Source organism: Mangifera indica, chromosome 17, assembly GCF_011075055.1.
Source record: "Mangifera indica cultivar Alphonso chromosome 17, CATAS_Mindica_2.1, whole genome shotgun sequence".
In the NCBI taxonomy this organism is placed as follows: Eukaryota; Viridiplantae; Streptophyta; class Magnoliopsida; order Sapindales; family Anacardiaceae; genus Mangifera; species Mangifera indica.
Window position 1 is genome coordinate 7,958,308 of NC_058153.1, and position 72,089 is coordinate 8,030,396.

Below are 72,089 nucleotides of genomic sequence, written 5' to 3' on the forward strand. Positions count from 1 at the left end.
AGTATGTAATTTTTAGACTATTTATAAAGAAGTTAAAATGTTATATTTTGTGTTTTATTAATAGTATGTTGGGGTAATTTAGTAAATAAATTAAAACGGTAAAAACACTTTGAAGAATAAAAATAATAGACAATTTTGAATCAATTTGGGTTAGATCGGGTCAACTCAAATATTAAAGGGTTGGGTTAAGGTTGAAAATTTTTAATACGATTCTAATTCGGATCGAGCTAGAGTTGAAGATGTAATACCTTGGGTGAGTGTAAAAGGCATTTTAGTCATTTCTCTAGTATTTGATGCTACGTTAATTGCTCAAATTTTGGTTAAATTGTATGCATGTGCCAATATTCAAAGATTTCATGCATTCGAGTGTGAATTTAGAAGGGATTGTGTATGTCGCATACATACATATATATATGTGTACATGTATGTATACAAATGTATGTGTGTGTATGTCTATCCTAATTATGGTTATAGGAGGTACTTGAGATGAGTGCGCATTTTCGGTGTGCATCTAAGATAGATAACTATAAGAGCTACTTGAGACGAGTGTTCAACCATTACGTCTAGGTTGTGTTTGATAGTGAGACTCTATCAAGGAATGATTGATAGGGAATACCATCGAAATCAAGAGTATTTACTGAGTATTTATACTTACTATGTTCTTTGTTCTGTAATTACAAGTAGGAAAGATGTCGAGGCAAACGAGTGGATTAGCATGCTGAGCTGTATATCTGGCTATAGTTATTTTATTGTCTTAGTTAAATTTTTACAAAATTATACACATTGGGATTAATAATTTTATTTGTAGCTATTAAATTCATTTTTAGGACACTTTTTGACATGTTTATTTAATATCAAGAAATATATGGTGTTACTTATTCATATATATAAAATGGGTGTTTTGATTTAAATAATTATTCATGCATGACACATCACTTCGAGATAATTACTGCTATAGATATGCTTTTGAATATGAGTGTTACATTTTTGGTATTAGAGTATGGTTTTCGGAACTCCAAAAGGTTTAAAAACAATTTTTATTAAAATATGAGTAAATTAGTAGTTGAAGCAGTACCAATTTTTCTCATGCCCTAACCGATATAAGTAAATTACCTATTATAATTGTTAGTATGTTCTATTCTATGTTTTGTGTGGTTTTGCAGTATGAGGAGATCTAACCAATTGAATGCTCCCATCTCAGAGGAAAGCCATTTAGAGACACTAGCACCAGCACCAAGAATGGTTAAGGTGTCTAAGATTTGGAATATTGTTCAAGAGGTGCTAAGAGAGCACTATAAGCTATTTGCCAGTGTTGGGCATTCGGTTAAAGTACAAGCAGTTTCAGTCTCGCCACTACCCATTTAATGGTTTATGTAGCCCCCAGTCCAATAAATGACTAACGTTAGGGGACAAACATACCCGATTTATAGATTAAAGGGCAAATATGAATCATCGGATTTTAGGGGTACCACGAATCCAATTATAACCCTTAAATGTTTGGAGGCCATGACCATGTTTACTATGATTAACCAAGAAAAGGTGAAGTATACTACTTGTTTACTCAAAAAGGATGTCAAGGTTTGGTAGAGGCTCATGTGTATCACTCAGTTTGTGCAAGGTATTTCATGGGTCAATTTTAGAGGAATGTTTGAAGAGAAGTACAATAGATTCCATAAGATCCCAAACCTAAGAGTTCTTTAGTTTGAGGTAAAACAATATGACAATTTGATAATATTCTACCCAATTTAATGCCTTTGTTTTGTATGCCCTAAGAGTAACCAACACAGTCTAAGGCAGAATGGAGATGTTTGTCTAGAGACTCTGAGTTACCTTGCTAAAGAGGTGATGGTAGATGATTATGCCCCTACTACTTATTCTGAGACTCTAAATAGGGTCATAAAGGTAGTGATTATGTTAGACTGCATGGACAGAGAAAAGTAGTCACAAGCAGTATTCCAAAGAGCCAACCAAGGTTTAATTCAGAAAGATGCAACTAGTAAGGACAAGGACAGAGAGGAAAAAGAACCTTTGAGCCAAGAGGATCTAAGAGAGATGACAAAAATAAAAGGTTTCGTTAAAAGGAACCTCTGATATGCTAGAAATGTGGTTATAGGTATTTAGGTGAGTGTAGGTTTGGTCATAAAGTCTATTTTAGATATGGTCAACCAAGATATTTTTCTAAGGATTTTCCATAAGAGTTGGTATGACTCTAGTGAGAGTAGAATAGTTTGTAGGAAAGGGTTAAACCAGGGTGTACACAATTGCTCAGACACTAGTTGAAGCCAACCCATTTGTCATGATGGGTCAGTTACTTTTCCATTATATTCCTTTATATGCTTTAATTGATTCAAATGCTACACATGGTTTTGTAGCTAAAGGATTAGTGTAGAAATTAGGGTTAAGATATACAATGGTAAACCACATTAGTATAGAAATGTCTAAAGGGGACAAGATACTGAGTGAAAATGTGTTATTGGGTCACACGATAGAGTTAATGGGTTGAGAATTAATAGTTAACCTGATCATGTTTGAGATGCCCAACTTTGACATGATCTTAGGTATGAAGCCTTTTAACAGGTATTAAGCTGAGATTAACTGTAAACGAAAAAAAGTCAAGTTTAGCTTAGATAATGGGGATGAATTCTCTTTCAATAAGGATCAACTACTCAACATGATGATTAGCAATGTCAAAGCTCATAAAATGTTGACCAAAGGATGCATTGGATATTTGGCATATGTGATGAATACATTTGATTTTAAGTCAATCCCGACTATGAGGAACATTTTAGTGGTCTGTGAGTTTCTAGATGTATTCTTATATAGCTTATCAAGACTAGCACTTGAGAGAGAGGTAGTGTTCAACATTAAGTTAGTTTTAGGAATTTCATCGATATCAAAGGCATCTTACCATATGGCCCTAACATAACTTTAAGAATTATAGAAGCAACTGTAGAAACTACTTGATAGTGGGTTTATTCAATCAAGTCATTCATTATGGAATGCATCGATCCTTTTTGTCAAACATAATGATAGATTGATGTACATGTGTATTGACTATAAAGATCTCAATCTGGTGACAATTAAGAATAAGTATCCACTACCAAGAATTGATGACATATTAAACTAGTTAAAAGAAGCTATAACATTTTTAAAGATAGACTTGATGTTTGGATAACACCAGCTTCGAGTTGCTAAGGGCGATATCCCAAAAACTATATTTAGAACTAGATATAGACATTATGAGTTCGTAGTGATACCTTTTGAGTTGACCAATGCCCCAACAATTTTTATGGATCTTATAAATGAAGTGTTCTAAGATTAGTTGGATAGTTTCATTGTAGTTTTTATTGATGTCATTTTAGGACTCGTTAGGAGCATGAACAACATTTAAGATTAGTATTGCAAAAACTAAGGAATTGACAATTTTATTTCAAATTCTCCAAATATGAGTTCTGGTTAAATCGTGTAACTTTTTTAGGACATGTGGTTTAAATTGATGGTATTTTTATAGATATAAGGATGAAGCTGTAACAAAATGGTAGATCAGTTATTATTGATGATTTGTCTAGGGTTTTTCCAAATTGGTCTAATCTTTAACAAAATTGACTCGTAAAAATGTTCCCTTTCATTGGCCTCTGAATTGTGAGGATAGTTTTTAGGTCTTGAAACAAAATTTGACTTTAGTTTCAGTCTTAACTCTATCAATTGATAGTGAGAGATATGACTTGTATACATGTGCTTTATATCAAAGACTTAGGGTTGTCTTAATGCAAAGAGTCAAGGTAATTGCATATGTCTCCCGTCAATTGAAAGATTATGAAAATAGGTACCTAATCCACAACTTACAATTGGTTGCAGCAATATTTGCCCTTAAGATTTGGTGCCATTATTTTTATGTGGTGAAGATGAATGTATACACTTATATGACCACATTTCCTAAGTTATAATAGGATATCCTTCATAAGTAGATTGAAATGGTTACTAGGCTAGATTGGACATAAAATCAACCTTGTTGGATAAGATCAGAGTCAATTAGATTGTCAATGAGTGTTATGTATAAATGGTATAAAGAATGGTTGATAGACTTGAACCAGATTTTCAAGTGATTAATAGGGTTTTGAAGTTCAGGGATTGAGTATATGTTCCTTAGGATGATAACTTGAGGACTTATATTCTAATAGAGATATATAGTACGCTTTACACTGTCTAACTTGAGAGTGTAAAGATGTACCAAGACTTTAAGAGAACTTATTGGTGGTCCAAAATGAAAAAGAAAGTGGTGAATTTTGTGTCAAAGTGCATGGTTTGTCAACAAGTCAAGGCAGAAAATTAGAGACTATCCAGATTATTACAACCTTTGACCATTCCTAAGTGGAAATGGAAGGAGGTTTCAATGGACTTTATGGTTGGACTACCAAAGGTCACAGATGGATTCAATGAATTTTGTGTCAAAGTGCATGCCTAGTATTGATTATGAATCAATAGATCAAGACAATTTGACAATAGTAAATTCCTCTGGTTAAGATTCAGTTGCAAAAATCATCGAATGGAAGAGACTACTTAAGAAATAAAAAAGGACATGAGGTACAGATTTCCCCAATTGTTTAAGTGAATTTTGAGGCTAAAATTCTTTTAAGAAAGAGAAATGTAATACCTTGGTGAGCGTAAAAGGGCATTTCATTCATTTCCTTAGTATTCGAAGCTATATGTAATTGCTTAAATTTTGGTTTAATTGTATGCATGTGCCTATATTCAGATATTGTGTATGCTTGAGTGTAAATTTGGAGGGGATTATGTATGCCATAGACAAACAAGCATACATACACACACACACACACACACACACACACACACACACACACACACACACACACACACACACACACACACACACACACACACACACACACACACACACACACACACACACACACACACACACACACACACACACACACACACACACACATATATATATATATATATATATATATATATATATATATATATATATATATATATATATATATATATATATATATATATATATAAGAATATGTTTTTATTATTTTGGAATTTAAAATTCATGTTCCCCTAAATCTTGCATGGGATATTCATGACATTCCATAACTTGCGAAAAATAGCCATGCATGGGAAAGAGGCCTCAAAAAGCATATATATCAATTACATTGGCTAGACATAGGGAATTTGGATTTACCTTACATCCAGTCACAAAGAAAAGGAGAGGATAAAGTTTTACATACGCTACTTAGGAAAGGAAATTGTTAAGGAAAACCTTGCTATGTGAAGACCATCATGGTCATCGGAGGAGAGGTATGTTATCCACCTTTGTTTTTTTCCTTAGAAATTTTTGATTTAAAATTTAGTGTGTTGTGTATGTGCAGTTCATAGGCTTGGTGATCATACATATAAAGGTGACGATGTGTTATTGGTAAACATGTTAATTGGAACAATGAAGAAGCTGGTAAACATGTTATTGTTGACAATAAGCATCCTTTTACACCGCATGTATAATCATTTGGAACCACAAACTTAATAAAACTAATCTTAAGAAATTTTTTGAAAAAAAAAAGGATAATAAAGCTTGTCAAGGACATCACCTTATAAGATTAGAGGAGAAGTTCTTGGTGGATAAAAGGTGATTTCAGCATTAGGTTAAGTCCATGTAAACATTTTTGCCAAGGTTAAGTTTGTCAATTTTTAATAGAAAAGGATGAGGGGAAGATTAGAACAATGAAGAAGCTAGCGACAACGACAATTAGGGCTTGAAGAGAGGATTAATGGTAATGGGCTTATAGAGAGAGAAAGAGGAGAATGTTTATGAAGAGTTTAAGAAGAAATGTGAAGATTGATGAACCAAGAAGATGAAGTTACATAGTTGTCATTTGCCTGTCATGGCTAGTGGTGATTTGTTTTGTGTTTCTTGTTGACAATAAAGCTAAATTACTAATTCCCACCTATAACAAGTTAAAATGTCAAATTGCCACTTCCATCAAATGATAGATTCCCACCCTTGAAAAACCTAATTTCCCATCTATTTATTATATTTTTTAACAAATCGTGTTAATTTTTTTTTATAAAAGTATTAAAAATATTAAAAAAACCTTTAAACTAAATAAAACTTTATTTCCAAAATTTTATTAATTAATTTATACCCTAATTTATATTAATTTTAATTGAAAATAATAATAAATTGTTGATATCAATATTGATTAAAGGTGATTATGGGTCATACGGGGCCATATTGGATCGATCATGGTGTGGCCCACCAAGCCCATATGTCAAATAGTACCAAGGCCTACCATTTAGCAAGCCTAACAAAATCTTAAGGCCTATGAAACTACCTAGGGCCTCTTAGTCATGCCCTCATGGGCCCTTAACAGGTTAACCTATAGGCCTTAAAATTAATAAAATAATTTTTAAAAAATAGCCTCTATAGTATCGAGCTATGCAAGGCCTACCCTGAGCCTTTTCTCACAACCCGCTTAGCCTGCGAGCCTGGCACGATGGGAGAGAATCTGTGTCAGACCTGAATGGGTCAGGCCAAAAAAGTCATGTGATATCCAACATTTATTGTTATTATCATTAATTTATTGCATGTGTGTTTTATCATGGACATGGGGTGTTATATGTTGTGCCCGTGGTAGGGCATGGGCTAGCTCAACCTATTGAACCCTTTATTAATAAGGGTGTCAATGTCGTGTAATCATATGTTTAAGAGTGAATGGTAACTTTTGAGTATATTAGGAGTGTTAATGAAATTTTTAAGGGTTTTTTATATTTAAAAAAAAATTGGGGCTTTTTAAAATTTTAAATTTCAATATGCCCTCTCAATAGTTTTAAAATTGACAGTTACACCCTCTAAATACAAAATAAATTAGGGATAAATGTCATCTTACAAACTATTGATACTATATTATATTTTTAGAATATATGAGGTGAATATGATAATTTCTTAATAAGATAGGGAAAAGTATTCATTTACCTTAGTAAATTTTAAAAAATAATATTAACATCCTATAATACAACTATGTTATAATATTTAAAAAGTTAACATAAGTACCCCTTGATTGTTTAAATTAATAGTTGACTTTGATAAATTGGTGAGATCAGTTTTTTCAAACTTAGTAGGTGAAAATCAGTCATTTCATCAAACTTTAGGTGAGAAATAGTCATTTGGCCTAACAAAAAAAGAAATGAAGAGGACATGAATATCATGTATTTTTAATTAAACATCCATTATTTATGGGGTTTATACAAAAATAACTAAATTTTTAATTTGTATACCCATATAATTAGGGTTGGATCTGAACTAAACTAACTAAGTTTTGGAAGTTAGCTTAGCTTAATTCAATTTGGCTTGAATTCGTTTGATTGAAATATGAATCAAATTTGGGCTAGAAAATTTGCTTATTTTTGAAATCAAGCCAAACTCGATTTATAAGGTGTTTGACTCAATCCGTTTCAAATTCATAGCATGAATTGGTAGTTCCAATTCATAACTCGATTTGGTTCAAATTTGTGGCACAGATTTACTTGAATTTATAATTCAAAATGATGGTTCAAATTTTTGGTTTGGTTAGACTCGAATTGGCAATTTTGTATATTATTTGGGTAAAATGATATCGTTTTGTCAATAAGCTACAAATTTGAGTCATGGATTTAAATTATTGACTCATAATATGAATTCAAGTTAAATCGAGTCACAAATTTGAATTATTGATTCGAACAAAACTAAATGGACTCAAATTGGACCATTTTCTATTCTAATTGAACATAAACCAAAGGGTGTTTGGGATTGGCCTGGTTCGTATCCATCCTTACATATATTGGTTTGTCTCAATTTTGATGAAAATGTTGGATTTTCTATCATTTTCAACCATGTTAATAAAACAAACTCCAATTCTCCAATTTGGATTGTAATCAAAATTTCATTGTTTCCAATTTATAACCTTTGACTTTGAAGATTTATAGTGTATACTGAGTTGTTCTTCGTTGTTTAGTGTCCATTTCACAGGTTTAAAATGTTTTGGAATTTGTAATATGAGAACAAAAAGTTAGTTGTTATTGTTTTCGAGTTACATTATACTAAGTTTTTAATAAATGCTATTTTTAATTATGTAAATTTTTAAAGGTTTTGAAAAGAAAAAAGGTCTCAACCATTTCACTAAGGCAATCGTATGTTCTAATAGTTATCTAATTCAAAATTATGTAAAAAGAAGTACAACCAGGATCCGTAGCTGACATAAGTGGTGAACGACTATTTACTAAAGCAATTGTATGTTCCAATAGTTATATGATTCAAAATTATGTAAAAAGAAGTACGATTCCACAAACGTAAATGTACCTCCACATTTCCAAAATATCAAGAAACACATTCCATAGCTATGCAGTCCTCCTTTCTATACACACAAATATCTTGAACTATCATAACACCATATATGGTGGTGTGCCCTACTACAAATGTGTGTATAAAGAATGAGTGCCCTCTCATAACAACATTATTAGAAAACACAATTGTAAAAAACTTTCATGAGAAATATGTTTCATGGGTGTTATAACACTTTTAAAACTAACGAGATCAAGTCTTACACATATCTATGGAAACACTAACCCACATGTGTATTATTGGATTAATTCCCACATGGCTCTACACGTTAAAAACTTAAATACATTTAAAAACATTTTTAGCTAGTCTCATGCATGAAATTTGTAATGTCCTAGCGAAAACTATGAACTTATACTCAAATACCTTTTAGACTTTTATTAGGTTTACATATCGCCTTCACCACTCATTGACATGTTTATCGCTTATGCCCTACGTTATTAACTATCTTAGGAATATATCAATACTACTATACCTTTAACCCTTTTAAAAACTTACAAGACAACTTTTGGAATGGATTTTCACTCAGTGGAATGACCTATTTATGCTTATAATCTCAAGAATGATTGCTTACGACTTTAGAAATAAGTGTTTATCTTCTTTTATTCTGAATATTCACTTAATCTATCTCTTACAACCATTTATCTATCTAAAGGTATTTTCACCTTTTCTTCTGTGAATGGCCATACTATATTTCAGCACGAGTGTTTATCGTAAACTAGTCTATGTGGAGGAACGATCTTACCTATCCTTAAGATGGGTGTTCCTTCATAATGTCGAAACCCCAATATAGCCAAGGAACAACCATTCTTGTCCTTGCAATAGTCATTCCATTGCATTTGTAATGACAAAATTGGCTAGTTATCACTAGAAATCTCACAATCAAACAACATAAGTTTATGGATTTTCAATCCTTATACACTAAGCCAAACTACATTCATAACACACTCTTAAACAACATACCAGAAAACTAAATTATGGTTGTTTAATGAATATTCAACATCAATACATAATCTTATTTATCTCATCCTTTAAATCCTAGTATTACACATGCATCAATTCTTAGTTTCCCAATTAAATAGATCACCATAACATGTTAAACATTAATTTTTCATAACACCATATATTCAATAATTTAACACTAAATGTTTGAATAACATAATTACCTTACTTGGTCGCGTAGCCGATGAATTTGATGTTGACTTCATTTTTTTTAAAAACAATATCCCTTATTCGGTGACTAAAACTAACAAAAATGCAATAAGAAATGGTTTAATATATCTAGTACATTATTTAGATCTTGTTGACCATGTGACTAATAATATTATTACAGTTCCCCTTTTCCAAGCACACTGACTGAATGAACTGTTCTAAGGGCACCTTGCTATTATGTGTATGAAACATCTCATAAATGTTTAGCTATAACCTTCTTGACTTTAGATACTTTCTTAAGCCATGTTGTGCATAGCAAATGACCTCAACTATTCATGTAGTCATTTTTCTCTCATATACAACTTTTCCTAAATTCTACTAGAATACGATCTATCTAGGGTTTGTGTCATCTTTCATACAATTAAACACCTATCATGTAATACCTGCAAGTGATTTTTAAGGGTATTAATGTTTTTTATAGAAATTTCAATTCTATCAAGTTGAAATAAAAAATAATATTTTATTCAAGTCAAAAATAGATTTGGGTTCTTGTTTAGGCCTAATGGCTGACCTAAGAATAACTTAAAAAAAATGGAAAAGAAAAGAAAAGGAAGGAAATAAGATATATTTATATAAGGAGTCCATACTAAATAGGATTTCCACTTGTTTTAAGCTAAATGCCACCAAGACTTCCACTTTTACTTAAAACAAAAAAAGAAGAGATTTGAGAGAGAAAGAAGTGAAAACAACCACCAAAGAAGAACCAATCTAGTAACAATATAAAGAAAGAAAACCAAGGTGCTACTTTATCTTCTTTATGTCTTTGATGTTGGGAAAGAAAGAGAGGAAAACCAGAGGAGAAACTAGTCACCAACAGCCTTGGAGGATAGGATAGACAACAACCTAAAAGGGAAGAAAAGAAGCAACGACCTCTACTTTCTTTGTCAAAAAAATTCAAGTAAGTAGGGAGTACTCTTCCTCCTTTCAATGTGTGTGAATCTTGGTTTGATTTGTGCATGTTCAGAGTTTAATTTTTTCTGGTTTTATACACTAGATTCTTAGTGTAGAATTTGCAGGAAAGTAATCTTTGAAAACAAAATAATTATATGTGAAACCTAACTGTGTGTTTATGTGTTGCATGTGATGATTTCTTACTTGTTTTCTTAGAGATCTTGGTTAGCTATAATGGTTGCTTTGCTAGCTGTACTTTTGAATTTCGATCCAAGTTTATAGAAAAAATTAAGGCTAGAATCTTACTGTTTAGGTAGCACGATGGCATGTAGATTTCTGGCTAATGATTATGATTGCATATGCTAAGTTTGTAAGAAGGTTAACCTATGCAAAGTTGTAAAGCTAAGGAATTTTTTTAAGCTATCCTATGAGTATGATTTCATAGGCTAATTTTATTTGCATGAATCTTGAAGTTGCGACATAGGTGGAATTTATTTACTTTGTGTTATTCATGATGAAATCCCAAGGAAATGGAGTTGGTCATGCTGTGAAAACCATGGAGAATTTGTGTGATGCTTGTTATGAATTCTTTTTGGAAAGAATTTTAAGGTGTAACTAGGGAATGATTTTGAGTATTAGGTGTTGGTCTTTTGGTTAGAAAATTTCAGGAAGCATGGGCCAAGTTTAGGTTGTTAAATTTCATTTCTTGAATATGTCAGCACACTTCCAAAGGGGTACCCTATTGGACTACCATGTATGCTTTTGCTTTTGAATATGAGATATTTGTCTTAGGGTTTTAAGGCGGGCAAAAGTTTAGCATAGGGTGAGAATCCATTCATGGTAGTAATTAAGGATGAGGGATAAGTCATCTAGTATTGTTCGAATTAGATAAAATTATCTTTTTACTCCTAAGTAAAGTGTATGATGGGGATTTAAGCTAGAAAAGCCTAAAAAAGTCTAGAAAAGAAAGAAAATGAATAATTAGCCAAGTAAACATGTCTAAATTTATGGAAGACAACACAGACCCTGTTCGAACTAGATTAGGGTCGAAAATAAGGAAAGATTAGAATAATAGTGTACACTTAGATAGCCACTAACTACGTGAGCAGATGACGTAATATATGAAAGCAATAGAATTATATAAGAGATGGATACTCATGAGATGCATCATACACTCAACACCAAACCACTTAGCCACATAGCACAATTCATGTGTACATGGTAAGATAGTGGTTTTATATTAGGTCCTTACATGATCAGTAAGATGTATTACATACGAACCCATGAAAAGGGCCACCTAATGGTAGTTTTTAGTTAGCGGTCTTATAACTATGTGTATATGATAAGGGAGGGACTATGACTAGTATCTATGTGATCTGGGTATCATCATAGTTAATTAGCTCTACAAAGTCTGACCAACATGTATACGAGGCATAATAGTTAGTGGAGACACAAGGTGTCAATTACTTTTACTAAACAAAAAATATATCAAGTTCAACTTAGGTCTCAGTAGACTATGTGAGATGACTTATATTTAGGGCACAAGACTGTCAAGTTGCGACCATATAGATTCTTTAGCAATGGAACACTAGTTTCAATTATGTCTTATGCTAGGTGTCAAGAGATCACCTACTTATTGAGTATTTTCACTCACTTCTATGGTTTTACAAATAAAGGTGAGTAATGAGGCATGTAGAGGAGCCAACGGTCCATTCAATTTGTTATATAAGGCTAAAGGCAAAAGCATTATTTTTATAATTTATGAGACTTTGATATTTTATTATTAGTATGAGAGTTATGGGATGTGTGTACATTATAAGTATGGTTATTATTATTATGTTTTAGATTTCAAACATTAAGTTATGGATTTATGCATAAGATTTTTACTATAACTATTTATGAGATGAAAGAATTTTTATTTACACCTTTTTGAACACGAACAAGTTAAAGGTTTTATTGCATGCTCATATTTCGTTGTATCTATTAAGTAGTTAAGTTGTGTATGTCTTTTTGGGTCATGTTCCATTTAGGGTATGTATCTAGATAAGGATGTTACATATCATTTAATTCTCGCCTTAAACTGTCTTTATTAAGACTTTGATATTTGATCTTTTCTTCTAACATACAATATAAAGGTATAAATGTAATTTAGGCTCTATGTACGAGTGTGGCTATCCATTGTAACACTTACAAGTAAGCCCGATGCCTATTCATGCCTTGGAAGGGTAAAATAGTCAGTTTACATTGAGCGCATGAAAATGATGAAGGATGGAGGAACATACTCCTATGTATGTAGGAATACACATTTGTGTGTGGTTATTGAATTTAAAAATTTGATAAGGAGCATTTTTATGGCGATTTTAGAAATTGTCATTAGTAGAAACGACAGAGACACCCGTGTGTAAGAGGCACATAAACTTGCATCATGTTTGCTTGGCAAAATAAAAATAGGCTCAAGGTTTAATTTAGGTTATTTTTTTATGTATCAATAATTTCACCAAAGCCAAACATTGAGAATCAGAGGTAGAGTTTAGTGACTCATGGGTACTAAAAGGAGATTGGAAGTCAGGGAATTACTTTAGCCATGCCAAGATTTAGCAATTGTCAAAGCGTAGGTAAGTAGTTGACCTCCCTATTTCTCTTTCACTTTGCATGAGATAGTATAAGATGTTACAAATTTGAGTTACAACTTTATCACATAATCAGAGCATGTAATTTTAAGGTTATAATGATGTCATGGTGTTGATTTGTATAGATTGTGATAGAGGACCAAGACATTCAACTCAAAGAAGGAAAGCAAAGGCAAGACATGAAAAAAAGAAAAAAAAAAAGGTCAATAGAAGAGCAAAGGCAAAATGGAGGTTGGGTAAAAGAAACGAATAAAGAGAAGAATATTATTAATGACATTAAAGACTTATGGCAAGGGGGTAGTAGGGTGTAAATCATTAAAGATGATAAAAAAAAACAAGCCAAAGTGGAGATGATGACATGGCACATGATATGGTAGCTAAGAATGACATGGTAAAGCGAGGTGGCATGTTTTCTACTTATGGAAAGTTTAATTTTAACTTTCCTAATGTTATTAATGACATTCTTGTAACTTGTCCTATGTTAAGAGGTATAAAACCTTTGTCTTGAGATGGCTGGGTATAAAGAAGATATGGAGAGGAGTTTGTTTTATACTTTTACATAACCCGATGACTCACAACACAAGAAAACCTTTTAGAGTGAATGCACAATTAATGGTAAAGTGTGCAAGCTCATGATTGAAATGGTAGTTGTAAAAACGTTATCTCTAATAGGTTAGTGGAGTACTTCAAGCTAGGAATCAAATATCATCCTGCTTCATATAGTATAAACTGGATTCAAAATGGTTCAAGTATCCAAATAATGGAATAATGTAGATTTCTATTATCTTTGGGCAAAACCTACAAAGATGAAATTTTTTGTGACGTAGTATAAATGGATGCATGTCATGTACACTTAGGACATCCATGGCAACAAGATATGGATGCTACATATAGGGTTCAAGACAATACTTACCTTTTCATATAAGGGAAAAATGAATTATCGTACTAACAAGATTGAAGATTAGACTCCAAAGCAAGATGAGAAAGTTTTTATTTCTATACCAATGAAGAAGAATGAAGTAAATTTTGAATATTATAAAGAAGTTGAACAATTAGAAGAAACTTCAAATCAAAGAGATGTTCTCTTCAATCTAGAGCGTACTATAATCAAAAAAGGTATTGAAGTGAAAGCTACTTTTGTTGATCAAGGTGAAGAAACTGAAGAAATTAAGCTAAAGAAATGAAAGAAACTTGGGAATCATGAAGTGACCAAAGAGACGAGAGAAATACCTTCAGATAAAGAAAATCTTCATTCCTTTCAAAAGAATTTCAACATCAAAGACATTAATGAGAATGATGATCTCTATGTTAATCAAGGTAAATCCATGAGAACTCTTAAAAGCAATTATATGTCTGCTAATCAACTTAAGAGGAATATTATGAAATGGTTATATCTTTGGAAACAAAATATTCATCTACAAATGAAAGAAAGATTCAAACCTTGGTATGATCATTTTTTATATTTAGATGATACATTACATGATGACGATTCAAGAGTAAGTCTCTCTTTTTTAATGGGGGAGAATAATAAGGGACCAAGGCATTCAACTCAAGGAAGGAAAGCAAGGGTAAGACATGGAAAGGAAAGAGGTCAATAGAAGAGCAAAGGCAAGAGAAAGGTTAGGGGGAAGAAGTGAATGAAGAGAAGAATGTTGTTAATGACATTAAAGACTCATGACTAGAGATAACAATTTCAATCCAAATTTAAAGGTTCTTACCCTAACAGGAACGAGATTTCCTAATAAAAACCAGGACTGGGACTAAAAAATCCTTATAATCAGGGACGGGGATACATGTGTCCCCTCCTCGCCCTCCCCCTCCTTGCCCCACCTCAGTCCTTATTCTCGTCTTCGTCCTCGTCCTTGTACCCATCTCAGTCATTTTATATTAATATTTTTATTTAAAATACTGACATATCTTTATAATTTTAAATTATTTATGTTTTTTAAACTTATTTAAGTTTTTATTATGCATGTTAAAGTAGTTAATATATAATATTTGTGATATTTGAAATTATGGATTGGTTTTAATTTTACTTAATTTTTCATTTAATATATTTATGTTGTGTTTACAAGGTATGGGGAAGGGATTTTTTGTCCGCGGGTACAAGGATGAGATTTTTTTTTACAAAGAGGGGATGAGAAATCCTTGTCATCCCCACCTCTCCCTGTTGTCATTCCTACTCACGACAATAAGGTAGTAGGGTGAAAAGCATTGAAGATGATGAATAAACAAACTAAAGAGGAGATAATGGCATGACACATGATGTGATGGCTAAAAATGACATGACAAAGTATCCTAATTATGAAGAGTTTAATTTAATTAAACTTTTTTAATGTTGTTGAGTCTTTAATTTAAAGTCAACCTTCTATTATTTTGAGTTTATGAATATTTTATTAATATTAGTTTTCTATTAGGTGTAAGAGTCCTATTTTTTTTTTTGTAAGTGTTTTATTTTAATTTAGGAAATAAAAAGCTTTTAGGATCATTTGTTTAGGAAAGCTCAATTTTAGTAAAATCTTTTAATATCTTTTCCTAAAGTCATAGTTTCCTAGCATTTGAAATTAATTAATATTCCCAATTTTAGTTAAACTAGTATCCTATTTTAATAATTTTTTATTTTAGTAGAGTTAGAATTTTTATTTTAATTAGAAGAGTCATTAGCCTATATAAAGGGCTTAAGTCATTGTAATTCATCAAAAGTTAATCAATGTATCAAGTTATTAATAAAATCGTTATTTAAGTTTTCTTAAGAATTCTCTAGGAAATATTGCAAGAATTCTTGTTATTCCTTTGCGTCTTTTGAATGATATCGACCTTAAGAGTCCTTGTGAATGATATAAGAACTCTATCAACATTTGTCTTGCGTCAAATTATTATAAGAATTCTTATTAGGTTACTTATGATTGTGATTATAATGATGATTTTATGTGATAATATGTGGTATCGTAATCATCCAAAAGTTGGAGTGTGTAAAGGGTAATCTTGATGATGAAATCATGTTAAAAGCAATTAGAGACTTGCTCTAGATCTTTGTAGTAAATTGGATTGCTGGAATTTGGTTGAAAAATGTAGAAATTAGTAGGGTGTGATTTTTATATCACTATACATAATCCTGCAACCAGTCATACATACCAAGGTACCCCTTTTGTTAAAGAAAGCTTCTTATGCATCAAGCGTGCTCATCCTAGGTTAAGTCACACATGGTCGTATGGTATGGGACACAAGTCTATGTGTGGTTTTCCCAAAAAAAGGATGCTTATGTTAAGAGAAATGGATAACTGTGGATAGAAGTATTTAATGGCGTTGGTCAACAAAAGGTTGACCATTAGCCAGCAACTAAAGGAACGTCTGTCCCCAGAATAAGAACATTAGTGCCAAGGCTATGTGAAAGGCACAAAGAGTTAGGGCTAAAAGGACGACTGTTCAGCTTTAGCAAAAAGTCTGTTTTACTTTAGTCTATGTGTAGAGAATGGAAGAATTAAGCCTTAGCAAGTATAAGGTAAGATGGCTAGTTATGTGAAAGGTATCCAATAATGTGGGAGACGACAAAGACCCCACCAAATTGGATCTAGGTTAAAAAAAAAAAAGTTAAGAAGAGAGGTGTACACCTATATAACTACCAGGTGTGTGCGTAGTGGCGATTAATGTAAAAACAATAGGGTTATATGAAAGATAAATATTCATGAGATACATCATGCACTTAGTCTCAAGATGCATCAACCATTTATTTTTAGTTCAGGTGTGCATGGTAAAGAAGAATGACATCAATTTGTTTTCTCACGTGTCAATAGGGTGCATCACATACATGCTCATGGTAGAGGTCATCCTAGGATAGTAATTTACATAACGACCCCGTAGCTATGCATCTAGTTAGTAAAAATGCGAATTATTTGCATTTAATTCACATTCCCGTTCAATTCGTGTATTAAACACGTCGTTCTGAATCTTTGAACTCAAAACGTATTAAACACGGATTTTATATGTTTTCTATATAAAAACACATAATTTTGTCGTATTATACATTTTCTGTTTTTAATGGATTTTAGAAGTACTAAAATGTTCCTTATATTTTCAATTAATTACCATATTACCGTAACTATATAAATAAAGAAACTCAATATTTTGTCATCCAAATCCGTAATGCATATTTTACATTTTCAATGGCATTATGAAAGCATTCCATAGATCGTTCACACACATTTAATTTTCTTAGCTCAAACATCACTAAATCATAATATTTTGGTTATTTTTTGATAAAAATTCATGAAATAATAATTTAAAGTTTGTTTAATAATCAATTAGATACTTTATATTTGATAAAAAAAATTATGAAATGATAATTTTTTGTGACGATTGAATTTTGATTAATATTATATGATATTAGGTTTAATAGTTAATTAGATATTTTACATTTCAATTGTTATATTGATTTTAATTGGAAGATATATGAAAAGTGTTAAAATTATGATTGATAATGTTGTATTTTTAAAAACGTATAATTGATGATGTATCATATTAAACCCATATATATATATTCTGTATTTTTTTCATATCTGAATTTTATGACCGTTTTTTTTTTTTTACAAATATTTTTTTACCATTTGTCATATTATACACATAATTTTCATACCATTTTTTTCATTCTTGTATTTAGTAACTAAGACTATGCATATATGGTAAGGGAGGGATTGTGACTAATTCCCCGTGTGACCAGGGTATCATAACTAGTTAGTCTGCTAGTTTGATCGGTATGTGCATGTCACGAAAGCATCAAATTTGTCAAGTTTAACTTAGGCTTTAGTTGTTTATGTGACGTGGCCTACGTATTTAGGCACAAGTGTGTCAAGAGGAGATGAATGAGCATTGGAGGATGCCGAAAAAAATCCGCCAATAACTCAATAGAGACTTAGTGATGGAATGTCAGATTTATGAGTTATGTTGTGTGTAAGGTGTCGAAAGATCACCTATTTATTGAGTGTTTTTCATTCACACGTTTTTTTTTTTTTTTTTTTTGTGGTTTTTCAAGTGTAGGTGATAGTGAGATATACAGGAGAGCCAACGATCTAGCTCAAATTATTGCATGAGGTGGAAGGCATGTTTGTCATTTTAGTTTATGAGTTTTATGTATTCTTCCTTTGTGAACATTTATGCACTTGTTTCGTGAGACTGTTTTCAAACACATGATTTGTTGAGATGATGGATTTATGCTATGAAAGTGAATTCCAATGTTTTTATTATACATTTTTTCACTCATTCAAGATTAAGTATTTTATTATTGTGCTTATATTTTTGTTGTGTTTGGGGAATAAATAAAGTTATGCACGTCTTTTTGGGTTATATTCCATATAAGAGTATATATCTAAAGAGGGGTGTTACATCTTTGCACACCCATTCACCATTCATGCATATGCAAGTGTGTGCACCTCTTTTAGTCACGGTTGTACATCTCTTATTCCTTTATTATGACCATGTATCCTTTGCGCCCACGGTCAATCATCTAATAACTATATGCATAGACATGCATCCCATAATGCATGACTGTACATCCTGTAAGTTAATGCATGAGCATATATCTTGTAATGCACAACATTATGTCACATTACTTTAACTTCACAGTCATGTTTCCTGTGCATAACTAAATCATCTTCTACATAGCGTATGTACAACCAATTCATATCCAAGTGTATAGTTATATACCATTGTCTAAACTTAGAATTCTTATGATTTTCAACAACAGATCCCTATGCCCTGATGCAAAAAAGTAAATCTCTAACACCTTAGGCCAACCATATCATCCTAGAACACATAAATCCACCCTAAATATTTCAGGTTACAACAGCAGTTTCATAATGCATTACATGTTCTTCAACTTTTCTCATCTCATACAAATTCGTAATCTTATTATAATCACATTATTTATGCTTTTAAATTTTCATTTTGTCATCATTATCTATCCTTATTTATACAAAACAAAGCATGATTATCATCACAAAAAGAAAAAAAAAATCAAGTTAACAGGGATGATATGAAGCCTATTTACTTGGATTCTAGCGACTAAACTATTCTTTTCGTGGTTGTGACGCTTTCCAGCAACTGCTTTTCCTATTTCGATGACCTTGAACTCTTCTCTCTCAATCCTTCTATTTGTCTTCTATGTTTACTTGTGAATAAAAATAAGTTTGTAGCTCTCTCTTGGCTACAACTCTTTCTTCATATATTTTTCACCAAATAATGTTGGTCATAGTCATGCAATCTTCATGCGTAGTTGTCTAGATAGTTTCATCCATCCTTATTGCATCTCATGATTTTCAAAAAGACATTTTATTCGATAACCAACATTTGCACTATCGTACTTGGCAACTAAGGTGTACAAGTGTGCACCTTCAATATGTACGGTTGTACATTTTCCTAGACTAAGAAAAATTTCACAACTCATGCTTGAAAGGACAAAAATGCCCTCACACCACCTATATGCACGTGCATTCCTAGCATGCACGGCTGTACAATTTACTTCAACAATTAAAAACATGTTAAATATTAATCAAATACTGAAAATGATTGAAATACTTTTGAAAAATACATGTAGTTATGATTGTAACTCTACATTTTTATCCTATAAATATAGAAGATTGGCAGACTACAAATCCCTTGTGAGGTTGTCAGAAAATAACTTCTTTATAAACATTATCAATACTTTATGACATTTTTCTATAGATAAAAAACATAACAATGGACAGACATTCGAGTTATAGGTTGAATCACGTTAAAATTCCTTTCATGTCTTATTCATTTATTTTATTCGCATTCATCTACATTGACAGTCAATATAGTGGACAAGAAAATAAGTAATACTATATATACTTACTTTGAATACACAAATAGGTATATACTTATAAGTGTCATCATGTGATTGGATGTTATTTTATCTTTAATTTAAAATCATCTAATTATATAATAACACACATAAATATATATTAATTTGTATATGAAAAATTGATACATGTAGTTTTATTGTAACAAAATTATTTTACAATTCCAATGGTCATTATCACGTTTTGCAATTCTCAATATCAAATACTCCAGTAAGAGAACTTAGACATGATAAATTTATCTTGAATTTAAACTCAGAATTATTATTATTATCATTATTTAAATACATTATGGAGACTGTGACCATAAAATAAGAATATCAATTCATCATTTTTTTTTCAATTATAAAGAGAGTAAATCAAAATAATTTAAAGAAAAAACATTCTTTCATGATAAAACATGAGAAATCTCTTAGTGAGAGAATTTATGTTCAAGAGTAATTGACATTATATTAAAATTAAATATTTAACTTGATATGATAATTGTAAGGTCTAAATTTTACAAACTCAGAATAATTAGTTTAACTAAAAAACAATGGTGCAATTAGAATATAGGTTTTGGTTTAAAAAATTACAAAAAAAAAAGAGAAAACCTTCCCAGAAAAAACATCTCCAGTTAAACTTGGGCCAACCAACAACCCATAATGAAATTCCTCATGTTGAGTCAGAGACTTATGTGTCTTACAATAGTGAGAATGGTGTAGTTATTGGACGTTTAAAGGAAGATGGCATTGTTGATTTGGACAGTGAATTCCAATCGATCCTAGATTGGATAACTACAAAAGCAATGATTAATACATGGCTTGCAGATGCACTTACGTATGAACTTTGGGTGGGGACTGAAGGCAGTTGTGTTTGCAAGATATATTACTCTGATCTAGCATGGTTGATTGGGAAGGTTTTGTTCCTACTGCAAATACGAACAGTAAAGATGCAACTTGGAATAACTAAAGACAATACTGAAAGAAGGGAAGAAGAGGTCCTACTTTTTCCTTTAAGCTTCTTACAATGTAACATGTTATATCTGTGAACACTTAGTACCCTCTATGTCTGTCTTTCTTGTTCTCAAACACAAACAAACATGCATATTTACATTCATTTGGAATTTAATTCTGCTCTAATATTCAAGAACTTGCACTGAAAGGATATTTGTTTTTCCCCTTGTTTTACCTTCAATGAAATTTCCCTCTCTGTCTTCCTATATCCATATTCATTTTATTCTGGTCAGATTTACAGGAGAGTGAACATTGCATATGGAGCTTTGTCAAGTAGATTAAGGGAGCATAACTTTTTGTTTAAGAACCGGTAACTATTATTATTATTATTTTTTTAGATATTTGTTTGAGAAAGTTGTTATGAAATTTCTGATCAATTTCTTGATTGAAATGACATTTAATGTGTGACATGCCCGTTATGTGCTACCCATTTTTCTTGCAGCCCTTCAAGTGAGGATGCAGATCCTCTTGCTCATTTACCTGTCAATCTTTAAGTAATACCTGTAAGTTGCCTTAAAGTCTATGCCAGAACTGCTGTCTTGTAAAAGGTGATGTGTATGTTGGGTTGAAAGCTAATTTCTTAAATAAAAAAATACGATAAAAAATTTAGCAGGGAACAGTAGTAAATCTTTCTTACGGCATCTTAACTCCGGTAGATCATGTCATTTGGCATGATGTATTATCGTCATTGATTATTGGATTGCGCGTAGGGGTAGGCTTAATTAGGTTGTGTTACTGTTTTTCAGATTGGACTGGATTATATCTCAATACAATAATTGTAACCTGCAGACCTTGCTCTATTAATTGTAAGAGTATAGACTTGTGCTGACAATAATTCTACTTTAGCAATCTATGTAATTAAAGTTTGTTGTTGGTTTAGGGTTTTACAATTTAAAGTTTTAATTAAAAATTTGACATGAGTGTATGTTCATTCATTTATTACAATCCAGCATCTATTTGTACATAAAAAGATAGAATAATGATATACATCCCAAACTTCTAGTTCAAACTTTTACTGCCAAACTGATGTGAGATTAATTGAGATATATAGTTCACTTATTACATAATAAAGTACTCCACATGATTTTAGGTGTGTAGCTGTGTTATATATATAATGTTTGAATTTTTCTTTTAATGATGTGAACTTCTCTTTTTTGAAGAATTTTATCATACCTTGGATTACATATGCTTATAAATTTTCGTATTTTCTCCATTTTTACTTTTAATACTGTTCCCTGCAAATTTAAATTATTAGGAAACATCAGTTAAATCATGATTATCTTGTAAGATATGCTGAAAAACATAAGACCGAGTATACAGAGGATGGCCCATCATCTTCTGTCCCAAAGTTCGACTTAGACCTTTCATCATCAACTTCCAGAAGAGGTCCCTCAAATTGGAGTAAGATATTCAAGCTACATGTATTTCTTTATAATGTAAATGATTCATGTTTGATTTCTATGCCACAGCTCAACCAGATTGGTCTTATATTTTGGTGGAATTGTGCTATAATGGGTTTTTGAAAAATGTGGTTGATGACGGTAAAATTGTTTCGATTTTGATTTCTTTTACTGGATCTTGCCCAAAACCCAAGAATTTATAGACTTCAGAAGCTACCGGGGTTCCACGTATTTACTTCATATAATTTTGCTAGTGTTATTTGTGCTTTAATGTTGCAAATATTTATTAACATTAAAATAGAACCTTTGGCCTGGTAGTTGAGTTTTTATTGTCAAGAGGGGAGAGTCAGGCTAGTTTAATTGTTGCATTTCATTATAAACTTACATCCAGACTCCTCTAAAAGACCCGATTCTCTGTCACTGTGCTTTTGTGCTGTGGCATTTTATTTGAAACACAACCAGTTTCTACCCTGGTTGCTGCTTAATAGGAGTAAAACATAAAAAATATTGTTGATGAAGTGTAACATTTTAATCAACTATTAGCATTTGGATGGTAAGAGTGTTGTTGGGGGCTTCCGCAGATGCAATGGTCATGTTAGAAAGAGCATGGCCTATGATGGAATGGGTTTCGTTTTCCTCCATAGGAGGAGAAGGAGTGGGTATTAGAATTGGATATTCTTTCTGGGTAAATCCATAGATATATGAAGGCTTGGATGGTGGGATAGAATTTACCCAGAATTGAAAATGTAGGTCTGAAAGAATTAGTGAACTGCGTCGCCTCAATGTGAGAGAAAGGGTAAGATGTATGGCCTATTTGTTTCACAGCGCACATCATGAATAATTTACAACCCTTTATTTGTGTCAAGGCGAAGGTTGTGTCTTGCATAGATTATTTGTTCTAAGTACTGATTCTGCCCCTTTGTCTGTAATTCCAGTCTCAGATTTCTGGTTAAATTTAGTTGATATAAGGCCTTTCATTGGATACAGAACTGATAATTAAAGTTAATGTTTTGTTTATCAGAATCAAAGCCAAAGATAAAAGCTAAGAAGGAAAAGACACAGGAGGAGAAAACATTCAGAAAAAGGGCCAAATACTTCGTGGCGGTGCAGTTGTTTGCAGTTGTGCTCTTTCTGTGTCATGGATGGATTTGATTCTTTGGAAGTGAACCTTGATGATGATGAAAACCTCAGTTGAGTGAAACTCATGGCTTCAATTTTGTTTCTTCTCAATACCAACACTTATTTCCATGACAGAGTCGCCTGACTCTTATTCCCCTTTCATTTTGTAGCTTTGGAGTATATGGAATAAGAAAAGAAATTCTTTGTTGGGTTTTAATTTCTGACTTTGATTTGGAAAGTTTACATTGATTTTTGAGACAAACAATAATCACGAGTTTGGGAACTTGAAGCATCCCTGTTTCTAGTTAAGCAGGTGTTCTTGATTCAATTGAAGCAGGCATTTATGCGCCTAGTATCCCTTGGCAGCTATCAACACTCCCTGTTTAACTGGATGGTTCGAAGGGTAAATGGGGAAAGTCATTCCAAAGTTTTTAAAGTAAAAAAATTATATAATAAAAATAATGAGGTAAACTAATCAAAATAATTAAAAAATTTATTAATATTCCGAACCAATCCAGAGGTAGATTTAGCAATTTTTAGTATGAACGATTAACTTAACATGGTACAAAAAAAAATCAAAATAAAGTTAAATTTCCTTTTTATACAATTTATTATAAATCATTCCGATATAAATTGAAACTATATTGATTAGTGTTAAGGTTGATATAAAAATAATCTGAACTAACTTAAATGTATAGAGAATATTACTTTCATAAAATTTATTAGAGATAAATTATTACAAAAATATTGAAGGATTATATCAACATTTGAAATGTTGATATTTATATATAGTTGTATCTTTATATAATTATAATTAGACCAAAAAACTTATTTTCACCCAAAGTTTAGTTCATTCCTAAATTCCAACTCGTTAAATTTTAAAAACCCAAAAACTCACCCGTCAATTATTAAAGTTAACAAAATCTGTTAAATTAAAAAGTATAATTATCATTTAACTAGTAATATTAAAAAAATAAAATTTTATCTTATTTTCCCACTTAAAGTTTAAAGACTAACAATTTTTTTCCCAAAGTAAATTTTAAAAACTTAACTTTTTTCTCTTAGAGTTATTTTCTTCTTTCTCCGACGACTAGAATCTGGGGGGCCAACTTCGTTTTCCCACCCATGCATTCATCGACTCTCTCTCTATCTTTAGTTTCATTTTGTTGAAACCAAATGCAAGAGTAGACAAACGTGTTACTAGTTTTATCGACACTCTAGTTTTATTGACGGAATAATAGATAAAAATGTCTTTCGAGAAGAGTAGATGAATGTCATTTGGCTTGGAAGCAAACGAACGTCAACATAAGAGAAACGTGCATTGGTTTCACCGGTGCTCTAGTTTTATCTTTTATCTTTTGTCTGCTCTTTAGTATGCTTTTCCTTTTGGTTTTGATCAATTTTGATGGAATGAAACTAAAGACACAGAGAGAGAGAGAGAGAGCCGATGAATGCATGGGTGGCAAAAAAAAGTCGGTCAACTAGATTCTGGTCATTGGAAAAGGAAGAAAAAAACCCTAGGGAAAAGTCAACTTTTAAAAACTTAGTATGAAGGAGAATTGTTAGTTTTTAAACTTTAAGTGGAGAAATAATATAAAATTTTATTTTATTTTTAATATTATTGGTTAAATGATAATTATACCTTAAATTAAAAGGATTTCGTTAACTTTAATAGTTGACAGGTGGGTGTTTAAGCTTTTGAAACTTAGCATGTGAGAGTTTAAGAATGAACTAAACCTTGGATGGGAATAAGTCTTTTGGCCTTGTAATTACTCATATTATTCTTGTTTTATTATTTGATAGTAAGAATATGATTTTATTAATAAGATTATTGATGTGTTTTAAATGATTTAGTCTGTAATTTTTTGACATTTTATAAAGAAAGTGCTATATTATATATTTTATTAATAGTAGATTGAAATAATTTTGTAAGTAAATTAAAATGCTAAAAACAATAAAGAGTAAAAACAATTGACAAATTTCAATTCAAATTAGAGTTGAAGCTTTTGTTACTCAAAATTTAAGTTGATACGATACGAATACGATTCAATTATATAAACTGTCAAAATTACCTAGAGGTAATTTATTTATAAAAATATTAAAAAGACAAAAAAGTTGTATAGATAAATAACACTGTACTTCCAAAAGCTTATTAAATTATTTTTGTACCCCCAATTTGTTTAAGATAAATTCGATCAAAAAAATAGAAAAATTACCGATTCAAAGTATTAGTAGAGGTGTCAATGATATATTATTTTATATTTTAGGTAAATTATAATTTTTAAAAATTTTAGGAGTGTCAATGAAAATTTTGGGGGATTTTAGAAATTTTAAAAAAATTTGGGCTTGTTTTAAAAAATTTCAATTTTAATATTTTCTTAATAGTTTCAAAAATTACAATTATACCCTCTAAAAAATGAAAAAAATACAACAAATTAAATACGTAAATATCATATTAAAACTATTGAAATTATAAAAGTGTTTTTAAAATATATTAGGTGAAAATGATAATTTTCGAAATCAGAGAAGGGACATGTCTGTTTGCCTAAAAGTTTAGAAAAATGATAATTACATCCACACTTACACTTCAATTCATGATATTTGGATAAAATCATATAAATATTTTTTAGTTATTAAAATTAAAAAATTATTTTAATAGATGAACGTGAAATTGACATTTTTAAACTTTAAATAACGAAAATATGTCAGCATTATACAATAAATGCACTATTGTTGTGGAGTCACTTCATTAAAAGAAGTCTTACCCCATTAGTTCACTTATTCTCTTGAGTCTTAACAAAGTAGATGGTAAAATACTCCTCTCACACAATTGATAGTTTCAACACTAATCTCTCTTCAAATTCTCATCTCAGCAGCTCACTCATCTGGCACCAAAAGTATTGTCCTAATATCATTACTTAGGTATAAGTTTAAGTTGTAGATGAAATATACCACAATATATTTAAAAAGGAAAAAGCATGCATAGTTCAGGAATTGGTCATGTAAAAGCCTGGTAGTATCCTTGCCAAGGCCTGGATTGACAAAACTTAACCAGTATTAAGCATTGTATGCCTTACTGTTGAAGGTTTCAGCTCTAGCATTCAGGGTTGAAAACTAGTAAATCCGCAAGTTTCTACAGAAGCCAATTTGTTAAACAGTGACAAAATCCTAGGAAGTTGTATAGTACCACATTCTCATCTTCTCGGTGAGCTTTAGATAGGTTGATTGCTTCATGTCACCAGTAGTATGGAGCAAAGCATCAGGAGAATGGAAACATTTAGAACTCTATGCTATCTTGTCATAACAAATTATATACATTGAAGTTGAAAACCTTAAATTTAAACTACCTAACAAAATATCAAAAACTATGCTGTCCCCTGACCTTGTGGTTGCTTGGTCTTATCCCATTGATCAATGAGTTCTGTGTATCCGTTAGCAGAACTGATAGCAAACTCTGTCAGTGAGCTCATTGCAACTGACATTCCGGCACAAAGTACCTTTATAGCAACTTCTGCGAGTTTCTCTGTAGTCATAACATCTTCTGCTTGTCCAAACTCCACCACTTCCATGTTCCCACCAGATTCATCTGATAACCCAGTTCCAAATCTCTTTGACCCGATAGGGACCTTATGAGAATCATCTCTTAGCTGCTGGGCGTAAAGAGAACCCATCCCAGCTGCAAAAAAATCTAATCCATCAAGCACGGGCATCTCTCCAATAGCATCAAGAAACCTTGACCATTGGATGCAAAGTCCAAATATTGGAAGGGTTCCACTGGTGCGTCGAGGAGAAAATGGCAATTTTGACATATCTGTGTCACACCTCACACAACGCAGGAGCCAGCCAGCTATTTCATGGACATAGGATCGTTGAGAAGTGATCCATGACTCAAAACAGGTTCTCCAATTCTTCAGCTCTGTTTCAAGATTGGCAGCTGATCTGGCCAACTGGTGACAATCAGCAACTCGCATGGATGAGTGCCCCTTCACATTCAGTTTTGAAGGTGTACCTGCTAGTAAGAGTTTGGCTTCGTCTATGGTTTGCTTTTGTGATTGGTGACACTCTGCCATGACTTTCCACATCTTTGCTAGCCTATAAATTCTTAGAGAATTAGTTCTGAGCATAGCATAAAAATATCCCCAGAGTTATTAACTTGTATAAAAAAAAGTTTCAATCTTTCTAATATATCTTCACTTAAAACACTAACTCTTCGTTTCAACAAAGCCAAATTCCGCAAACATTAAATTCATCAGCTAGGAACAGAAAACTATGTAATATCATCAAGAAGGCTGCAAGCCTAGTTTGAAGATTCATTTGCAACTCGATCAACACATTATTTCTTGGATTCACCGTGCATATTTTGTTTTTTATGTATATATGAGCATATATAAATAATGCTGAGCACAAGTAAGGGAATAGAGATAAATCCTAAACTCGTAAGCATTTAAATTGGAAATAAACTATAGGGCAAATAAAGTAGTAAGTTTTTTGTTTACCCATACTATTTTTGACGGAATTGATTAAAAATCTGGCTATAGATGAAGATGTAATTGGGTTTTAAAAAGTGTCTGGGAATGTATCATTTGTGGATCTTACATATGAAGTCTAAAAATATCACAGTTTTATAGTGAACATACAATATCTGGAAATGGTCACATACCCTTGTATCAGTTCCACAAGTTGAGGCTGCAACTCTTCATCCCTTAAAGTCTCAATCCTCTTTGAAACAGCTTCAACAGAGTGCATTGAAACTTTTATTTGGGTATGCAAATCTCTAATTGCTGCCCTTGTTTTATCCACAGCAGAGGGGTCCTCTCCTTTCACATCTTGATTTCTAAGTTGCTGAAGTTTCTTCTCATATGCAATCCGAATCTTTTCTCCAGACTGTTTAAGATGGTAACAGATTGGTCAGTTTACTCTTTGAACATAGTCTTTTTCATAATTAAAATTATGTGTTCCTTGCATGAATAAAAGGAGAAAAATTATTTTAATTACCAATCTTCATGATTTTGTTATTATTAGATCTTATTTGCTTATTCTCATAAAATTAATTGAGGTATTGATAAACTCTCGATTGAAATAAAAGGTAATACCCTGACTTCCTCATAGAGTTTCTTTTCCCAAGCATACAATCTGTCCAAGGTTGATTGATGGCTACCAGAAAACATGCAGGAGTCCTCAGACATATCGCTGCTGCTTTCATAACCTTCATCTCTTGAACTTGAAGAATTTATTAAAAATCTTGATGAAGATGAGTGAGATGAAGCAGATCGCATCAAAGCTATTGGATTCAACATTTTCATGGCTGCAAAAGAAAAAAAATTGATACCAGTAACTTCAAAATATTTCGAATGAATACCGAAAAATAGGGACTACACATATAACTCTTCTACTTCATTACGAATTTAAAGATAAGGAGAAGAATTTGAACAGCAAAAAGGAAGAGCAAAATGCAAGTAGAAATAAAAGTTAAAAAACCTGTGAGTTCATTTGATTTTGTTGAGTTCTGGGTGCTGCTAGCCTCTAACAATATGGAGACATCATTTGCTGCATTGCAAATAACCGTGAATTGATCTTCAAGGTCCTTGATTACTTCTGACATGCTTGTTGGCCTTCGGTTTACATAAACAGTAAAACCTGGTGTCTCTTCCTTCGACTCTTGATCAGCAACTGCCATTTCTTGTTTACTGACTTCAATTTGCCCAGTCATTTGAGCCCGTGAAATATCTATGTTTGTTCTTCCGTGGGACTGTAAGCCTTCCACCTCATGCTCTGGATCAGTTTGGCTATATATTTCCTCTTCCTCATCCTCATGGACATCTTCTACAAGGACATCTTGTCTGGAGAAATGTGTATGAGTTTCAGCTCTTTTCTCTCTTACATGTGCATTACTCTCAGATTCTTCTCGCTCTGTTTCATCTTCCTCCAAGTCTGGAATCCCCTCTTCTTCTCGAACCTGCCTTAGTTCTCTGATCTCATCTTCCATGGTTGTTTGATCAAGATTGCTTTGGTTTGGATAACCATAGCTGTCCAAGGATGAAAATGGGTTCCAAAAGAAATCCCATTGCGAATTTTGCGGCGAAAGAGGAGGGATACCGGGTCTATTGTTGGGTGAATAAGAGAAGAATGAAGAACTTCGCGGTGATTGTTGCATTCCAAAAAATCCATCATATCCATACTGGTGCATTGGAGAGTAAGCTTCAACTCGGACTGTTTCTGGTGATGGAGGCCTTTCTTCAACTGAAACTGCTGGGTTCCCACCTGACCTTAAGTAATTCACCTTCAAAGATGAGTTGGAGCGTGACTCGATTTGTGCCGGTGGAATAGATTTTGGTGAAATTGAGATGAAACCGGAACTTATTTTCTTCACTGGTGTCAATTGTGGAGTTACAAATGAATCTAGCAAGAACACACGGGGTTCATCACCATCCACATACTCGCAAAGAGCAGCAGAAACTCTTTTCAAGGATTGGATATAAGCTATGTGTCCTGAAGAAAACCGGGTTCTTTGCTCTAGTGCCTGTTTAATGAATTGCTTTCTATCTTTACAAAGCTGAACTGCCTCTTCATCATCCAGCTTTGATGTAGAACATCCCATTTCTTGCTTTTTCTTTTCTTTAACTTTATGAATGTTTCAGTTTTGAATCAAAATGGAAATAGCAATTTTATTCTTTCCTGTCTCTCACTAGGATCATAAGGAGTTTCCTCAGCTACTCTTAAAATAAAAAGAGAAAAAAGGAGTTCAGTACCTCGAATCATGTCAAAACATTGTCAAGCATGGAGAGAAATAAGAATACAAAGCAAACCAAAGAAGCAGATAGATTTACAACAGGCATTCAATTCCAAGATAAATTTATACACAAGAAATTCGGTTTAACAAGGTGTGGTGCTTTTCTTTAATTTCAAGTCATAGCGTAGAGAAGTTAAAGAACATTTCATACTTCCATAACACAAGAAGGAAATCAAGATTCCTTTCAGCTTTCTCTTCAATTTTTTTTCTAATACTAAACAGATCAAACCTTTAAACCCTCACCAAGGAACACTAATTACAATTTTTTTCTAGTACTAAAAAGACAAATTTGTAACAAGATGCTTTGCAGTAGAATTGTGGTGAAATATTGGTAGAAAAAGTTCAGTTAATCTAAAACTAATAATAATAATAATAATAAAAAGGTTAGAGGGAAGAAAAACACATGATTATTGCAAACGAAAGTGTGGTCAAATTGCGGTAGAATTATTTTTAGTTAGAAGGCAATAATCAAAAGAAGATAAAGCTTTAAAGCAGAAAAAATAAGCAGACTGAAATGCAGAGAGATCACATGGTGAAATCTGCAAATATCATAAACCATAGATAGAAAAAGAGTTTAGGCACCCAAAAAAAAAAAAAAGAGAGAGAGAGAGTTGAAAAACTCTTTCACATTGATTGAACCAACACATAAAACTGTAGATAAGAGTTTACAACAAACTAAAGAAATCAAATCATTAAATACCTTCAGAATGAAATATTTATTAGACTTAGATGATTTGCAAGGAAGATTGACCAGTGAAAATTCAAGAAAAAAATAAAAATAAATTAGTTATGCAAGGAATAAAACTAATACTCACCGTAATAAAAAGGAAAACCATTTCCGAATGTGAAGAAGACAAAATAAAGTAAGATGACACAATCACTAAAATCTAAAGCTAAATTAAAAAGAAGAGAATAATTCAATTCAAAGCATTAAAAAGGAAATTCAATACAATATAGTACAAAGGAATTAAAGATATGAAGTTTAGATGAATATCAAAGCTTAAAAATCAATACTCATTATATATAAATAATATTTTAAACAAACAGAATGTGAACATGAAATATTGTTCTATAGAATGAAGTGAATACACAAACTTCCTAAAAGTTAAAACCAAATATTTAAAGAAAAAAAAAAACAAGTGTGAATAACCCGGTTCACCCATACGGAAAAAAAAAATAAAGAACTTTAGTTGATTATAGTGTAGAAACAAAATTATAAAAGATATAAACATGCCATAAAAATCAAAACTTGAGTCCAATTTCAAGATTTCTCTTTGCTTCTGAAAGAAAGAGTGATAAACCATTCTCAGTAACTTCAAAAAATTAACAAGCTTTAAACGCTAATGAAGTGAAATAAACTAGTAGTGAAAAACTAAGATGATAAATTTACATAAAAATCAAAACGTTGAGCCCCATTTGAAGAAATCTCGGTAAATTTAGAGAAAGGAGAGAAACCATTCCCAGAAACCACAAAAAAAGTTAAAAAAAAAAAACAAGAACAAGTTTTGCATATTAATGAAATGATATTTACAAAAAACGAAAAACAAAGACATAAACTTGACAAAAAGATCAAAACTTTGAGTCCCATTTGAGGAATTCTCAATAATGTTAAAGAGAAAGAGAAAGAGAGGGCCCATTTTCAGAAATTGCGGAAAAATGAGAAGAACAAGCTTCACAGAGCCTGAAAATTTAGCTGGAAAAAATGAAACACAAAACAGTACTTTTATGAGAATTAAACACTAATTACAAGCAATGAGAGAGAGAGCATGAAATGGAGAGAAGAAGGGTACCTGAAGGTGAGAATGGTGAAAGCTTTGAAGAAAAATGAAGGTTGATCGGGGAGAGAGGGGGAAGGAGAGAGACGTTGAGAAAAGCAACGGTCAAAATTCAGGAAGAGAGAGAAAGAGAAGAAAGCAAAGAAAACATCAAAAAAAAAGTTCAACGTTGGAGAACTAACAAAAAGAAAGAGAAGACAAGGAATATGGCAGCTTAAAGTTGTTGTCCTTCATGTTTATTGTGTATTTTATAAATGCCATTATTGTGTATTTATGATCTTGTTGTCCTTTTAGAAGATTTTACACAAGCAATGGCACATTTATTTTTGTGTTTTTACCCTAAAGAACCATTAAAATACCTTTTGCCCCCTAGATATCTAAAATAATAATTTAACCCTGTAGTCACTATTCATTTAGGGTTTCGATCATCTATTTTATATAGTAAAACTCCATAGTCAAACTTATATGATGACATCTAAAAGGGTCACAAGCCATCTTGAGTAAGGGTGTGCAAAGAAACATGATCAATTTTGATTTTGAAACTGATCGAATTAATATTGTGAGAGTAATTTTGAATTCTACCTCTCTAAAGAATTATAACCGATATGAAAACCAAATCTAAAACCAAAGATTGGATATCTAAGCTAAAACGTTTTTTTTTTCCCTCTCACTTTTTGACACTTTTTTTCCCTTTCTTTAAAAAAAAAAAACATGGTGTATATAAAATTATTTAAAAAAAAAAAGCTCTAGGATATTGTTTGCTTGATCATTGAGCAAGCGACAAAAATAACACGATTGTTAACTTGTTTTTCCTGTTTGATTGATAAGAAAGTGATGACAATATGAACTTCAAGATATTGTTAGCTTAATCGGTGAGCAATCAGTGATAGTAATATTATCATTGACTTGTCTTATTATCAATTTGTATTGTTCGCTTAATCAATGAGCAAGCAACGGTAGCAGCACAATATTGTCATCGGAGCTTTAGAGCTAGCAACAAGATATGGAAGATTTGGTGGATAATAGTGATGACTTGATCTAGTTTCTTTGTTGGTGTGTGACAATGCACGTAACTTGATTCAGTTTATCAACTAGTGCGATGATAGTGCATAATGTTGGTTTAGGCAAATGGTTTGGGTGACATGAATAACAATGATAGATTCAAAGATTTTTGACATTGTAGGCTTTTTTGAAAGAATTGTTGATCAAGATAACGACTAAAGTCTAAGGATAGTTGTTGTGATGGATATTTTTTTATTATAAAGAAATTTCTAATTCTTTACAAGAAGGAATTAAAAGTTTCTCTATTATTAATGTTGAGAATTTTTCATTTGATGTTGAACCAATAGATTCATCTCTTAAACAACTACAAATATATCGAAATTATCATTTTTCAATCGTCTCTAAAAAATATATGGAAGATGTCTTTTAGGGTTGTGAACCTTTTTCAATAGAGTTAGGCATTTGCTACAAGAGCATACTCTAAAAATAAATAAATGCTTTGATCTTGATGTAGGTGATTTATGTGCCCCTTTTATGGTCCACGCTTGCCCTTTGTTGTTGCTTTCATTGACATTGTTGTTGGCTTCTCTTTTTGCTTTGTGGTTAACTATAATCATGAAAACTCACTTTTTTTTGCATTTATGCAATCGATTTAACTTATTAGGAAGAAAAACATTGTCATTGATGTTGCTAAAACCATAAAAGAACAACTTTTGAAACTAAGAAGGAAAAAAACAGAAAAAAAATTATAGGTGAATAGTTTTGGGTACCTGGAATAAAAATTGATCAAATAGAAACTTGTCCATTTAAGTTTTGGTTTCTAAATCTCATAAAACAATCGATTCCGGTTTTGGTTCTTGCTTTTTAGTAGGGTATTTAGACAAGTGTATCATTAACCATGAAGCGACAAGTTACATGAATGAGTAGACATATCCTTTACACGCAGATCAATTAGGCATACAAGTAAAAGCCCTTGTAACACCCCTTTTAGAAGTATTGCCCTCCAAAGAAAAATATCACTACTTAGACTATTTGAGCATGCATTCTCATGGAAATAAATTAAAAACATCAATCATCATTTAAAATTACCAAAATACCCTTATACATCGTGTCATGAAAATGCCTCAAAGGATATCCAAAACATAACGTAAACATTATTCATAACATCTCATAATGTGTAGTAGAATACATCAAAATGAAATCTAAATACATAAACTAAATAATAACATAAATAGCTTAAATGCTCAAATTACCCTTATGTTGACTCTACGCTTACTGACCATAACTCACCCAATAACTATTACAATCATTTGTACTTGCATGTATGAAAGTTAGGGAATGAGTGATAAAACACTCAGTTAGTAAGAGACTCTACTATTAACTTTTACATATTTTCCAAAATGCCCTTGGCTCAACCCATCATACTTTATCATCCAAAATTCATCCCTAAACTCCCATTAGAATGATTACCCTCTCCATTGATTGATGATTTAGATGTTCCTATAGTAGTTAGGAAAGGAGTTCGAAATTGTACACAACATCTTATTTCTCACTTTGTTTCTTTGGATAGAATCTCACATAAACACCGTTATTTCCTCACTAAATTAGATACCATTCCTATTCCCCAAACTATCAATGAGGCACTTAGGGACAAGAATTGGAAACTTGCCATGAATGAGGAAATGAGTGCACTTAATAAAAATTGTACATGGGAGATTGTTGATCATCCAAAAGATAAGAAACTTGTAGGATGTAAATGGGTGTATACAATCAAGTTTAATGCAGATGGGTCTTTAGAAAGGTATGAGACTAGGTTAGTAGCCAAGGGGTACACTTAAACTCATGGGGTAGATTATCAAGAGACTTTTGCTCCGATAGCTAAGATGAATACTATCCGCATTCTTTTATCTTTGGCTGCTAATTTCAATTGGTGTTTACAGTAATTTGATGTCAAGAATGCATTTTTACATGGTGATCTTGAAAAAGAGGTGTATATGGAACCTCCATCAGGTTTTGAGAAATATTTCAAAAATAATCAATTGTGCAGGTTAAGAAAGGCACTTTACATGCTTAGGCAATCACCTCGAGCTTGGTTTGGAAAGTTTACTAAAGTAATGTTTCGTATTGGCTTCAAACAAAGTCAAGGAGATCACAACTTTTCTTCAAACACTCGGCAGCAGGGAAACTCACAGTCTTGATTGTATATGTTGATGATATCATTGTAATAGGTGATGATGATGAGGAAATTCAGAGTCTTAAGGCTAGACTTGCAAAAGAATTTGAGATTAAAGAACTTGACAAGCTTAAATATTTTTTAGGGATCAAAGTAGCTCGGTCTAAAGAAGGTATTTTCGTTTGCCAGTAAAAGTATATTCTTGATCTCCTTCAAGAGACGGGAATGATGGGATGCAAACCTATTGATATGCCAATTGAACAAAATCACTGGTTGAGTGAAGCAAAAGATGATAAAGTTGTTGATAGAGGAAGGTACCAAAAGTTGGTAGAAAAACTGATTTACCTATCTCACACACATTTGGATATCGTATATGCTGTAAGCATGGTGAGTCAGTTCATGCATGACCCCAAGAATGTTCACCTTCAAGCTGTATATAGGGTGATTTGATACTTAAAAGCTATCCCTAGGAGAGGAATTATGTTTAGGAAAGGAACAGAGATGACTGTAGAAGCCTACACAGATACAGACTATACTGGCTCCCTCACAGATGGATGTTCAACCACTGGTTATTGTACTCTAATTGGAGGAAATTTAGTAACTTGGAGGAGTAAGAAACAATCAGTAATGTCTAGATCAAGTGTAGAATCTGAGTTATGTGCTATGGCTCAAGGAATTTGCGAGCTCTTGTGGATAAAGAAAATCTTAGAAGATTTACAAGTTAAATGGTATGGACTTATGAAGTTGTATTGTGACAACAAGTCTGCTATAAGCATTGCCCACAATCTGGTTCAACATGATAGAACAAAACATGTTGAAGTGAATCGACACTTTATCAAGGAAAAGATTGAAAGTGGATTGATCTGCACTCCTTATGTTCCTACAAATGATCAGATGGCTGACGTGTTCACAAAAGGATTGGACAACTCAACCTTTTGAATTATTACTAGCAAGTTGGGAATGGAAAACATTTATTCCCTAACTTGAGGGAGAGTGTTAAAGAATTTTGGATTCTTTATTTAGGAGATTGTATATGGTTGTAAATAGCTAATTGACAACTAATCACTAAAATTTTGGCTGATTATAATCTTCCTAATTTAGCTAACAGTTGTGATTCTAATTTAGACAGATTTGATTAGTTTATGTCTGATTAGTAGGAATTAGTTTTTTCTTAAATAGGACATGAACCTTGTACTATATTAATGTATTCTGTTTATGATCAAAAGTGAAGAAGATTTTTAATTTTCTGCTCAGTACCCTCTACTAGTATTACATGCCCTAAGAATAGAACTTTATCAAGCCAAAACTCACACTTTAAAAAGTTTGCATAAAGTTGTTTCTCCCATAACGTTTGTAAAGTAAACCTTAGGTACTTTTCATGCTCCTCGTGACTCTTGGAGTACATAAAGATATCATCTATAAACACTACTATAAACTTATCTAGACAGTCATGAAACACCTTGTTTATAAAATCTAAAAACACCATAGAGACATTCATTAGTCCGAATGGTATTATAACAAATTTAAAATGTCCATACCTATTACAAAAGGTAGTCTTGGATATATTGTACTCAACTATCCTTACTTGATAGTATCACGATCTTAGATTAGTCTACAAGAATGTAATTTCTTTTTCCAATTGATAAAAAAAATCATTAATTCCAAGTAAAAAGTACTTGTTCTTCATTGTTCCCTCATTCAATTTTCGATAATCAATGTACATTCTCATGGATCTATCTTTCTTCTTAACAAAGATAAGAGGACTTAGCCTTATAAACCCATTATCAAGTAACTCTTGGAGTTGCTTATTTAATTCTTGCAATTCAGTTGGGATCATTATATAGAGTGCCTTTGATGGTTGTTATGTTCGATGTCAATTCTATACTGAACTTAACTTCTCACTCAAGAGCTAATCATGGTAACTCTTTCAAGAAAATGTTTGGAAACTCTTAAACTATTGGCATCTTATTTATACTTAGGCTTGACTCCACTTTACTCGTCACATGAGCTAGAAAACTTGTGAACCCCTTTCTTAGCATTTTTCTCACCTTTACGGCATTGATCGTCATACTCCTAATGTGCCCTCACTAATATCAAACTAATCTCTATCCTTATGACTAAACCAAACCTTTTTATATTGGTAATTAATCTCAACTCCCTATCTTTCCAAAAAATCCCTCCCTAGAATCATATCAAAATCTAACATGTTAAAAACTATTAGATCCACTACTAATTACTTATCTTTAACTTCTATAGTTTGTCCCAGAAGCATTTCATTGTTGATCATTGACCCACCATTTGGTCACTTTATCTTGACTTTTTAAGCCACTTTCATTAGTTGTACCCTTAATCTCTCTACTAAGCTCTTAACTATAAAATAATGAGTAGTTTCATAATAAATCAAAATATATAAAGGGGTACTAAGATAAGAAATTTGACCAGTCGTAACAGATCAGCTGGTTGTTAGGGTTTGCGCCTTAAAACCAATCCTTATAATGATACAAGTTCATTAATAAAGGTTATATTTGTAATCTATTATGTCATTATTTATCTATAAAGCATATTAATATATGCTTAGACAAATATCCTAAGAATGGTTGAACCGTGACAAGGGGATTAGTGTTTGACACCTAATCATGAGAACTCTATGTACATATTAAGTGGTTATTCTTAAAATGTACGTAACTCTAATATTACCATGACTAAAGGTATGGGTAATACTAATAGAGTTATTGTAGTGTTGAATGATCTCGTCGAAAGATAATAACAGCTCTCACATGTTAACATTGTTTACTGATAACTTGGTATAACACATAAGTGTACGTTATAGACTTATTCATCAGACTGACCCACCAAGAGGACTTTATATAGATGGTTGCTCTAATATCTATGAAATATATCCTCTTAAACTAACACATATTATGTACTTATCTCATGCTTCATACATCAAATCAATTAAACTAACACATATTAAGCAAACACTCTACAAATCATGCCTAAAAGAAATATAGTTGGGTTCCTACTTGCTTGGGCTCTTATGAAAGAATTCACTATTAAATAGCCTTTCTTTCTCTTCACTTTTCTTTTACCTTGCCTTACCAAAAAATGACTCCTACCACTAGAAAATGGAGTATCAATCTCATCTCTCTTGCTCTTAAAAATGGGATAAGACCAAAAACTAATATTATGGGATCTCTTCTCAAATTACACAGTAATGTGTTTGGTTTAAATGTGTTTCCCATAATAAGTTGCACAGTCGTGCTCCTCATTTAAAATTTCCTATGTAACTCTTATCCAATATGCTAACGTGGTAATGCATATACGAGTGTGCACCATTCATATATAATTGTACATATGCTTAAAAATCCAAAATTTAATGTTGTTTCTCAAACTTAATCCATGTAAATTCACATAAGCTCAAAACTCTAAGAGAAAAGACTATTTTACCCTTGACTGTATTGTGGGTGTTACATATTCTTGCCAATGAGAGAGGATTCCAACGATGACAAGTGAAATTTGACATAGAATATATCTAGCAAAGCTCACATAAGTAAAAGTTCAAAGTTTCCAAGTTGTTTATGTTATATGAAAAGATTTATAGTCAAAAGCAATATGTATTATGGAAATATGATGATCTATGGATTGAATGATTGTAAAAAGATTTTATATGATATGTATGGTATGTTAGAATGATATTTTTTGGATTTAGAGGTGACATAATATTTTTCAAATTATATTGTATTATAATTGGTGTTAGAGTTATGGTTGAAAAGGGATTTATTGTTTGAATGCATGTCTAAAATTGATTTAGTATTATATTTATGTTGGAAACCAAAAAAAAATAGATTGGGATTGGTTTGGTGAGGAAATCTAACAAAGACAATGAAGATTGTTCATTTTAGAGTCATAGAAGCAACCATTCCAAGGACATGAACAATCATGCAATACCAAAAATTATTGTTCTATATATGCATGAATGAGCATGCAAAGGACATGCATAATTATTGTCGATTAGGGTAGAGATGTTGATATTCGACAAACAGATGGACAAGGCGTATGTGCAATCTTTCGTGACACTAAGGATAAGTCACGATGAATGCCTGTGAGAAAGTGTGTACAATCGTTTATGAAAGTGAAAAGATAAAACTACCCTTATTGCAATGTACAATCGTGAATGGGAAAAAGTAATAAACTCTATGTTTGTGAATTCCTTTTGTATTACATATGCATGTTTTGTTACTTTCATAAATATTTTTTATTTTTTAAAGATTTTATATGGTTTAAAATGTTTCCTAACAATATTAGGCCAAAAAATAAATAATCTTGAATAAAATTATGTGTGCAAACAAATTAAACAAACTTATTTGTAAAAATTAAGGTGGTAGCATCTGATTAGGTAATGTGATTACTTATTTTGTTCTTCATTCCAAAATCATTTAATCAGATACTACCATCACAGTTTGTATATGTTAGGGTAGATATCCTAAAGCCAATTGATTTGACATTTGTAATTGTAATTTATCTCATTAATTAATAAAAGGATTTATAGTTATTTAGTTCATATGTTTGTCTATTATATGATTGTGTGAATAACATATATTTAGAATGATAGAACTGTGACGAGGGGATCAGACGACTAATTGTGTGAACCTTATGCACACATTAAATGGTCATTCTAGAAATGTCCACAATCCGACATTATAATGACCAAAGGCACATGTTATGGTGATGAAATTATCATAAAGTTGAGTGACCCCACCTAAAGATGGTGACAGTTCTCATGTGTCGACGCTATTTGTTGATAGCTTAGAGCAACACATGGGTGCATGTTATAGACATGTTCATCAGACTAACCTTACTAGAGGATATCCATATGAATGGTTACTTTAGTAACTATAGAACAAATCCTCTAAACACCACAAGTGTATGTGATCCTTTGACTTGAGTTTTTCAGACCGTCTCATGTAAGAATCGGTATGGTTTGACACTATCCAACGTATCGTCATAATAGGAATATCATAAAGGTAGTGATTGACCATATCGTTGATGCATAGAGACTATGGTTAATCAATAAAGGATTTGTTATTCTTTAGCATAGGAGAAGATATCTCATATGCAAATGCTAAAAGACATTCATGATTATTTGAATCTATGGCCATAGTGAGATGAGTTTGTACCCTAATTTGTGTACATCATTAATGTGTATCAACTCATATCAATGAACTATTGAGATTATGCACTTCTATGTCTTAATCTCAAGAGATATCGATTAAGAAATAGATTAAATTATACGTAACTGTGATGTTGAAAAAGCTTATAAAGATGCTCACTGACACTCTATCGCCTGACTAACGTGACACTTTGCTAAAGGTCAATCTTGGTCTATGTCTAAATTTGATCTAAATTTAGAAATTATCGATTTGATAGAGAGCTTATGAGTCACATGCATTAAGGGATTGATACGAACTAAAAGGCAAGGATTGTTTGACGACAATCCTGAAATTATGAAAAGAGAGAAACGTATGAATGTGTTTTAACTGGAATCATTTGGTGTGCACAGTGTCATGTGGTATCATGCAAATACACTACATCATTTTGGTTGGACCCACTTAAAAGTCTAACTAAGCAAGACCAAATGATGGATGTGAGTCAACTGACTAAGTTAACTCATAGGAAATGTGTTTTAGTTAAACAAGGATTCTTTAGAGTCCTTGTTTTATAGAAAATTTAGGTTAAGTTAGAATCTTAATTTCATTAGGATTTCTATGCATTAAAATTTTCAATAAATTAAAAGTCTTAATTTAATAGGAACTCTTGGATACCTTATCACCTAAGTAGTTAGAATCCTAACTAACTTAGGATTCATGTTCACCTTATAAATAAAGATATTTAGTTTGAGTCAAAAATTTTTACAACAAGCTAACACATATATCCTAAACACACATCTTCATGCCTAGAACCTTGTTGACGTAAGCTTCCATTATCATGACCTTTTTCTCACTTTGTCATGATCCAATTTCCAAGATCCAATAGAAGCCTTAGCTACCTTCTTTCTAGATCACCTCTCATTTCTGCTCTATGTGGATACCAAGGCGTCACCTCAAGAGGATTGTATAGTGATCTTTAGCCATGTGAAGTCTTTGAGGAGCTAACAACGCATGTATAATTTCTAAACACTTTATGTGTGTTTAACATGCTCATGAATCTATGCATTAAAATAGGTATCCTAAATGAGTTTTAGGATCTTTGATAATTTTTAAAATTTTTAATTCCATTGCGCTACCGGTTAACAACGCCCTAAAATGCTACAATATATAGTATTACTATAAAGTCTATTTAATAACCCCATTATTTTAGAAATCAAATTTATTTATTTATTGTGGCTCATAGTGAGTTGGTGAGATTAATAAATGTTATTTGTGACTATAATTAATTTAAGGCCAAATGACTATTTCCCACCTAAAGTATGTTGATTTTCCAAAATTCCCCTTGTTAACTTTGAAAATCTAATTTACCCACCCATGACAGTTTAAATCTGTTAATTTTAAAGGTAAAATTGTTATGTTATATTTAATATTAAAAAAAAACTTAAATATGATTTCATTTTTCCCCTTGAATTTAAAAAACTAACTTTTCTCCCTTAAACCAAGTTTGAAAAAATCACATTTCCCCCCTAGGGTTTAGTTTCAATATCCGGTCACTCTCTCTGACATTATTGTCGACTATCTCTCCCTCCCAACGGCTCTTCTTCCTCTGACAGCTTGCCTCAACTCCACCCTAACCCTTCTAACGACCAAGAGACGTACTCTAGGTAAAGGAATCATCTTTCTAGATGATGAAGATGAGATCAATCGATCCTGTCTTCATCGTTTGGAAAGACGTTCGTATTCCCAGACAACAAAGATGAGATTCTTCCCAGACGAAGATGAGTCATCTTTCCAAAGAAAGACGAGTCGTCTTATCTTCCCAAATGATGAAGGCGAGATCGATTGATCAGTCTGTCTTTATCATTTGAGAAGACTATTTCTCTTCTCAGATGACGTCTCTGCATGTTAGAGGGGTTGGGATGATGTTGAGGTAGGTCATCGGAGGAAGAAGAACCGTCGAAAAGGAGAGACGGTGGGTGATGACGTCGAAAAGAGTGACAACATATTAAAATTGAACCCTACGGGGGGAAATGTGATTTTTTCAAACTTGGCTTAAGGAGGAAAATATTAGTTTTTAAACTTTTAGGGGGGAAAATGAAATAAATTTTTCAAGGGTTAGGGTTCCATTAATTTTAACTAGTCATGGGTGGGTAAATAGGATTTGCAAAGTTAACAGGGGCAACTGTGAGAAATCAGCATACTTTAGGTGGGAAATAGTCATTTGGCCTTAATTTAAATATTAATTAGATTTCTAATTTATTAAGGAATATTTTTTCATATTAATAGAAATATACTATAATGAAATCTTTTTAAGAATTATGAGTAGGTTTTTTTAGACTGAAAGACTTATTTCCACCTAAGGTTTAGTGTATTCCCAAATTTCCCACTCACTAAGTTTGAAAAATCAAATACCCGTCAATCGACTTTTAAGTTAATAAAATATATTAAATCTAAAGGTAAAATCGTTATTTTAAGAATAATATTTAAAAAATAAAATTTTATCTCATTTTCTCCCACCTTTTAGTTTAAAAACTAACCATTTATCTCACTTAAAAATTTGAAAAAGTTACCTTTACCCCTAGGGTTTTCATTTTAACCCCTGCTTCTCTGGCCATCAAAGCTAGCCAACCTCCATACTGACGCTTCCTCCCATCTCCCAACAGGGACAAATCATTGGCAAACCCAAAGTTGACCAACAATTCATCAACATAAATCTATGTGACGTATAGTTGTTTGGTCGATCTGTGCAATGGCCAATGCACAAATCGAGTAGACAAATAAATACAGTCTTTGTTTGACCAATCTATTATTACCTATGGCTCATAAGTGCACAAGTCAACCAAGTAGTATAGAAATATGTTAGTCTCACAGGGATTGGGAATTAAATACTAGTTCATTTTGTAATTTGAAATTCTTCTTTCAAAGTTGATTAAACATATAAAGATTAAGAAATTACCTATTTTCATGGTCAAGTTTTAATCAACACCCATTAAAAACCTCTATGATGGTCACATAATCTACAAGGAACTAAATAAAAATTTCAAGTTTAGAAATTGCATGAACTAATTGATTATCCATCTTTTAATGTTATAAAATTAATATACAAACAAACTAGATATTGGGCCCAAAACAACAAGCAAGAAATAAGCTCACAATCACTAAATCAAAACTTCACCAATATTAAATTAAATCAAAAATCCATAACAATTACAAAGATTCATATATCCATCATAAACCCTAAATAGAAAATTTAATTACTCATAGCCATCACAACAAATCCACGAAAATCAATTAAAGAAGATTGATCATGTTCAAATCAAAGAAGAAACAGTTATCAAGAAGAAAAAGTTAGAGAAAACTTTTGGGTCTTCAAGCTTAATAAGGTAGATCCTCTCTAAGTTGATCTTAGAGCTTGAATCTTAAATCTTCCTTTGAATCGATTATGACTATAATTGATTTCTGTGTCGCTTTAACAATTCACATCATTTTCTTCTGATCCTTTAATTATTGTCCTGATCAAGCCCAAACCTTATCAAATCGCCTAAAAATATTATTCAAAGTGCCAAATAAGATTAAACATTGAAAGAGAACTAAAATTAAGACAATTAATCAAAACAAACCAAAATTTGTCTAAAACGAACTAATTAAAAGTTATAAATGTGTGTATAAAATATACATATCATTTGTGCATCAGTCGAACAAATCTGTGTGTTGCACAAATTTATGTCAATGAATTGTTGACCAACTTTCAGTTGGTTGATGATTCATCCTCGTCGGGAGACAAGAAAGAACGCCAGTATAGAGGTTGGTCAGTTATGGTAGCTAGAGAAATATGGAAAAAAATGTAAACTCTAGAGGAAAAATGTAACTTTTAAAACTTTTTTGTAAGGGAAAATTGTTAGTTTTTTAAACTAACAGAGGAAATAAGATAACTTTTATTTTTTTAATATTATTGTTTAAATAATATTTTTACCTTTAGATTTAATAGATCTACTAAGTGAGTATTTATGTTTTTAAAACATAACAAGTGACAATTTGGGAATACGCTAAATCTTGGATGGGATTAAGTCTTTTGGCCCTTTTTTATATACTTGGTAATTGAAATGTATTGTAATGTTTTCTTTACCATACAAAATTACTGTCTTATTACAACTAATTTAGTTTGATATTAATTAAGCTAAATTTTGAATATTTTACTGGAATCTGATGCTTGAGTTCCAACTTTTAAATATAAATTTAGATTAGACACAGCGGTGAGTCATATCGGGCTGACTTCGATGCAACCCATCGGGCCTATAAGTCATGTCAGGCCTAAAGTCCACAGTTGTGGGCCTTCATATTGAATTGACTCGTAAAAATATATAAGCCCACAACACGCCCATGTTACAATGGGTTGTGTCGTGCGGGGTCCTTAACAATCCAACTTGCAGGCGTTTGGGGAGCTAGCCTATCAATTATATATTTTTATTTTTTATCATCTTTTGTTACATCTTTTAGATTTTTTATACCAATCTTTTAGTTTTTCTCATAAGAATAATGACAAATAATTAATGAATTTAGATTCTTTACATTATCTTTTGGCTTTCCCATAAAATTAATAATAAATTTATTATTATTTTTTAATTTTTCATAACATTAATGAATACTTTTAGATTCTCATATAAATTATTTGGATTTTCTATATAATGATAAATAAATAATAAATTTTTTAAAATAATTAATAAATTTAAAAAAAAGTGCACAGTATCGTGCCAGGCTGAACTTCACAGCCTGTGACATGGCCTGCATGGTCCACAGGCCAATCTGGGACTACTATAGTGTGTGTCGGCCCCTGCGAACTGTGCGCCAACCAAACACCTCTAACATGTCTAGTTCAAATGTTGTGATTTAAATTTTTAATTAATTATTCACTTAAAATTTTGTCATTTATTATTTTAATCCAATGATGTAAAGAGTTGATGAGTGGTTGAGATCGGAATTAATATATTTTTAGTTTATTGGCTTTAAATTTAAAGCATTGGATTATTAGAAAATTTAAGTTATAAATTTCATTCCTAAAAATAATATATTTTTACAAGAGTAAAAGTAACTAAAATAGAGAATTTGTTTGTTTATATTTTTTAAAAGATGAGTATTTATGAAAAAGGGTAAAAAAAACTTAGGCTCATCGAAAATTGATGAGCCTGTTATATGGTCATTTCACCAATGTCGATAAATGTTGCGTTCGGTTCGAAAATACCATGGACATTAATTATTAGAGTGGTTATGTTATGACGCAATATTTCCTTAGCATGTTATGTTAATATGATGGTTCAGAAGAGAAGAGAAGAATTGCACCTAAATTTTCTAAGGCCAAATGACTATTTCCCACCCAAGGGATGATGCAAACCCAGCTTCGTATTTGTCAACTATCGAAATTGTAAATATTTACTAATCTATTAAATTTCATTGTTACTATTAAAAGTAAAATTGTTACTTATTAAAATATTTAAAAAATAAAAAAATTATCTAATTTTCATCCCATATTTAAAAACTAACAAATTTTCTTATTTCAAAGTTTAAAAAACTTATATTTTTCCAAAGGGTTTTTCTAGCATGTTATTGATAGTCAGAGACGATCGCAATGATGACGTTCTCTTTCCCTCTCAGCTTCTTTGTCAATCCCATGCAATTTCTAGCCAATCTCGACCAATGAAAGCTAGAGACAAAGGCATTTCTTTGTCTCTCGATGAAGACAATGAATTATTTTCATCTTCAATGAAGATAAATCGCATATTCGTCTGAAGACGAAGAGCAGTTTTCATCGATCGATTTACTCTATCAGTAACGACTGAAAATGGAGCAGAAGTAAGAGAGAAACCAGAAGGAAAGAGAATGTCGTCGTCTCATCTCCAACTACTAATAATGGTGGTTGGAAAAACCCTAAGAAGAAATATTAATTTTTTAAACTTTGGGTGATAGGAAATTTGTTATATTTTTAAACTTTGTGAAGGAGCAGAATATGATAAATTTTTTATTTTTTTAAATATTTTAATAAATAATAATTTTATTTTAGTTAATATTAATGAAATTTAATAAACGAGTGGGTATTTAGATTTTTAATAGTTAATAGGTGGAAAGTGGGTTTGTATAAAACTTTGCAGGGGACATAGTCATTTAGCCCATTTTCCAAAAATAGTACGATGCATCTTGTTTCAAACATTATGTCATTGATGTACAAAAAGGCCAAAGAAAGCTGGATGTGGTTCCCACTTACCTTAATAAACCATTTGAATTTGATGCCTCGTTAACGGCTTCTGTATAAATACCCTCGTCTTTTCACCAAAATTTGATGTTTGCCATAGGAATTTCCCTTTCAGTTCAAAACTTTTCGGACTCACAATTTTGATTGAAGAAGACCCCCGTCTGTCCTTGAAATTACAATATAACCCTAGGTTTTTGAACTTTAACAATATAAAGGGTAATATTGATGAGATTTTTTCATCATCAAATGATATACAATTTAAAATCTTATATAAGATAGGTTATAATAACAATGTTAAGGATCAAATAATTACCCTTAATATCCACTATGACACAATAAATGTTGGACAGAGTGAATTTTTAATTTAGTTTCACACATTATTTAGAAACTTATATTTATGATTATACTATTAATAACTCTGGGAAAATGTTTTAACAAAGTATGAACAAATTTTGCAAGAGAAATGTTTTTCTTTTTTCTCTTATTTTCTTTAATAACAAATATAAATATATATTTATTTATGTATTTAAGATGAATAAATATAGTAGTACTCTAAAGTATTAAAATGTTAAATAAAGGAACACATAAATAAAAATGCAAATAAAATTGATATAAAAGGTTTTTTAATAATTATTATTTTGCATAAAGGATGTAAATAATTTAGACCCTTCTTCAACGTAGGTGTATCGTGATAAAAGTTTTAAACTTCGCAGGTCAATTTGTCAGCAATTTCGAGTTGGGTTCCAGGACGGCTGATATAAAGCTCGATGCTTCCTGTCTGCGCGCTCACAAGTAATGCTTCTTAGAGCAAAACCCTCTTCTTCCTGCTATCTAACACTTTTTGAAATTAACGATCCAAAACAGCTACTTACTGAAAAGCTCTTATCCCTTTTGAAAAAATGTTCATCAGCAAAACCACTTCAACAAATTCATACTCAAATGCTCATTCACTACATTCAAAAACCCAACTTCATCCTTTCCAAAATCATTGACCTCAAAGATTTCAACTACGCTTCAACTCTTTTCTATCACCTCCCCAAACCCAATGACTACGCTTTCAATATAATGATCCGTGGCTTCACAACCACATGGAAGAAGTACTCTCTTTCTCTTCAATTCTATTACAATATGAAAGCTTTAGGCTTGAAACCAAATAATTTTACATACCCATTTTTGTTTATTTCGTGTGCGAATCTTTCGGCCTTGAGTCATGGAGTTTTGGCTCATTCGTGTGTGTTTAAGTTCGGACTGGATGGTGATGATCATGTTACTCATTCTTTGATAACTATGTATGCACGTTGTGGTGAATTGGGATATGCGCGGAAGGTGTTTGATGAAATTCAGGTGAGGGATTTGGTGTCGTGGAACTCAATGATTACAGGGTATTCGAAGATGGGAAATGCGATGGATGCGGTGGAGTTGTTTCGAAGGATGAGGGAGGAGGGTTTTGCACCGGATGAAATGACGTTGGTGAGCGTTCTTGGATTGTGTGGGGACTTGGGGGATTTGGGGTTAGGGAGATGGGTGGAAGAGTTTGTGGTGGAGAACAAAATGGTGTTGAACTCGTTTATGGGGTCTGCGTTGATTGATATGTATGGGAAGTGTGGAGATTTAGTGTCTGCAAGGAGGGTCTTTGATGGGATGGTGAAGAAGGATGTTGTTACATGGAATGCTATGATCACAGCGTAAGTGATTTTTTTTTTTTTTGGGCTATATACTTGTCCATTTTAATTTACTGTCGAAAAACTATGAAATAAAAACTTGGAGGTGCATGGATTTTTTGCTAAAAATAAAATTTTATCGGGAAATCTAAAGTAAACTTGTTTTACATGGTTTGAGGTTATACTATGTGAAGTAGTGTTGTCGTTGGTTTTTGATTGAACACTTTTCCCTATTTATCCAGAGAATTATTTGGAAAGCAAGTGATTATGCCTTGTAGTTGTCACGTAATGATAGAAGTCTTGGGCTGACACTCACAACAGTGTGGGTTGGGTCTATTTTATGCAAAGTTATGAACTGGGGGATTGAATCATAAAAACTCAAATAAGTCTGCTTTGGCTGGAGCAAGTACTGGGTAATAACCTTTCAATATGTTTGTGAAATATAGCTGAAGGATATCTGAACAAAGTTCCTAAAAATTGTTGAGGTTAGTTTCAGTTAATTTGGCTTGCTCATCTGTAGATCGTGCCAAGATGATGATGGCAGTTGACTAGACAGGCCCCGTCTCAGTTTCTTGGGTAGAATTTCCCATGCAAAAACTAATCCTGCATTAACATAAACTCTGCTTGCATAATGTGTTCATTTCAATTCAATAATTTTAAAAATAGTTTATAACATACATATTAATTTTATACAAAGTAGAGAATTTTTTTTTTTCCCTGAGTTCTGTGCTTACGAGCTGTTTAACCATGTAACAGATATGCTCAGAATGGTTTCTCAAATGAAGCAATTATGCTGTTTTATGGGATTAAGGAGGCTGGAATTAATCCAGATCAAATTACATTGATAGGAGTACTGTCTGCTTGTGCCTCTATTGGGGCCCTTGAGTTGGGGAAATCTGTTGATACATATGCGTCGGAAAGGGGCCTACAACACAACATTTTTGTTGCTACTGCATTGATTGACATGTATGCTAAATGTGGGAGCATAGAGAACTCATTAAGAGTGTTTGAAGGCATGCCTATAAAAAATGTGGTATCATGGAATGCAATGATCTTAGCTCTTGCTTTGAATGGACGAGCCTTGGAGGCCTTGTCATTGTTCAATTGCATGTTGAAGAATGGTAGGGATTTCCGTCCCAATGGCATCACATTTGTAGGAGTTCTTTCTGCATGTGTTCATGCTGGATTGGTTGATGTAGGTCGCTGGTTGTTTTACTTGATGACCTCGTCATTTGGGTTAAAGCCAAAAATTGAGCATTACTCTTGCATGGTTGATCTTTTGGCACGTGCAGGACATGTTCATGAAGCTTGGGATTTTGTTACGAAGATGCCTGAAAAACCAGATGAAATTGTACTAGGGGCACTGCTTGGTGCATGTCAAAAGCAGAGAAATTTTGAGGTCAGTCAAAAGGTGATGCAACTACTTCTGGAAATTGAGCCTTCAAATTCTGGAAACTATATAATCTCATCAAAAATATATCGGAATTTTAGAATGTGGGATGAGTCAGCAAAGATGAGGATGTTGATGAGACAGAGGGGTGTCAGCAAGACTCCTGGTTGTAGCTGGATCGAGATTGATGATCAAATACATGAGTTTTTTGCTGGTGATGATTTACAGCATTATTTAACTGAGATCTGCCTATTGTTTGACTTGCTAAATGAGGAAATGAAAAGGGAAGGTTACCTTCCAAAGGTAGATTGTTTATAGTCATTGAGATTTGAAAGTTGAGAAATTGCTTTATTCACCAATATTTTTGGAAATTTAGAAACAGGCTTGGAGACTAGAGGTACTTAAGAACTTCTACAAGCTGAGAACAGCTACCTAATTTGAGGAAATTCTCTCTCTCTACCAAGGTTGGAATAATGGAATGCAGTGTATCTTCCAACCATTGAGGCTACATGGAAGGCAATTATCCCAAAGCGTGTATTTCAAAGAGATTTTATATTCTTCCCTTAAAGAATCATGGAAATTCAAGAGTCTCAGTAGCACAAGATTTTTTTTTCGGTGAGTGCAGCACAAGAAATATTGAAGATATGTAAACGACAATTCTGTGATCTTTTTTGAAAGATCTCTTTGGTGGCACCAAATAGCTATTTATAAACTTTGATGTCATCGGATTTGTAAGGGTACAACATATTTGCTAATTGCCTCATCTTTAAGCTTCTAACAACTATTTTGGAGAAGCCTAGATAATTGCTTGTCCTCCAGAATCAGTCATGCTCCACATATCGATTTTCTAGGGTAAGTTGGTGTAAATATATTTAATATAGATTGACATTCTTTATCTTATTTAATCGTTTTATTTGTTTAAAATTCTCTTTGCTTTCTCTCTTCTTGGTGTTTCTCTTCAAATTGGAATAAGAGGCAGAAATAAATTTTCAATGTTTATTCTAGTAGCATAGGTAATTGTTTTCTTAATAACATGAAAAAAAGACTTATGAAAATCATTCAAAGTAGGTTAATATTATACCATTTTAAGAAGGCGAAAATTAGACCAAAAATTTTTGTATGTGAATATGATAGGTACCTGAATTGCTTTTCAACCAAAGCAGCACAACTTCCAACAAAGCAAATACTCTTACCCAAATTCAAGACAATCTCACAACAATTCATCCAGTCACAAAGCAATAAGAAAGTTTAGAAAGTAAACACAAATTCTGGAATTGCAACTTTGTATTGAATCTTCATGTAAGCACACAATATTGATATCAATATAGATGGGTTTTGTTTCTGGAAATCAGAAAATGTCTCACACTCTTATTACATAAGCCAAGAAGATAACCACAAATTCCTATTACATAAACTAAGAAAAACTAAGAAAAATAGCCAATATGCAAGGCATTCAAGGGGCCTATACTCTCCCTCAAATTTTCCCACTATCTTTGAAATTTTATGATGTCCCTCTGTTGCTTTTTCCTTCTTTTTTATAGACTGCTTTTGTGCTCCTTCCTTTGTTGTCTCCCCTGTTGTCCACATGTCCCTCATTTCCTTAGATTGCTCCAACTCATCACAAAACTTTAATCATCTACCACTACCCTTATATTTCTTCTTGTATACCTTAGGTCCTATCATTTCCCATGCTTTTAAGTGTCACCTTGTCCTTAAGGTGGAAATTAAGCAGTCATACAGTAATTGGTTCAAGAAATAATTTTCACATGCTATTGCCAAGAGGCTACATAATTTTCCAATTGAGGTTGCAATGTTGTTGACATGGACCTTCAGTTCATATATGCTCCCAAAAGCACCACGATAGATAAGTAAAAATGTCAGATGCCCTTTCATCTTTACTCCATATTTTAGCCACTCTTTTAAATCTATGTGATGAGAAAGAAATTTCATCAAGATAGATTGCTCACCTGCTACTTCATTTTCAAAAGTAGTCAAGATAGATTGCTCACTTACTACTTCATTTTCAAAAGTCTCTTCATAGCATGTTCTCATTGGAGTACCTTCTAGAATGGTATTAAAATGGTTTAAGTTGCAAAGCATTCTACAATCATTGCAAAATACACCAAGAGTATTTGGACTCACGCCTCCATGGTTTGATCGGTAGAATTCGAAGACAAATTGAGGTTTTTGAACCTATACAAAAGAATTTTTGACCTGGCTTGCAACACTCTTATATCTCGTTTTATACAATTGCTTAAAAAAGGTAACAAGTTTCATCCACCTAATGCTATGTTCTTGAGGATTAAAAGAAATTCTTGAAACTCCGCAAGGTATAAGTTCAGTTTTGAATTTATTGGAAACACTCTTTTCAAACCAATCTTTCATAAATCTTGTTGCAGTCCTTTCGCAAGGAAGTGTATTGGTGATTAAACTCGATAGTTTGTAGGTCTCAATATGGTAGGCAATGGTTTCAGTGTCCTTTATTGTTCCAAAAAAAAAAAATAATCATAATAAAAAGGCAGGAAAATGATTGATCAATGAAAAATTGTTTGCTCATAGATAGAATGTAAAGCTAAGTCACTGAAAGTTTCCTTGGTTGAAATAAAAGGAATCTCTAAAAATGTTTTCATTTGGTTGAAATCAAGTAGCCAACTAGAGATAGTGGTCGAATTTTGAATGGCTGAATTTTGGGTGTGTTGGAAAATACTGGAGATTGATGAGTCATATTGGTTTAGTGAATTTAAGGGAGCTATACTTGGGTTGGGTGAAGAAAAATGGATTTAGGTTTCTTGGATTATTGGGTAGTAGGTTGGGTTGTGGGAATTAAAGAAGTGTAAGTGGTGGGTTGGTAGGCTAAGTTGAGAGTATGGTGTGTTTAGGAGGGTTACATGTGAGTTAGTTTGGGTTGTGCTGGAATGCAATATTTGGGTTAGGATAGTGTGATATTTGGGTTTAGGGTCTGGTATGATTTTTGGATCGATCGGATTAGATGGATTTAATTGAAATTGGATCAAACTGATTTGATTTGGAGTGGTTAATTTGCAACTGAGAATTTGGATTAAATTGTTGGATTGAGTTTCATTTGAATGAAGTGGATTGTATGAAAGAGTTTGGGTTGGGGTGCATATTTTAGATGGTTTGAGATTTGGGCTTGGATCATATGTTATGATTGGGTCAATGGGGTAATTAATAGAAAAAGAGAAGTAGGTTGGATTTAAGGCAAGTTTTGGGTGTATGTGGGTTGGGTTTGTCTTTTGAAAATTTAGGTTAAGAGATATAGTTTTTGGGTCGGGTTGGGTTTTTGGGTTGAGTGAAAATTGGGTAGGGTGAAAATTATTATCACTATCCTTTTCTTTTTTATTTTTCAGTCGCCCTTCATCTTCTTCTTTTACAAAATGAACAACTTCCATCTCTATTTCTAACCTTTCTTGACCACCTAAACTATTGGATTCAGACACTGATTCTTCTTGTTGTCAACAAAAAAGTTGTCAATTCTCTTTTCAGTTGCTTGTATAATTTATTTTCTCATCAAAAATTTCACTCACTTGAATCTGGTCTTTTACTCTCTAGTTTTTCACCATATAAGATTAACATGACATCTTCATCTGAATCATCCTCTTCTACCATAAGAACTGTCTAGGACTTATATTCACATTTATGATTTGGTTTCTCAAACTTTTCACAATGAAGACGCATTCAAATCATTAACAATATACAAGTCTCCCATTGTGTCAATCATTGAACAAGTCTCCATCTTCCATTTTGATCCTGTATCATATCAATTCTTCCTATTTTCAAAATCATACGGCTCTGATATTAAATTGATAGGTGTCTGAACTGCTCTTCTTACAACAAGACTGTTGTTGTTGTTTAACAATCTCCACCTGCAAAAATATTCATAACAACACAGCCAAAGCACCATAACTTCTAGCAAAACAAATACTTCTACTCTAACTCAAGACAATCTCACAACAATCTATCCAATCACAAAACAATAAGAGAGTTTAGAAAGTAAACACAGATTATGGAATTGTAACTTTGTATTGAATCTTCGTGTAAGCACATAATATTGATATCAATATAGATGGGTTTGTTTTTGGAAATCAAAAAATGTCTCATATTCCTATTACATAAACTAAGAAAAATAGCCAATATGCAAGGCATTCGAGAGGCCTACACTCTCTCTCAATTTTTCCCATTATCTTTGAAATTTTTTAATGTCCTTTTGTTGTTTTTTCCTTCTTTTTTATATATTGCTTTTGTGTTCTTTGTTTTGTTGTCTCCCCTGTTGTCAATGTGTCCCTTATTTCCTTAGATTGCTCTACCTCATCAAAAAACTTTAATCTTCTACCATTGCCCTTATATGTCTTCTTGTACAGCTTAGGTCTTATTAGAATACGATTTAAAAAAATTGATGTGATGAATTAGGGCTTTGTTGGGGTGCACTCATTCTTTAAGGCCATTCATTTAAAAGCCCGACCAAATGGGATTCGCAAATAAAAGCGCTAATGTTACAACTAGTCCATTAATTGTTAAAGCTTCCATAATAGCCAAACTAAGCAATAAAGTACCTCGTATTTTTCCGTTTGCCTCGAGTTGTCTCATGCTACCTTTTATAGCTTGAACTGTTACAGTACCTTGATCGACCCCAAGTCTAATGAAAGCAAGCCTGACAACCAACCTAGTAGCAGTAACAGAAGCGACAAAAATTAGTGGATTCATGATAAGTTTCTCGTACTAAAATACTAAAATGAAGAAATAGTTAATGATACAATCATCCAATGAATTTTATGTGTTGTGAAAGTGAAATTGATGAAAAACAGAAAAAAGAAGAGTGATAAGGCAATGACAAGTTGAAACAATTGAGTTTAAGGATTTTAATTATGATCTTGATTATTATGTGCTCAAATAAGTTTCATTTTCATTCAAATTTGATGGGATATTTCTTTCCAATTCATTTTACATCTCTACCAATTTCAATTTCTCATTCCTTTTTATTGTGTTATTTGTTACACCTTTTTACTCAGAGATGAGTACTTTTGTTCATCTTGTTGAAATTTACTTTCCTTGATGATGAGGACTAATAGCATATGCCTCTAATATTGTAATAGGAGTGTAGCCTAATATTATTATATAATGGAGATTTGAATATTGGCATACAGCCTCTGCGATTCTTCTTGTTTTGGATTTTTCGCATGAATTCAAGGTTTCAATTTTAGCTTGGATAACTATTCTTGATACTTTTTTTATATTTATCTTTATGTTTAATTGGTTGGTATATAATTTCCTTTTGATTGTATAATGAGGGAAGAAAATTTTAATTTCTCATTATTTGTTTTTTCGCACGCTGATATTTTTTCTTGGGTCCATGAACAACTGATTTTATCAACTATGTCAATGGCTTACCAACACTTTTTCAAAAAGAAAAGGCATAATTGATATTTATAAGCAAATAAAGAGAACTCAATCTTTTAAATCGATTATCTTTTTTCTTCTTCAACATGATATATTTGGATAGTTATGTTGTTAGAACCAATGTGTATGTGAGGAAGAAAGGAAGAAAGAAGGTTATAACACATGGCAGCAACTGGGAGGTAACGGATGGCAATATTCTATAAATTTGATATGTAACAAACCAACAACAAGAAAATAGGGACGTACAGAAAATAGGTAATAGATGGCAAGGTATCGACGTTAGTCTATTTCTACGACGTCACTTGCCCATGTACTGATTTTCATTTTGGGAGACAGGATCTATGCATTTTTGGTTTTACAAAAGAGGAGAGGGGAGAAAACCTTTCTTTCTAAAAAAAATAACCTTTTATGGTTTAGGGAGGTAGTTTGGACAATTTATATATGTCCAATTGCCTTTTATAACTGCTATTGGCAATTATATTAAACCGGATCGGGTTAACCCATCATGGGTGGACCCGAAACCAATATCTCCCACTCACACTTGATGAAAGACCCAAACCAAATGCTTAGCTACAGAAATCCCATATAGTAGTACGTTTCATACTTGTAAATATGTTGTGCGACCTCGCAAGCAACCTGCACTTAGGAGCTAAAAACTATGTATCTGTTAAGAATAGCATAGCCGTTTCAACCTGAATAAAACAAAAATAAAGCATTAGGCTCGCAACACCCCAGACTTACTCGAAAACACTAGTTCCCTTTAATCTCTCATTTATCATTGTGTTATTTTGCTATATATCCATGATTAATTCCAATCTCTCATATGAGTGACATGATCGACCGGCCAATGGACACACATAACATGTAAGTTTTCCTCTTCTATTCGAAATTCTCAATTTAACTTAGCTGTTTTTCTAGTCATGTTCCATAGACCAAATCATGCATGATCATAGGTTCCAAGCTAAGATAACAATACTAAGAGTAAATATCAAACAACAGTAAAGAGTCAAAGGATACCAACATGAGGTAATCCTCATAAAGTCTCACACAATGAGGGAGTAGGGATTTATCCTCTCACTACTTTAACTCGTCTTATTTATGCACACTTGGTATGAATCATATGCTATAATGTGTACTTTCTTAAATGTCATTCACAACACTATACAGATCTTAGTTCAATCGCTACACTTAATACTTAACCTGAGTTCTTAATCATCTTCACACTTGTAGGTATTTATCTATATTAAGAACTAATATTTGACATTCACAAGTTATTTGGACGTGGGGAATCCAAATCGGTCATTTTTAAATGTATCTATTCATGCTCTCACCTTGATCAATCATTAAGGCGACATTTTGACTTCAATAAATTTTTTCTTGAGAAATTCGTCTCTTATTGGTATGTTCTCTCAGTATCACATTTCTCAAGAATAATGTCTCATCTTTGCTTGCTCTCTCAGCGCTAAAGGTGATTGCTCGTGTGAGTGAGTCAATCTCTAACTTGTGTGACATTACAATCTTGTTGAGCTAAAAATAATGAGTATACAATGAAAACCCAAGAATTTCGGGACATAAGTTCAAAACATAAAATAAACTTAAATTCATGGTTTTCGACGTTGTGTCACCAATACGATATATATAAACTTAACACTCATCAATCATAGTCTATGCAATCCAAGAAATTTAACATGTGCAAGAAATACTTTTCTTGGAAGAATCTTGATCAAAGGATTAGTGACCATACAATGCGTAGAATTATATTATATGTTCATTTCCCTCTTGGAAATAGAGTCTCTTATTACATTGTGTCTAGTGTTGATACGTTTGGTTATCTTATAAAAATTTACGATCTTTTATTTCAATAGACAACTATTATTTCGACAATATCGTTTTGTTTACTCAGATTCACGAAGAATCTTCTTAACCAAACAGTTTCTTGCATATTTACTGAATAGGTTATTTACTAAGTTTCCGATATGGATATGACTATGCATCTCTGTTTCTTATCGCTCCAAGATATGAGCCCTTTTGGAGTAAGAAAACATAGTCGTAATTTAATTTGCATTGGTCTAAATTCTTTCTCCAACTAGCATCTCAATAGCCAATCAAACTCAAATTTTATCCTTAATCACTTAATTAATCATCCACAAAGCCTTTTAAAATATCAATATTCTATATACAGTTTTTCAGTGCTCTTTTCAACATTTACTTATATCGACTAACCAACCCAATAACAAAAATAAATATATGGGCATGTACACACCATAACATACATAATACATATGATGACATCTGAATAGGTAACCTTTGACATTTCTCTGCTTCTATTTTAAATTTTGAGACATATATCTTTTGGCTCAATAATTCATCATTTAACACAAGAATATCAACAGGTTCAAAGTATACCATATTGTATTGTTCTAAAATCTTTTGAATATTATGCTCTTATAATAGAGTCAAAAGTTTCTTTAAACAATTCCTCTAGATTTAAATTCACAATATGTAATATGCTTTCTCATATTCTACAAGTCGAAAATATGGACGACCATCCTTTGATGATTATCACTTACTTCAAATCATTTTTAGCTATCTATCCATCATCACACACATTAATAGAATTACAAATTTGTCATTAGACTTTGTCACATAGACATGATGGTCTTGACTAATCACTTCAAGGTCATAAGATATTAACACTTATAAAATTTCAAGTACCAGTATCTGAGTGACAATTTTAGGTCATTAAAGCTTGCACACTCTGCACTTCAGACCTATTCACCCAGATTTCTTTGTCAAGTTTTCCACTAAGAAAAATTGTCTTGACATTTATTTGGTGTAATTCTAAATTCAAATGTGATACTATAACTAGAATCAAACATATTAAAGTAAATATTATGAATGACGATCTATACCTTCTCATTGGGTATAGTGAAATTATATTTATTTATTGAGTTATCCACCTTACGACTAATTCAGGAAACCCATTCACTCTTAATGAATTTTCAATCCAGCGATTAGTCGACCAAAACCTATAATTGGTTTGTTTTCTTTGTATTTCATCTTTTCTTCCAATACATTTCAAAATTTTCCTATCAAAGGATGAGAGAATTATTTCAAGTTCTTCATCATCTTGGAGAGTGGTTATGAAAACCTCGTTTTCACTTCAAAACGTCACCGAAATACTTTTGTACATCCATTCCAATGCTCTTAAGAATTAATGCTCCTACTATTCGAAATAGATTAAAACTTAATTACAATGCTCCCATTAGGTTGAGATGAATGAAACAAGCAATTGAGGATCATTACTCCCATTATCCAAAATAGGTTGAAGCTCAATTGTATTTGCTTCCATTATTTTGAACAAGTATAGGTCTTATATCTTAGGACTCAACTAATGATCGCTAAGATATACTCATTCTCATTCTTTTTCTTATCTCATTCAGATGAAACTTTTTATCAGCATCATCCCTATTAAGAAAAATATCTTCTATAAATGTAGTATCTTTAACACAAGTTCAGTTAATCTTCCAACAAAATCCTCCCTAATGAACACATATCCTTTAGAGTGCTCAGTGTATCTGCTAAAGATACATTCATATCTTCTCAGTCCTAATTGTTCAAACTTATGGGAAAAGCTATGGATAGACATTGCTAACCACTAAGGTTGCAATCAATTAACTCAGGTTTTATGTCTAACCATAACTCATAAGAAGTGGAAGCAACTGGTTTAGTAGGCAATCGGTTAATACTCAAACAGCAATAAACATCATATCATCACAAAGTGACTTGACGTTTTGTTTGTGCCTTCATTGACTTAACCATTTCCAATAGAGTTCAATTACTCTTCTCCGTTACACTGGTTTGTTGCGAAGTTTTGGAATTATTATTTCTCATACTATTTCTTTTTCATTGCTCAGTTTCTTGAATTTTTTGGATAAATGCTCAAGATCTCGGTGAGTACATAAAACTCTTATCTATTTTGTCTCATTGATTCTCAACCTCAATTATATATAGTGTCTAAAATAGTCTACTACTTCTGACTTATGGGAGATCAAGTAGATAAGACTGAATCGAACATTGTTATCATCACTAGTAATGAAACATGAGATACATTCTCAAACTTTGCATTCATAGGAAAAGATATACCTAAGTATATAGATTGCAAAGGAAGTCAAACTCTTATAGTTTTGTCGAATGGTCTTTTAGAAGTTTTTCCAACTAGGCAATGCACACATGTGAATAGTTCTATTTATGTGAAAGTTTTTAATAAACTTTCATAGCCCAATTTATTCAACCCATCTAGGCTAACATGCCCTAATGTAACATGTCATATATTTGCATTCATATCCATACATATAGGAGAAGCAAATAATGAAAAACTTAACATTATCAAAATGTAAGGTGACAAACACCATACAACCATTCAACCAACAAACCAAATCTATAGAAATCAATTTTATCGCATTTCAATAAAACACTTAGAGAAATTCAAAATATATCCTAATTTAAGAAAAACAAGTACTTCAACTAAGATTTGTTAAATATTTGGAGCATATTAGATTTCGTGTAGGTATAGGATTCGACCACCCGTAAAACTCATTTGGTTGTGTCTATTCCTCTTACTATAACCCTTATGTTATTGCCTACATACATCAAATTCACTTTATTCAGAATTCGACCAAAATCTACTAAAGATCTTCTATCATGAGCTATTTAGTTGGTAGCTTTTGAGTTCATAATCCACGTAAGATAATACTCAATTAATATCATAGTACTAGAAAATAAAGTTTCATCACTCTATGTTGAACATGACTATCATTTTCAACTTTGTTCGTTCACAAATGATATTATTCTTATTGCTTCTATTGCAACTATTCATCTTGTTTCCGTCTTTTCTTCTAATACTTTTGTCATTCTTCTCATTTTAATTCCTTGTTCTTATTCTTTTAACATTATACGATCTCCTTCCTATATTAAGACTTGAATCACTCACTTTTAAAACTTGATCCTGTAACGTATGCACGAGTACCAAGTTTAGCTATATCAAGGGCGTTTGTCCTCTTATTCTATGTGACAAGAACAATTAACAAAAATCCTTCTTTTGTCATTATAGGTCATATGTACCTTTATACACTCCCATTATCAAGATCTACTATTCACGTATCACGTTACACGTAGCTAACTTCAATTCCATAATCGGATTTGATATTCAATCAAATTCAACAATCAACTATCTTTATTTAGGGACTGCAGTTCCTCTAAACTTTTCAATTAAAATCATACTTATGACATATGCAGTTGAATATTACTGGTACTCATATACTAGATTGTTATTTATGAAACTGATCAAGATATCACACGAAATGAGTCTTGCTTCTTACATGCATGATGTACGTCAACAACACATTTGTGAAAGGCACTCATTTGGGTTTTTATCCCTTAGTCAGCCATAACTCTATCTTAACCTGATCTACGACTGTCAAAGTCTTTTGCTCATCTAGGATATTGTGCATTTCAAATGCCACACGTTGTAATTCTCCCTATTCAGTATTATTCTCATTCAAATCAGCCATCATTTTCTAAGATGTTATAGTTAACTAGATCACAGAGACATATCTATCAGACACAATACTATCAAACGCAATCAAATACACATCAATTGTCGTAACTATGTATTAAAATTTAAAATATCTCACATAAGGCACAAAATCGAAAGTTTACTATGTTCCCAATTATCTTTCATAATACAAGTGTTTGACATTTTAAACTTTAACCTAATTGCGTCAATATTAATTCTGGATGAGAATTTCATTAAATTATATCAATCTCCGAATTTTCACATTTAACAAATATATATGATACAACGAATGCATCATCTATTTTGACTATGACTATTTCATCAACCCGTATTGATTTTTAAGTTTCTTTATCCATGATAAAGTCTCTATTATATTTGTGTTAGGTAAATTATCTCGCATTATGTTAATTTGGAAATAACGTTAAAGTTGTGGATATTCTCTCGTACATTACTAAGCGTCACTCTATAACAAGCTGTAATGAATCCACTCAGTCCCAAAAAGTTTTAAATTCTTGTCTCGAATAAGATCATTGATTACGAGGCTCATATTCATGCATGGATATTATCTCTTTTCCAATTAAGATAATTCAACAGAGTATTGATAGTTTCGACATGCAATGTGATGGTCCTTGTCAACAAACTTACATGAAGTAGAAACATGTATTTCAAAACACCAATAGGTGTTTTCGGGAGTGGAAATAAGATATTACATGTTATTATGCGCCGTAAGACCGATAGAACACATCTTATACACAGATCCAAGTACTACACAACTTCCAAGGACCAGAAAATAGGTTTCACATGCCAAGACGAGCAGAAATGGGTGTTCACGTGCCAAAATAAGCTCATACACTCCTTCAAGCATCAAGTCGACTTTGCACGTGCCTCCATGCATCATAAAGACTCTACTAAGTTGTCACGCACGCATATGCATTGGTCAACCTTTTGATCATTCATCGGTCAACTAACCCGATGGATAGTTGATCTATTCGAGTGACCCGATTGACTCAACAGGTTGACCATTTAACCGATGGGTCTTGACCAACCCGTTGACCAACGAGTCGGGTAATTGGGTTTTCCTAATCTGATTTTGATTCGATTCTGCGTGATGAAACCTAGAATTTCGTCCGTTCAATTAGCTGACTTTCGAGGACTTTTCGATGACAAAAACATAGGGCTTTTGTACCCTAGGCGACGGTGAATCTAATCATTCCAAGTTCCGATGCTGATGGCGCCAAACTCTGTCGAAATGACGAAGAGAAGAAACACACGTTGGGTCTTACTTTTGGATCAATTTTTATCGATTTAGGCATTAATTCGAGTCATTTTTCAATTTAAAACATGTAATATCATTCCAATCATTCATCCAACATGTTTCCCAACACTAATTTCATGCAATTTTGACCGAATTAAATTCATGCCCAAAAACAAATTTTTAAAACAAAAATCAATATACATATTCTAATTGGCATAATAAACGCAATATGATTCACAGAAAACATAGCAAATACGCATCATAGGCTCTAGTTCCAATGTTGGGAATAATTAAACATGTTAGAATCAAATTCTATTAATTTTTTAATAAAAGATTTTGCGTACCTGGAGTAATTTTCGATGAAGCTTTTTCAAATACTGTACAAGGTATCGACGTTAATCTATTTTCATGACGCCATTTGCCCACGTACTGATTTTCGTTTTGGGAGACAAGATCTATGCATTTTTGGTTTTACAGGAGAGGAGAGGAGAAGGGAGAGGACCTGTTTTCTGAAAAAAATAACCTTTTATGGTTTAAGGAGCCAGTTTGGACAATTTATATATGTTCAACTGCCCTTCCAACTGCCTCTTATAATTGCCTTTGGCAATTATATTAAATCGGGTCAGGTCGACTTGTCATGGAAAATATCTTGTAATGCCTTGTGTATTGCCTTGTGTATAAATAGGTTTAAGTTGTCATATAACTGTATAAGTGAGATAAAAGATAAGAGAGATATATGATAAATATCTTAAAAGAATTGAGAGAAGAGAGAACAATCTAAGTGAGATCATACAAGCTATATTTTTAAAATTGGATCAGTGATTGAACCTATTATCTTACTAGTTTATGGTTCGACTGATTCAACCTATTATCAAATTATAATTAATGTATTAAACAACATCAAACATTTAACACATGTTTTAAATATAAACCATAAAAAAATTATTAGAAGCAAATTTGTACAATTATGAATAACAACAAAGTGTATTTGCTCTTTTGAAACATAAATTTTAATTCACTAAAACAAAAAAAAAAAAACTCAAAAAATAGAATAAAAGTTAAAATTAGGGTTGCGACAATTAGACTTGGTTAAACCCAGTTCTACTGGTTTTGACCTATTCACCTAGCTTATGAAGTTTGATTGGGTTTGACCAAGTCTTATATCAAACCTATTTTTTGTGAAAATAGACTGGACTAAGAGCCAGTTCCTTGTTGAACTGACCATTCTGTTTTGATTTTGAAAACATTGGTTGACAATGAAATTGCTAACATGACAACAATTTCTTATGTTGAAAAGAAATTGGATATGCATTGTGAAGGAAAATTTTTCCATCAAAGATGTTTTTTGCACATTATCAATTTGATTGTTAAAGTGTATTTAGAAGATATATAGGAATAGATAAAAAAAGGTGTGCACAACTATCGAATTCATTGCTGGTAGCGATACAAGATCAAAAGAGCATATCATGTTGTAAGTAGGAGGATCCACATGTTAAACAGTTAAAGTTATGTTGTGACATAACCATCTAACGAAACCCAACATACTTAATGTTGGAAATGACTCTTCCAACCGCATGCCAAAGTATAGACTTTGTCAACCAAAAGAATTCCCTATACATTGTCGTCAATGCATTTGCTTGGAAGGTTTTGTAAACTATTTTATGTATTTCTCAATTTTGTTTTTATTTACAATTTCACTAATCAATTAAGTGGTATTTATTATCATTACCTCTAATTTAGCTTTTGATATTTCGCTTCAAATTTGAACAAAAATAGTTTATAAGAATAGAGATGATCTTGACTAACGTTAAATAGTTATTGATATAAAAGAAAAATAACATATATATTGATTAGATATTTCATTCTTATATGGATTAAGTTCTGTTTTAAATATCAAGTTTAAATTAAATATATTTAAAACTATAATTACACAATTTGGGTTGGACTTAAACCAAGCCTGTTCGACCTCGACTGGAACAAGCCAAAAATGAGTCAGTCTTATATTATTAAGGGAATTCTCAAATTATTCTATTGGGAGAATCAAAATTTTAGATTTTTTTTATAAAAAATATCAAACTTATAGTATATTTTTGGTTGAAAATATAGAACAAACTCAATTAAAATTATTTATTTTATTTTGTATTTAAAACAAAATAATCAATTTGACACAATTTAATTTAAAAAAAAAAGGAAAAGTTCATTCATTTCAATTAAAAAAATAATGAAATTTTGGCTCATTCAATAATAAAATTTCAAAATTCAAATCCTCCAAAAAAACAAGGTGATAAATCTATACCTCCTTAGGGTGTTATCTTTTTAAAAACGGAACTTAAATTAAATGCCCATTTTACCTTTTTATTAAGCAAAAATGCTCATGTTTCCTATTTCTAAGTAAAAATACATATTTTTCCTATTCTTAAGTAAAAATACCCAAAAATTTTTTTAAAATACCAAAACTACCCTTCACTACATCTATATAAACATTTTCATTTTCACTCTCACTCTCATTTTATACATTTCTCATATTACACAAACATTTACTCTTACTCTCATTTTTACTAAATATCAATTACTGCGGATTCGTTTAGAAGAAAGAATTTGCATTTTTGAATTCGAATCGAAAAAAATTAATTCATGAGAAAAAGGTATTTATACGAATCTTAACTCAAAACTTAATTTTATTTATTAAATCTAATTCGTATATCATATAAAGGGGGCATTTGGATATTTGATAATAAATTAGGAGTTAAATTAATTTAGGAAAATATGGGGGCATTTTGATATTACACCATGTATAAAGGATTTAAATAACATGTTAAAAATAAATAGATGCATTTTAAAACAAAACAACATACAAGAGTGTTAAATTAAATGTTAGATAATTAAGGGGGTAAATGAAATGTTAGAAAAATATTGGGGTATTTTGATGTTGAACATTATAAAAACATTTTAAATGAAATGTTAAAAATAGATAGATGTATTTTGGTACAAGACAACATACAAGAGTGTTAAATGAAATGTTAGATAATTATAGAAGGTTAAATAAAAATTTAGAAAATATGGGGGGTTTTTTATATTAACTATTGTAAAACGATTTTAAATAATATATTATGAGTATATAGATGCATTTCCATACAAGACAACATATTAGGGTGTTATATAAAGTAATAAATATTATAGGGGGTTAATTGAAATATCAAAAAAATATGGAGTATTTTGATATTAAACATTATATAATTGTTTTAAATGATATATTAAGAGTTGATAGATATATTTTCATATAAGACAACATGTGAAGGTGTTATATGAAATGTCACATAATTATAAGGGGTAAATAAATGTTAGAAAAATATAAAAGGTGTTTTGATATTAAACATTATAAAAACGTTCTAAATGAAATATTAGGAATAGATAGATGTATTTTAATCTACGACAATATATAAGAGTATTAAATGAAATGTTAGATAATTATAGGGGTAAATGAAATGTTAAAAAAATATGAGGGGTTTTTTTATATTAAACATTGTAAAACGGTTTTAAATTATATGTTATGAGTAAGTAGATGTATTTTCATATAAGATAATGTGTGAGTGTATTATATGAAATGTTAGATGATTATAGGGAGTTAATGAAATGTAAAAAAAATATGAGAGATATTTTGATATTAAACATTGTAAGACAATTTTAAATGACATGTTATTAGTAGGTTGACATTTTGAGAAATTACAGGTGACATATATATCAATAAATGGTTATTGTGGATTTTTCTTTTAAATGTTTAATTTTTCCTAAAAATTTATCATTATAGAATTGATAGTTAAAATCGTTGGTTATGTGTTGGCTCGTTTCTAAAGAGAATGAATTCAACGTGATGACAACATAATGAAATATGTTGGAAGATGTAAACAATTGATTAAAATTCCCTTTGGAACAACATTTGCGAAATTTATTCAACTTTTGAAGAAGCATTACAGCCTTGATCCAATCAAAAACTACCTTCAACTATATATGAAGCCAAGAAAAATTGAGCTCAACTGCCCCATACAGATCCAAAATGATGAAAATGTCCAAGGTCTTATTGATATGTCTCAATACTTCTAGGAATGTATTAATACTTCTAGGAATGTATTCTTGTTTTTGTTACATGTAGCCCAATCGAAAGAGAAGAAAAAGAATAAGAAAAAAAAAATAGTGAAGTGAAAAAAGAATATGATTTGGAAGATTTGATTGATTTCAGTAACGATGTATTCTATTTTGCAAACTCATGGGCTCATGGAGAGAAAGATAGGGTTCCCGACTAAGGTGACTTTAAGGCTAATGATATGACTGATATTCTTCTTGATGAGGCAGAGTTCGAGCATATGTCATCTGTTACTGGGGGTATAAATAGTTTATAGCTTAAAGATTCTATTTTGGGTGATGGAAATTATTCTGCGCCATTTTTTGACAATGTCCCCATTGATCTGTTTAGACAACTTCTTGATTTTCCTCCATAGCCATCAACATCATCAAGTGGTACAAGATCGATCTGAAAGAATAATGTTGTAAAACTTAGCGATATTTTTCATAACAAATAACACTTGAAAAATGTTGTGGATCAATTTTCCCTAAAGAAAGGATTTCAATATAGGGTAAAAAAGTTTGACATAGGGTGATGGAAGATTAAGTGTAATTATGAAAAATGTAGCTAGTGTATATTTGCAACCAAAGCCAAAGTCAGTGAAGTCTTCCAAGTCATTAAAATGAATCCAACCCATACATGTTCAGTTGATCAAAAAATGTCACATCACTAACGAGCTAGGCCTCGAGCTTTAGGTCAATTAATGAGGTCAAAGTTTGTATTGATCGATGAAATTTATCAGCCTAAAGAAATAATTGTCGACATTGTCAAATGGTATAAAATTGACATTTCATATTCACAGGCTTGATAGGCATGAAATTGAGCTTTAAATTTACTGAGGGGCTCACCAAAAGAATCATTGATACTCTTATTAGATTATTGTTATAATTTACAACATACTAATTTGGAAACTGTGACAGCTATTGAAACGGACAATGACCATTGATTTAAGTATTTTTTTCATAGCATTGGGATGTTTCGTTTGTGCATTTAGACAATATCTTCGATTTGTTATTTACATTGATGCTACTTTCTTTAAAGACCGATATCTAAGTCATTTATTCCTTACGATGGGCCTCGATAGTAATAACCAGATATACCTTATTAGTTTCAGTGTCGGTAGAAAAAAAGATCATGACACGCGGTATTGGTTTCTCAAGAAGGTTAAAGAATACATCCATGACATCCCCGAGTTGGAGATAATCTTGGATCAACATCATGTTATATACGCTACAATGGCTGAAGTCTTTCCAGATATCCACCATGGGTGTTGTTGTCATCGCCTTCTGTGTAACATGTAAGCAAAGTATAAATACGACTCAAAGGTAATGTGTTAAAACATGTATAAAATTTTTATTTCGTTTAACATTTTATAAATTTTGATCATAAAGTTGTCATATTATTTATTACCTTGTAGGTTGTGGGTGCATATTGAAAAGTCAAAAAATCATATACAGAAGCAGATTTTGAGGCTATGATGCAACCTCTTGATGCGATGAATCCTTAAGCTAGAGCTTACCTATATAAGGTCGAATTTTAGTGATGGACATGACACATTTTTTAGGGCATTGATACAATATAATGATAACTAATATTGCAGAGTCATTTAATGCCCCTGTCAGACATACACGAGGTCTACCTATCATGATGCTTGTCGGTTCATTCGGGGTACATTAAAGCGATGGTTTTACGAGAGGAAAAACCATACAAGTACATGCCTAATTATTAATAATTATCTATTTGAGCATGTCTTCCTTCATTTATGTTTGTTATTAATAGATGTGTTGTTTCTTTTTTCAAATTATAGATGAATGCCCCAACTATGTTACCCTATGGACGAAATAGAAGATCAATCGTCATGTGTTAAAGTCTACACATTTGGAAGTTTGGCCAATTATACCTCTTCAGTTTCAGATTATTGGTTTTGGTGGATACATGGGTGTTGTGGACTTCAATGAAATGTCTTGTATGTGTAGAAAGTTTCAGCTTTCAAATATTCCATTCAAGCATGTCATTACTATTGAAAGACACATGAGGCTTACAAATGTCAATGCATGGGTTCATCTATTCTTCTGCATCGAGTTCTACCATGTAATATATGTGAAACATGTAAACCCTCTCGGAAACCAATCAGAATGGTTGCATGCACCAAAAGAAAGAGTTATCCTACCTCTTATTTTCAATCGTCATTGACCAGGTCACTGGTGAAAAAAATGTCTATATGACTCCATGTAAGAACATCGCGCGTACGCCATTGAAAAATCCGTAGAGACATATAGATATCAACTATATCCATCTAATTATATAGGGTGTCTATCGTCCCATATATCCAATCTTGCAATACAATCATTAATGGTTAAATTCAATCAATTTGTGTTTTTACCAATTAATATAGATAATCAAGAAATATAAACATACCTAAAAAGTAAAAGGAAATCCGTAAAGGTCATATTTACGCATCTCAGCATATGGTCGGAACAAACTCTGTCACTTGCCTAGGACATCAACTCATACATCATCTGCCATACTAGAACGCCCCAAGAATAGGTATTAAACCTATCCAAATGATCAACCAACTGAAGGTACTCTGTAGATACCTTCTTTCATCGATCATTTTCCAACAATACCAGATGGAGGCAATACAACAAGGCCATCTTGACGACATCAATGTCATCATCCCTTTATGGCCTATCCAAGAAAATATGCTTGATATCCTAATACTGGACTTTCTAACTGCCCTGAAAGTACGTATCTCTAAAACGATGTTCAGATGAGTAGGGAATATATAATGAAAATGCAGTGCGTTGGCTGAATGGTAGCCCCGTCATCAAAGCAAACTCTTATGGGCTAAATCTCACATCCACCCCATTAACTCTGAACCAGAACTCATCTATGCCTAAGCCCCGGTGTAGTTGTCGTAGTAGAAATGAGTATACCAACACTCTGGAGAACTTGATATCCGATAGTCAAAGAAAATACCCGAAACACATCCTCTCAAACAATCGAAGCTTGGGGGTCAGTATTGACCTAATCTTTGACATGGCAGTGCATTGGACATGACATATCACTTCTGTTCGAAAGTGTCCTGACTCATCGAAGATTTGTAACTCGTCTTCTATACGTTTTCTTTTATGAGAAGTATCCTGAAAAAAATTTGAAAGTTTGTAAGAATTTCATTAAAAACATATATATAAATAGATATAGAAATGACAAATAAAAAAACAGAGGTAAAATACGAAAACAAAAAATAAAAAAAATAGAACTGAAATTTGAATTTTATACGTTGAAATACCCTAAAATATCAACAATCAAAAAATCACTCAGAAATCTAAAAAGTAAGAGTTGATATATCCTAAAATGATAAAAGTCAAAAAAATGAAATTGAAATTTGAATTTTATATGTTGAAATACCCTACAATATCAATAATAAAAAAATCACACAAAAAGTTGAAAAGTATAAGTCGATATATCCAAAAATGATAAAAATAAAAAAAAAACATAACTGAAATTTAAATTCTATACATTGAAATACCCTAAAAGGTTAATAATAAAAAAATCATTTGGAAGTCTAAAAAATACAAGTTAATATATCGTAAAATGACAAAAATCAAAAAGACGAAACTAAAATTTGAATTCTATACATTGAAATACCTTATAATATCAACAATCAAAAAATCACTTGAAAATCTGAAAAGTACGAGTCGATATATCCTAAAATGACAAAAATTGAAAAACCGAAACTGAAATTCGAATTTTATACGTTGAAATACTCTAAAATGTCAACAATAAAAAAATCACTTAAAAATCTAAAAAGTACAAATCGATATATCCTGAAATAACAAAAATCGAAAAACGGAATCAAAATTAAAATTCTACACGTTGAAATACTCTAAAATGTCAATAATAAAAAAATCGATCGAAAATCTAAAAAATATGAGTCGATTATCTTAAAATGATAAAAATAAAAAAACTGGAATTGAAATTCGAACTCTATACATTGAAATACCCTAAAATGTCAACTATCAAAAATTCGTTTGAAAATCTGAAAAGTATGAGTCGATATATCCTAAATGACAAAAATAAAAAAAACGAAACTGAAATTCGAATTTTATACTTTGAAATATCCTAAAATGTCAATAATAGAAAAATCACTCGAAAATCTGAAAGTACGAGTCGATATATTCTAAAATGACAAAAATTAAAAAAAGGAACTGAAATTCGAATTCTACAAGTTGAAATACCGAAGAATATCAACAATAAAAAATTTGCTCGAAAATCTGAAAATTAAGAATTAATATATCGTAAAATGACAAAAATAAAAAAAAAAGAATTGAAATTTGAATTCTCTATGTTAAAATTCCTTAGAATATTTATAATCGAAAAATTACTTGAAAATTTGAAAAATATGATTGATATATCCTAAAATAACAAAAATTGAAAAAACAGATATGAAATTCAAATTTTATACGTTGAAATATCCTAGAATGTCAACAATAAAAAAATCTCTCAGAAATTTGAAAAATACGAATTGATATATCCTAAAATGATAAAAATTTGAAAATGAATGTTAAATTAACTTAATATAACAAAACACAAAAAATTTATCTAAAATTTCATAATGGCATCATAAAACGTGCCTACAAAATCACAAAAATACAGAAATAAACATCAAATTTAAAAACTACATACCGAAAAACCTTAAAATAGGAAAAACAGATATAAAATTTGAAAACTACATATCGAAAAACCCTCGATTAAAAAAAATAAATTTACCCCCTATAAATTTTTTACTATCAAACAAGGCCAATATTTTCCTTTGTCCCCTTATCAATTTTCTATTCTCTTACAATCCCTATAGATTAAAAAAAGTCAATTTCCCCCAACCTACCAGATTCCCTCCCTTTCACGGATCTCCCCACGATTTATTGTAAAATTTCCTGCAGTCGATTTCCCCCTCTTCTCCAAGGTCCAAATATTTTGAAAAAGCAAAATTCCCCCACATGCACATCCCACGAGGGGTTGTTTCTGCCTATAGGAGATTTAATTTGGTCCGTGGGATCCACTGTACCCACGAACTGATCTCTATCAGTTCTAACTCATTTTTTGATAAAAAATCGTCATTTCAACCTCCAGTTTTAACACAAATCAAATCTACACATCCCATAACGTAAAACCCCTCAAGAATTTCAAGCAAAACAACCAAAAATCAAAACTTGTTCAAAATCAAAATCCTAAAAATTCAAACCTCAAAATCTCTTTCAAATTTTAATAATCCTAACAATAAATTGATCCAAACAAAAGTAGGGATGATATATTAACCGTTTTTGTCATTTTTGGTCGTTGAAAAAGACGAAAAACGTTGCGCCCATGGAAGACCCGTGGGAGACCTGATTTTTTTTTTAATATCAACAGTGAATCTGTGGGAAATATGGGGGAGATATGTAAAATTTCTTGGTTTATATAAAAGGGCAATTTGGTTATTTCATAAAAAGAGGGCATTTTCACTGAATACTAACAGTTTTAGGTAATTTTACTTAGCCTCCGTTACTTTTCAGTATTTAATTAAATTTCCCTTTTAAAAATTATATTAATAATTCGTTGAAAATAAAAATGGGTTGGTCCTTGTAGGTGAACCCAAACCCGAACTGGAGCCGATAACCGAACCCGGATAATTGTTGGGTCAACTATAATCATACAGCGGAATAGAAGCGGACTTGGGAGAATGGGTTAAGTAGGGTTTCACTATCTTCACCTTTGCATCATCTTCTATTGAACGGCAACCATGCCTGCCCAAACTCAAGATGAACTCCTTGCTGCTCATCTGGAACAAGAAAAGCTCAACGTAAGCCAGTCTCACTTATTTTCATTTGCAATTTTTTTTTATTAATTTCTATATTGTTTGCGGTGACCTCCTTTTTTATTTCTGGGTTTATAAAGTTTTATTTGATTGTTGATGGAAATAGTGTAAAATCTTTGCCCATGTTTAGTTTTGACAAAATAGGCAAGAAAATTT

The 72,089-nt window shown here is 31.8% G+C and overlaps 3 protein-coding genes and 1 pseudogene across 4 annotated transcripts in view; 3 read left to right on the forward strand and 1 right to left on the reverse strand.

Annotated features, from left to right (window-relative positions):
• The first annotated feature begins 20,547 nt into the window (after positions 1-20,547).
• On the forward strand, positions 20,548-23,735 carry LOC123200901 (annotated as a pseudogene).
• Positions 23,736-26,512: 2,777 nt separating this feature from the next.
• Positions 26,513-32,223, reverse strand: LOC123200130 (protein ALTERED PHOSPHATE STARVATION RESPONSE 1-like). 2 transcript variants are annotated; one of them, XM_044615266.1, is made up of 5 exons: positions 32,107-32,223; positions 29,005-30,236; positions 28,620-28,831; positions 28,187-28,410; positions 26,513-27,618 (listed from the first exon to the last, which is right to left on the reverse strand). In XM_044615266.1, exons 2-5 carry the CDS (start codon positions 30,122-30,124, stop codon positions 26,892-26,894), a joined length of 2,283 nt encoding a protein of 760 aa, XP_044471201.1. In that variant the 5' UTR covers positions 30,125-30,236; positions 32,107-32,223; the 3' UTR covers positions 26,513-26,891. The 2 variants fall into 2 exon arrangements, with proteins under 2 accessions (XP_044471201.1, XP_044471200.1); XM_044615265.1 differs by having other exon boundaries at positions 29,005-30,239; positions 32,107-32,221.
• Positions 32,224-47,316: 15,093 nt separating this feature from the next.
• On the forward strand, positions 47,317-50,613 carry LOC123200032 (pentatricopeptide repeat-containing protein At2g34400). The gene is made up of 3 exons (XM_044615115.1): positions 47,317-48,342; positions 49,075-50,011; positions 50,085-50,613. The coding sequence occupies exons 1-3, from the start codon at positions 47,453-47,455 to the stop codon at positions 50,142-50,144; spliced, it is 1,887 nt and encodes a 628-aa protein (XP_044471050.1). The 5' UTR covers positions 47,317-47,452; the 3' UTR covers positions 50,145-50,613.
• Positions 50,614-71,759: 21,146 nt separating this feature from the next.
• Positions 71,760-72,089, forward strand: part of LOC123200424 (nascent polypeptide-associated complex subunit alpha-like protein 1) — a 2,339-nt gene continuing 2,009 nt past the window's right edge. Inside the window, exon 1 of the mRNA XM_044615597.1 lies at positions 71,760-71,918. Within this exon, the coding sequence (XP_044471532.1) occupies positions 71,859-71,918 (60 nt within the window). The 5' untranslated portion in view covers positions 71,760-71,858. The remainder of the gene's footprint in view (positions 71,919-72,089) is intronic.

Excerpts from the sequence above, each read along its gene's own strand:
- LOC123200032 (XM_044615115.1), top strand. The coding sequence starts at position 47,453 with ATGCTTCTTAGAGCAAAACCCTCTTCTTCCTGCTATCTAACACTTTTT. Across the intron at positions 48,343-49,074 it reads TGGAATGCTATGATCACAGC|ATATGCTCAGAATGGTTTCT; the intron begins GTAAGTGATTTT and ends ACCATGTAACAG. Across the intron at positions 50,012-50,084 it reads GGGAAGGTTACCTTCCAAAG|AAACAGGCTTGGAGACTAGA; the intron begins GTAGATTGTTTA and ends TTGGAAATTTAG.
- LOC123200130 (XM_044615266.1), bottom strand. The coding sequence starts at position 30,124 with ATGGGATGTTCTACATCAAAGCTGGATGATGAAGAGGCAGTTCAGCTT. Across the intron at positions 28,411-28,619 it reads AACTCTATGAGGAAGTCAGG|TCTGGAGAAAAGATTCGGAT; the intron begins GTATTACCTTTT and ends CATCTTAAACAG. Across the intron at positions 27,619-28,186 it reads CTTGTGGAACTGATACAAGG|GCTAGCAAAGATGTGGAAAG; the intron begins GTATGTGACCAT and ends AAGAATTTATAG.